The sequence below is a fragment of the Sinohyriopsis cumingii genome, chromosome 2 (assembly GCF_028554795.1).
Source record: "Sinohyriopsis cumingii isolate HCF-2022 chromosome 2, ASM2855479v2, whole genome shotgun sequence".
NCBI classification, from domain to species: domain Eukaryota; kingdom Metazoa; phylum Mollusca; class Bivalvia; order Unionida; family Unionidae; genus Sinohyriopsis; species Sinohyriopsis cumingii.
Genome location: NC_142962.1, coordinates 105,558,879 through 105,624,860, shown reverse-complemented (window position 1 = coordinate 105,624,860; position 65,982 = coordinate 105,558,879). Strand labels below are relative to the sequence as shown.

The following is a 65,982-nucleotide window of genomic DNA, read 5'->3' as shown; positions in this document are numbered from 1 at the left end:
ATGTGTCTGGGAACAAGATAGGTCATATAGTTTCGAGTGAATCCAGGTCAGCGTTGCAACAGGGATCATTTTAATTTGCAATTTTCAACGTTAACAACAGTGTGGCATGCCTAAGAATAGTCGATTTAATGTAACTTACAAGAGACGTTCCGTGTGTAACATTTAGATCCACGTCTGGGACATATACATTTTAATTAAGAACTTATCAACACAGAATCTCGCATTTCAGCCGACCGTCTTCCGGTTTTGTGCATGTGTGTCTTTCGTTTTCAGACCTTTTAGAAAGCAAATCTCTTGATATTTCCTTTCTTACAGAAATATAAATAAGTAAGTGGTCATTCAGATGACACATTTCTTTAATTTTGTTTTAATTTGTAGAAATGTTTTGTATTCAGATTGACACAAATCATAAGCTTAATTGCAAACCAATTGAATACAAACTTATTGTGTAACAAGGGATATCAAGGATTATCTTCATGGCATTTGTGAAAAGCACATCAGATAAAACAAAAATCTCGAGAACCGTATCAAAGCATGCCAGCCACAGTTGGCAGCTGCTGCCCATTTTCAAGATCGCCAAAAAGAAAGGCTTGTCAAACAAAGCCTCAGTGAGAGATGATTATATATAATAATGCCATAGAGAACAACCTAGGTCGATAGGTCTACAACATGCATGAAAGAAACGAAAAGGGACATGTTTTAAGACAAAGGTTCTTCCCAAGCAACCAAATAATAGTGGCTATTGATTAGTGACTGTTTCAAAGACAGACACCGCTAGAAAAACAGTGCGCACCGTTTTGTATTTGAGTGTTTCAATCTGATTATTCCTGAATACCAGATTATGACCATCTTAATGGCCACAGAATCGAGCAGAGTTATTACTTAACCTAGTGATGGCCACCTTAAAGGAACATAGCAGGGGAGTACATGCTGGTGATGCTAGTAATTTTGAATAAGCTCGTTCTGTTGTTATAGCTGCGCATATTGCAACAGGGGAACGGAAACGTTTTAATCAATGGATAAGACTGAATTATCATTTACCATATGTCGCAAATATATTTTTCTGCGTTGTGATGGAACTATAAGAAGCATATTCAACAATACATACTGTTGGATTTTCATTTTGTTTTTTTAGTTTAGATCTGAGTTATTTGTTTTCAATCAATAATGACCATAGGTCAAAGTGTGGAAGATTCGAACAAATTCTTCAAGTTGATAAATAATTCTGTGCTTGACAAGACAGACATATCTCTTGTCTTCGTATGTAGAAAGTCTTATTTTGTTTAGTCAAACCGTATGCAAAACATGACCGCAAGAGCGAATCCTTTTCATAGCATAATTTTTTTCTCCAGCTAGTGCTTTCAGATAGTTTTCGTGTGTGATAGAATTTGTTGACGTTTCGTTTGATGTCTTTTGGACGTCTTCTGATACGATCATCAGCAAACCTAATATCACAATTAGAAAAATAAAATATGTGTTCGAGGTAAAAACATACCGGCATAAACATCATTATTCTGAACCTCAGAACACAGCATTCAGTATTGGCAAAAAGCAGCTTGGCCTTGTCACTTAACTTTGTGGAAGCTACTTAAGGCGCTGTCTTTTGATGGTTTCTACCAGGTTCTCGTCAAATATTTTCATTGCTGTAAAAGTTGGCACTGTAAACAGCTTGTCATTGCGCTCTTGTTTGTTGACTAAATCTACGTTGACTCGATTTCAGATATTTTCCATCGCCTTTTCAAGCACATAATTATTTATCAGCTTGAAGAATTTGTTCGAATCGTTTGTGGCATCGGAACTTTTATCCATATAAAAACAACGACTTTTATCTGAATTGCAGCACCCGGTAAATTAGTATCAAATGCAAGCCTAAGTCTAAACACTGCTTTAGATTTCTATAATAATAACATTCTGCATCTGATCCAGCAGGTTTTGTTTGGAAAGAGCTTTGGGACATGAAATTGCCAACACCAAGTTTATTTCCACGGGCAGCTGAGCACGTTGACTTAACATGGAGTTGTCCGATGCCATCTGTTCTGGTGCGAGTTGATAGCCATTGTGAAAAGCATGAATTTCAGCAGGATCTTCAAGATAAATTCATCGAATACAACCAGCATTATGACCGTTCTGCAAGGTTTCTTCGGTAAAATGTTATAGGTGCATCCAGGAATATTCGCCCACACGAAACGTTTTGTGTTTTGACATGGCCCATTCGTAAAGATTATTGCTATAAAGATAAACAGTATGCTTTGACTTTTGCGCAGGATCATAACCTGACAGATATTTATTGTTCGTAACATAATGTCTGTTCATGATGACAGAAATGCAGAAATTCTACTAGGAATTACTTTTCCGATAAACTTGAACATGTTAATATCCCATGGCAGTTCCAGACGCTCTTTTTAGAAATTTGAAAGAGCAGCATCCCAGGACAAACTAGGACTCGAATAATGCCACGTAGGATCCAACTTGAAATAGGTTATGCATATATTTAAGAAATTTTCAAAACCTTCTTCAAGCAACTACATATCAGTTTTGAGATATAAGGCATAAAAATTTCCAAGGTATTTTATGTTGAACTTGTTCGAAAAGTTCAAGCATGATCGTAGTCTGCATCATAAATATCAATGTTATTAAGATGGCTATAAAACTACTGCCTGCCTGAAAAGTTTGTTTCATCGAACTTGTTCCACGAAGATATGAAGTCAGAGGGATAAACTCCTTTGGATGTGGTCAAGGCAATATTGGTACTTAAACTCTCCTGCGGTGTGCTCAAATACTTTTGTATTTCTGAACAATTCCTCTAACGACTCATTTAAAAACTGCATACTATCTATAAAGAATATCTTTGTGTCTTTTGGTGATTTTTAACGTACCTTTAACCGTTTGAGTCATATCGCTACGATGTCTGCAGTTTGGTAGTTTATAGTGATGTCTAGCACGGGGGCATCATGCGGCCGAAATATGGCACTATGTCCCACACAGTCACATTATTCTGATTCAGTGTTGACCAGTCCTAACACTAACCTCTTAATGCTGAGCGCCAATCACCATTTACATATCTTTTGGTATGGTTTCGTTGATTTTCGTGGCAAAGATGCAAAGCGTTTCTGATGGCAAATAATGTCTTCTATTTTAGCGGAAAGTTCCATGTGGACTTGTTAAATCACAGATGATATTCAACACGTATTTGATGCCACCATTTTTTCTGGAATACCCTTTCATATCTATGTGATAAGTTGACTAGATGTCATCAACGTTATTAGTTACAACTTGGAGTCGTGAAAAAAATGCTTTTTTGCTGGCGTATATAATGCAAGGTTGCGGTGGTCAACCAAGGTTGTGGCGTAAGCACCAAGCTTGAACTCCAAACCCATAGCAGCTCTGACAAAGCTTTGTTTTGACGTTTTCGAAGCTCCTTTGGTTTTATTGCTGCTAACACATCCAGCATAACCTTGTAGCAACGTTTTTGTTTGTTTTGTTTTTGTTTTGTTTAGCTTTGTATTTGGCTCTAGAAAAACTCTTTAGTAAATGTCATGCGCATAACTGTTTTATTGACTCGAATACAGACATCATCATAACAGCCTATATATTTGACCAACAGACAATCGTATGTGAGAACACCATATCCGTTTAAAACCAAAATCACCTACCTATTACATGTTTCAACGCAACGGCCTGACATGGCCTAGACAGATTTCTTTTGCTGCAAACACCACAAACCTACTTTATTACAGGACGTACATTTATCTTTTGAGACATTCTTTAAGGCTATTGGTATTGTTTATGCATCATAAGCACTACAAAGCTGTCATTGTACCTGATGTTTACACAGAACTTATTTCGATCCTGCTTGTCATTATCTAAATATGGATAAGATGTTGTAAAATGTCTAACGTGGGTTTTTTCTTCTTTACATCGTAACCTGATAAAAAATGCCATAAGCTGAACTATTCAGATGTTGAATTTGCTTTGCATTATAAACACAAGTGTGTCATGCACCAGAAATATACGTTTTGAGGGCGTCGCATACTCGCATAGTGGCAGGCCAAAGGAATCAAACTATTATACAGCATCAATATCTGACCTGTTGACAATTGCAATCCTATGCATTCCAACGCCTTGATAATAATTCAGAATGTTTTTGAAGCAATATTCCTCATTCCTAATTTTGTTGTTGATATATTCATCCTTGAAAAACGCGGCGAAATTATTTTATGCATTTAAGCGCTGATTTGATGTCAAAAATGCTTGGCGCACGTTGTTCTAGGATATTACAATTAAAGCTTGCCAAGAAGCCTTGGCAACATCTAACCTGCAGCTCCTTCAGCAAATAGTGGTAAAAGTGTTAAAACTACACCTTTCTTTCTTGGATGCGATGCAGACGAGTCAAGTACAATACGGGGCCCTGAGTGGCCGAGTGGTCTAAAGCGCTCTCCGTTACGGATCACTGCCATCTCACCTCTGTCTGCGTGGGTTCGAGTCCAGGATTCGGCCAATGTGGGTATGTGAGAAAGCTTGCCAGTAGCTTCTCGTGGGTCGGTGGTTCTTCTCGGGGTTTTCCCGGGTTCTTCCTCCACCATTAATACTGGCCGCCATGCATAGCCTATCGTGTGCTGAAAATGGCGTTAAACCCCACAATAACAACAACAAGTACAATACGGTTTCTTGTTTCTTTTAGTTTTTGGACCTTATCATTCTGTTGTTTTATCAACATGAACTTGTCACCGCCAAATGATAAGTGTTTTAATATCAACTTTATCGACAATGGCAAATCATAGAAGATGCCAGTGCTTCAGAGAGAGAGAGAGAGATACAAAGATAGAGACATCGAGAGAGAGAGAGAGAGAGAGAGAGAGAGAGCAAGATAGATATTTTATGTACAATACTTAGACACAGCAAAGCGTTTCTGCGTCGCAGTCGTTTGTCGCTTGTTACCTTTTCTGTCGCACAAGATATTGCTGCAGCTGTTTCTGCCATTCCTAATAAAGCAGGAACGGGTAATTGTTTGGCGCCAATGTCGTACGAAATGGCAATATCGCTGGTAAAGCTCCGCCACCTTTTCTGGCAGACAACTTGATAATTAACCCAGCATTAGAGTGTTTTGGTACGTTTAATTTGAATGATGTTTGTTTTTGTTTTGCTACGGCGGGAACATGCTGTCCTTGACGCATTTAGAAACTTCCCCGTACCTGATGCACACGCATGCCTTATTTTTATGTGCTGCTGCAATGAACTGCTGTTTTGATGACGTTTTACACAATAACTATCATCTTGCCACTACCAACGTGAAGCGTGATAAATCCGTAGTAATTACAGCATAATCATGATTGTCTGCGACTACTTTTGCTGGCTGGATAGTCCTTAGTGCTTCGAAACATCAAAGTGATAAACAGTGTACCGTTTTGCAACGTCCTCCATGGATATATGTTTCTTTATCAACATTCCGGTATTTTGCACAGCTTCTGCAAGCAGAAAGTACGCACACGAAAAATGTACGTGGGCAAAGTTGCATCCGAGTTCACGCCTGAATACTGTCTGATATTTACTCTGACAAAACGAGTCAGCAGCCATGTTAAATGCACGGTTCTTTCCTCCGGTTTGATCTCGTGTAACTTCGTTGAATTGCTACTACGTGTGTCTAAGTAGTTCGTGCCAGGAAAGGTGACTATTATCCACGTGACTGGTAATTGCGCTGCTAAGTACGTGACCACTTTTAAAGACTAAAATCTGCTCCAAATAAAGGGTTTCTTTGTTGCTAAACCTGGACAAAAGGTTGTCAATGTTGAATGTGAAAAATATATGGTGCTATCATTGACATCCAAAGTGATAGATTCGGAAAAATAAATCGTCCATCACCGTCTGCATGATGCATGCATTTCTTGGGATCAGCTCGTTGCAAAACCAACGTGTGTTTGACACCTCTAAATGTAGTGTCAGTAAGGCGGCAGAAACCAAAATCAATTAAACTTAGCGATTGAAGCAAGAACGCTTCATTGTAACCTACCGTGAGACAAAATCTGACTGCAAAACCAAGATGAAAAATTCCTTTTTCTGCAGTAACTAAGACATTACCGATGGCTGTTCGAGTTTCATCTGCAGTTGGCGCTGCTCTAGCAATACGAGAAGCAGCATCGGTAATAACTTCAGCATCTTATTTATACTTGTTGCTAACTGAACAGTTACTCGTATCAGTGCACCAACACGTGTTTGTTGCAGAGCTTCTGCTGTAACCATGCTCACCGAAACCAGACTCATGATGGTGAAGGCAACAGGTAGATAGTTGCTAATGTCTTCAACTATCTGGTTATTAACTTGATTCCGCACCGTCTTAAACTGGCTCCAGCTATTTTTGTTAGCGCCGCTACTTTTGCATTGACAGGATAATCTGCATGTGGAGGACCGTCGGTTTCCAGGAATTTGCTGACTTCAAGAAAAGCTTAAATTACCATTTTGTAAACCGTGGCAGTATGTTTATACATCTTTTCAGACCGGATCCTGCCATAATATCTGTCATTGCCGCTCTAGCGTTGAATTTAGTTGTTTGTATCTCGAGTTCACTATTAATATCGTAGCTGCGCTTGGACAATAATATCTTGTAGTTCTAGTCATTTTACATTCAGATACTTTTGTGGGTACAATTTCCATGTTGATTTCTTTGACGGGCTCCAGTGCAACATATCGCGGTAGCTCAACAGGCGGCTGTATCACAACAGGTTGAATGGCACGGGTGCATGCATTACCTTAATTGTGTCTGCAATTTTCTGTCCAACCGCTGTCCATACTGCTGAAGTGGCGCATGCTGCGACGTCAAGGACAAGTGGAGCAACTTGTTTGACTATACCTTGCGCTGCCTTTAAAAATCTTAGAAACATCGTTGATAAAAAAAAAAAAAAACGCTTCTATGATCTTTCTACGGTTAACTCGTCTTGGCTTCATTTATACAATCATGTTACACAGTTCTGACTATCGTCTGCATAGGCTAGCTCGTTGCTAAGGTTAACGTTGTTTCCAGATTGATATGTTATGACATCGCTATCTCATATATGCAATTAACATTGTTGATCGGATAATAAATGAGATGCAATGGTTTTATTGTCAAAGCTATTTCTGTGGCGCTTTATGCCTAAAACTATAAACTACATGACTATGGCCGCCTCGTCCTCAGCACGACTTTTCATCTCATAGAGTACCTTGCAGTTCTCCTCAACCATCTCTCGGAACCCAGAAACAGGTGGATATAAATTTGGATCAAGCTGGCCATACGCAACTTGTTCCACTGTTTGAATTTCAATTAATTTTGCTTTATGTTCTTTCAAAATTTTGTTGAGCCCATCTTGCTCTGCATCGTGCGCAGTCGCAGTCTGTTCTGTTTGTTATATAACTGGCTTTAATAACTTTTGAAAGAGATGGCGTTGATTTTCTTGTTCGCCTACAAGTACGCGACCATGCAATTGCCTTTGATGCTCTAGGTATATGAGTATATTTTCCGCTTTATCTTCTTGCGTATCTACTTGTTCACGTGGCAATGTATACAGAGTATCTACATACAGTCTTGTTGCAGACACGAACAACAACGAGCACATTTAATCTGGCAGATAAAAGTCGTCAAAGCATCGACAATACATTGAAAGAACGCTTTCTGTGTCCCTATAACAAGTCATCAAATTACACTGATTTACTTAATGAAAAAATGCATATAAAAATATCAGAGGCAAACAACAGACGACAATAATTATTAATGCGCTATGTCGCTCGCATTAAAGTCTGAATGCAACAAACAGTTCCTCTCAAAAAAGTATTTCTTTTTTCTTCTAGAAATATACAAGCTCGCTTTAATTCAGTGTTTTTTTTTTTTTTTTTATAGCTTAACAGCAAAAGTGCTCCTTAGGCAGCTATGATTAATTCTGCATACATATCATTATTGCTCGCATAAAAACTGCCATCATCACATCTGGTTTTGATAAGTCGTAGAGAAATTTCTTGTGACCGTGTTTGTTGTAGGCATCTTCTAGCATGCGTCGGCGATATCGACACAAAAATCAAGTGCTCTCACTTATTTGGATTTCCGTATAAATCATCGCGAGATTATTCTTGACTAATCAGTACACATCACTGTCTGATAAATGCTGTCATTTCAGTGATGTTTCTTTGGTACCAGTTTGCTAGACACTTTATCAGTTTACTAGACACTTTTTGCATGCGGCTGTTAGTCGTTTTAAGTCAGTATGTACACGATTATGCAATATGGTTTTGTTTAAAGGCTAAGACAAGTTGCCATCATTTTGATACAGCATTCCGAATTGTCTTCCGATAGCCTGGTTTGCGAGCTATGTAACTGTAGGTGATCTTAAATATTTTCCACGGCAAGACCGCGACTAGTGTTTTGTCTGGACATTGGTGCTAATGGTGTCCGAATGGTGTCAAAGATAACGTCATAATATTCTCTATGCAGGTCTTTCTTTCGAAATGCGATCAGATCAGCTTTGGTAGATTCCCCCAAGTCAACGAAATCGTCGTATTCGCCAAACATTTCTGTGATCCAAAGACCATTGGATCTTTAACGTATCTGCGGAAATTTCTGTTTTATTCGTACAAAATCCCAATTGTTCTAGCGATCATTCACAAAAAAATGTCAATAAGCAAACCGTATAATGAGACCACCGAGACCTCTAACTCCGATAATATTTGCGGAAGATAATATTCTGGCAACTTACCTAAACTTTTGACAAAGGGACATTTCCGTTCCAAAAGGAGAATTTTATTGTTTAACAATTTAGCTACTGCACTATTTCTGAAACTGTATATGACTTGAATGCAAATGTTGCCAATGACGTTTTCGTTTTTCGTGATTTCAACGTATTTTCTGACGACTGGCTCAAATACAGTTCACCACAAACATGGAAGTTTTACCGAAGACTGTTTTTCAACAGAATTTCTTGTGGGAGCGTCTGTAGCTGTTGCAAATGGACAGATTTCAAGAACTCCATCGAACTCTCAGCCGCCAGATGTCGTTGGCATGATCTGATGACCTTATTGTGATTTTTTTTTCTCTATCCGATATGCTTCCACAAGTGTCTCCAAGAAAGTTTTAAGACATATTGTGTTTTTATACAATAGGCTTTTAAATCAAAAAGCTTGCAGACATGACAAAAAGATATTATTTTTATGTATACTGCTATAATGGATAACAAACAAATGGCTTGCATTTAATTTACTCATATAAAGACATAAAAAATTGCAGCCCGCTGAACAGTAGCATAGTAAATTGAGAGTACTGTGTACCAGTGATATGCTTCCCCAGTGAACGACTGAGTTGAATTGTTTGCAAAAAGTCTCGGATACCAGGCAGGACATGTGGTCACACACGTGATAAATGTCTAGCGTCCATGCATGCCGCTGTTAGATGCTTCAATTTTGGTCTGTGACGGTTTTTAATCGATAAAGCGAGGCCGGGCAGTGTACAATTACGCCTTTGCGATTATACTCTCAATTTACTGTACTATTCATGTTCAGTTTAACATTGGATATAATAATAGGTATCCCGATAATGACTGCAATATTATACAATAGGATATACCATTCAGTTTCAGAGGTCGCTAAAACTATCAGTAGGGAACATCTTGAAGGTTGTCAGTCGTTTTACTCTAGTTCTCAAGACATGAACTAGTAATAATGTAAATAGAATTCAAAATAAACTGACAAGAAAGGCAAACAGAATTAAGATGCAGCCCATAAGGTCTATTTAAAAGGGCTGCTGCTTAGCCAGCTTTTTTTTAACAAGTTCGGCAAAATGGAAACCGTGTAGCACTTTAGCTTTAGAGAGGTCATATACATTTATGAACTTTGTTTTTATTATACAATTGTCAAATGCATCGTGAAAAATAATTAGTACTGAGAAGATGAAAAATGTACTTCTGCGGACTTGGCAGAGAGCGACTTCAAGATACTTAATCAAGGGAAAGTAACTTTTCCAGATCCAGTAGTTGATCTTAGCTGATACAAATAAAAGTTTTCCCTCACGATCAAACAAAAAAAATAGCCTTAAATAACAATAATACTTTAAAACCACTTAGCACAGCCCCAGCAGCACTATTCATCAACATAACAAGCATACAGCATATACTTTTGGCTTCCTAAAGAAAGACAAAAAAATTGTCCGGAGATGCACGGCTGCTACGTGCATCTATAACATTTTGTCTTCCCCCTTAGGTTCATGACTGAAAATTGCAACGAGCTATAAATAAATTGTTTATTTGAGTTCGTGCTCTATATAACGAACTAATCTGGGGTAATTTCCCATTCGATGATTAAGCAGAGTGTGTTGTGTTGCGACATAATTCGCATAGGAATGAATTGCATCGAAGAGTCGTAATCGAGTCTTGGAGATTTATATAAAGACGGAGTTGAACAATTACTCTGATTCCGAGTTCCTATTTCCTAGTATTGTTCTTGTTTTAATACCAGTCTGTATATGTACTTAATGTTGTGCTTAGATTTAATTGAGAGGAATTATTTATTTAAATTATGCAATGGAATTACAAAGTTCTTATATGATGTTCTGGGCTAAAGCAACCTTTGGAGATTATTCTGACTTCATTCAAAGACGTTCTGGACAATGCCGTTGTGATACATCAAAACTGTTGGCACTTCACCACATTCAAGGGTATTGGGACATCAAGTACATTAAGGACATGAAATTCATTCTGAACAATATTCTTTGCACTTTTGATAGAACCTTTAGCATTATTTTGGATTTAAATCATTACACTGTAAGTTACTCCTACATTTTCATTTTATAACTGAAAGAATCAAATTAGTTGTTGAGTTACATAATACGGGTTAGTTTTGCTTCTTTCCGTACTGTCACAGAAATGTGTACAGTGACACTTCCGTCAACCACCTTTTTAGTCACATGTCATCTTATACAGACTGGCTAGATAGATTGCTACATTAAAGATCGTTGGAATACGTATCAGACCCGTCTATACCGGCAACCCCTCTAGAGTGGTCATTTTGTCCTAATATTCTTCATGATAGGTAGTTTTACTGAGATGGAACAGAGTTCTAACTCGCACCTTGCTAGAGTGCAAGACTTACATGCTGCCAGTTTTTAAATCGTTTTATTCACAGAAATGTCTCTCTGTATTCGTGTAGGAAAGTTAATATGCGGTATTTCGCTCCTTAATTGCACAAAGCTATTTTTGTCTACACACAACTACGTTTGTAATTAAAAATTGATTTTAACGTAGGCAGAACATGGCAAGGAATAAAATTCCAGCAGACATGGATATTCTGAGTGGTTACATTTTTACCTGTTTGCTAAATGTACACAGATGAACTGTGGGTAGTCGTTGGCGCATAGAATAAATCAGTATAACAAATATCTACGACGATATTATAAGTAATCATGTATGTATGTATGCATGCATGCATGTATATATGTATGTATGCAACTGAATTCATGCATTTTGAATCAATGGATCTTTCTCTTCGTCACTTGCTACAATCAAGATTTCTACAGGACAGTTTAGATCCTAATCATGCAATGCAGTTCTGAGAGAAAATGTTGCTTGCTTCGCAATTTTCTCTATAGAGAAAAAGGGAACCATAAAACAACGTGATATCTGTCACAAAGAGTGTGACAAACGAAAGTTACAAAAACACAGAGATTAATAAAGTAATTAATCGATGAACCGATTAATTGAGAATAAAAGTGACTGAATAAAAATATGGAAACATATTTATGACTTTAATTCAGTTAGAAAGTTCATGATTTCCCTTTAGAGTTAAACACCGGTAGTTATAATATTTCAGGGCCATTAGCTATTGCAAACGACCAAAATACATATTTCACATCATTAACTTCAAAACTTGGATAACTTTCTTCTATATTAAAAGATGTTTTACTCCTAATAAATTATGTGGAGTCTAAAGTCTCTCTTCCTGTCGCTGGCACACACACACACAGACACAGACACTCGGTGTCACATTACACACACTCTCTCGCTGGCACACACACATTCTCGCTGGCACACACACACACACTCGCTGGCACACACATACACACACACACACACACAGACACATACACACTCTCCCTCTCTCTCTCGCTGGCACACACACACACTCTAATTGGCACAGACACGCACACACACTTTCGCTGGCACACACACACACACTCTATCGCTTGCACACACACACTCAATCTCTCTCTCTCTCTCTCTCTCTCTCTCTCTCTCTCTCTCGCTCGCTCGCTCGCTCGCTAGCTCGTAGTCCCTCGCACTCTCCCTCTCTCGCTCGCAGTCTCTAGCGCACTCTCACACATTCTCTCTTGCACGGTATATTTCTCTCTCACTCTCGCTCTTTCTTGCTCATTCATCGCATCATGAAAAATACAGATTTGTATTCGTCACTAAATCACAGAGAAGTGGAGTTTAATGCGATGAAATACATTCGGATACCTATATCGTCACGCCTTTCATTTGCGTTTATACTTGTAACTTATCTGAGAACTATGATATTGATATATTAGAGTAAACAGTCGTGTGATAATTACAAGATTCATATATTTCGGAACTTTCCTCTTATTTCATCGGAACAGACGATGACACGAACGTAATATTAATTGTTTTCATTTTGCAATGAAAGCATGGTCTGTGTTATATATATATTACTCATCTTGTTTGCACATTTCATGTGTACTTGGAACATCCTTATTTCCACATCTTATTCCATTGAATGTCTGAGAGTAAAAGGAGATTGTTTCTGGCACCCACGGCCCGTTGTTTTTCTGGTACTAACATAGTTTCTGGCACCCACCGTTCAAACCTTACAGTATTCATGGCTAGGGTATGAACGCTACGACTCCCTTGATTGCCTAAGAATAAATGGAGATTGCTTCTGGCACTTATTGTCCAAACCTGCTAGCAGTCATAGATACGGTATATTGTGTGCAATGACAAAACACTTGCTGGCCTCAAAACAAATACAAAACGGGACTGTCCGTTTCCTATTTATCGTTCTTGGTAAAATAAAAAAGATACATCTATTTTGTGAATATCTATCATTCGTTTCTTTGCTATTATAACTAATGTCGTGGGAACTATTTTACATCCTAGATCAACGTATTAGGGGCCGCTGTCTCGCTTAGGACTCAAAGGACTATTTTTACGCATAAAGATTAATCCGCATCAACCTATCTGACATAAATTCATAAAATAATATATACCAGTAAGATGAGAAAGGTTAATATTTTTGGATAACTGTAATTAAACAAACCATAAGAATATCAGTCACTTGACCTGGCAAGTCAATGGTAGCTCATAAGAAATGAACTGTATGCATCCCAACCCCGAATTCACACGTGCATTTTTCACGACTGACTCATTTTTGACATAAAGTGATGCTCACAGTGCAAATGCAAATGTAAGTTCTTGTCCTCTGTGATAATTTCGAAACAACATTGTGTACATAAGAGCTTGATGCAATTCGAAATATCCAGGCCGTTTTTTGACATATTCCACATGCCTTGAACCCACGTGTATACTGCTATTTGTGGCAAGCTCTGCTTCCTAACCAACTATTGATATTTCACTGTCTACAAGCTGTGAAGTAAATAATTTAGGTGTAAATCGTTTACATTAATGTCAAACACCTAATTCCCAAATTTCTTCTTCCCTCTGTCATTATTCAACAAAACAGCTGAAAAAGTCACATCATAGCTTTAGATTAAGAAATATTACATGAGTTAATTTACGAAATTATCCCCTGCTAACTCAGCCGTCTTAATCTTAATCATTAAATAAAACAATACGTATGTTATCACTATTTAACGATTTTATTATTGCCACTGAATACCTTTGATAAATGTTTCCATAAGATTTGTAACATTTGTAAACCGCCGTAAAACGAGAAATAGAAGTAACATATCTTTTGCTATACAAATAAGCTGACATCTTCCAAATTCACCTTACAATTTCATTGAAATTAACTATTTCTTATTTTCATTAGTGAATGACGGAGATCAGTTGGATCAAATTTATAACCCAGAAAGTATTCTCGATCAGGAAATGTTACTAGAGAAAGAGAAAAGGCCCAAAAGCAAAGGTGCCTAAATCAATCAAAGCAGTTATAATACATTTTCATAAAATGTGTTAATAACGTGCTTGACTTGATACACCAGTGAAAATTCATAAAATATATTTTTATTTTATTTTAAAAAATGAATTTAAAAAAGTAATGCGTCAAACGCTCACTACCAGAATCTTGCCTAAGCAATGTCCAAGCTTATAGGTACGAGGTGGCGATTTTTGTTTTGTAATTTATACAGTAAATAGTAACCAATCCATAGAAGAGTCAGTCGTTTAATGTTTTACGCAAAAATGTAATCTTTATAAAAAAAATTAGAATGTATATTACACATACTTGAATTCATATTCAGGAAACTAACAAATATCTTTTATATATTTACGATGAGAGAGAGAGAGAGAGAGAGAGAGAGAGAGAGAGAGAGTATAAGTAACATGAGTTGGTATGCTTCTGACTATTTGAAAATGCCGATGTTGTTTCACCTACCATTTTGTCCTCTGGGTAGTTGAAGTGAAATCATTAAATGAGAATACCTTAATAAAACAGTTCAAAAGACGTCAATTCTGACGTCATCATAAAGTTTTGGCCAAGCTTCTAAGGTAAAAAATGCATACAAAGCTGACGCATAAAATTGTGAACCCAGGCTGTAGATCGATATCAAGCAGGTCATGTTCGTATTAATTGGTCAAGAACTAACAAGAACGTGAATAAAAGTGAGTTAATTATCAAAAGAATGAGAACTATGCATTTTGGGGAAAAAGTAACAAATCTATGAAACACACGAGGAATGATAAATTCTTGAACGCCATTTCTGCAATATTATCTGTCTGTCTGTCTGAGGTCATGGCACACTTACTGTTCGACTCGCCTACTGTAGGTCTCCGATTTCTCAATGTCGGGTCCGGATTAAACACTACATAATCATCTAACCAGCTTTTAATTTCTTTTGTACCGATTGTGGGGGTCAAAACAATATAAAAGCTTTCTATGGTAGTAAATAGTGATTAAATTGTTCCATCGCCCAGCTGAAAGAATCTGCTTTCAACAAGGCACAACAGCGATTTATTTTTCATAGTAAATATTATGTTAACAATGGATATTATGACCATCGTAACTCAGAAGACGAACACATACTAAAATGTACATTTTCCGGACTCAAATGGAAAAATGAGGTAGGTCTGGATAATTGGTAGCAAAAATAACTGATAAAGAATAAATCACTTATCCAATAAAAATGTCGTTTGTCTGTATAAATCGTATAACTAGTATCTATATAACTAATGTTTAGCAGCACCTTATATGGCAATCAACGGTCTCGCCAGTAAAACCTATCTGTGCACAAGTCACTGTCATCATTTACTTATGTGTCATCTTGCCATCTACACAACTCAGAAATGCGGCATTTAGCCATGGAAACAAGATGCCCGAGGATAAAAATGTGACTTCTTTGGGGAATCATGCCCTTTATTGATTCAAATATTACGAGAAGAAGGCAACGATAAATAAATACATCGGTTTCATGGGAGAAAATGAGCAGTCAGAGTGAGAACGTGAAGGCAAATGTAGAAAGCTTCACTTCTAGTGTGATCTTGGTAGCTTACATTTATTGGAGGTGGAGACAAAATTATCTGGAATAATTAATTACATTAAAATTAAACTCACTATACATTATCTTATTGGACTAAAGAGGAATTTTCGAAGTTTCTCATTATCTTTTTCTTTTTACATTTTTGCACGCGTATAATCAATCTTTCACGTGCACCATTTTACACATGTGCGCAGATTTATTTATTGCACGGGTAAATTTGCACTGTACGCACATCTGCAGTATGTATAGGCCTACGTATAATAAAATATATACACGTGTGTGTCACAGACTTAACAAGCTAGTGTGGCACGCAAGACGTGGGTGAGTCGTGATCATGTGTCTCGCCTGCAATAACGAATGCAGGACGTGGAGGACACTAAGTCCGTCAGTAGCTGAGGCTACATTGATTCCGGAGTGGGGTGGGTTTCCTATGTAAAGATCATATGTCCAGTATAAAATTGTTATATGGATATATGTAATATTTAGACTGTAGAATCAGTAAGAATTGCTCTTTTGTCTTTTCATGTCTGACTATTTATCCCTGGAGTAAGGTCAACGTCATTTAAAATCTGTATTCAGGTTTGAATCAGTTTTCCGTACAGTCATGATCCCAAAACTTGGATGGATTGATTTCGAATTCAGGCTGATGAATCAATTAGCAATGACTTTTTCATCACGATGCACCACACCCACCTTCAATGTCAGGCTCATTTAAAAATATTCTTTCGCTTAATTAAAAGTCGTTTTGTATTGTAACTAAAACTTCTAGATTTTGTGTTCCACACACTTTGCAGAAAAGATGTGGGTAAGACTATACAATAAAAAGTTATTTATATTTCAGTACACGTACCTTGCACATAATGTCGTCAGTCTAAAGCTTTTATTGCTAACGCTGCTCAAAACTCTTCTAACGATCGTTTGTGTTTAAAGATAATGAATATTACACTAACCAACAATTCCTTCTGGATAGTAAAGAATTTTTTGTTTATTTCCTCCTCTTTTTTTTGTCAGTACTGGCAGAGACTCTGTAACATGCCGATACGAGAAACTCTTGAAGCATTGTACAACACATTGTTAACGCAGACAAGAAACAGATATTTATATGCATATCTAAAAAACTTGCGAAATCTGGATTAGTAAAAGAAAAATGCAAACAAACGCAATTTAGACATATTGAAATCTCGCAAGATCTATTGTTTCCAAAAATTGTAATTGTTGTCTATATCTGTTTCAAAAGAAGACTTTTTTGGACGACTGATACTGAGAGAAGGCCATATACATGTTGATTCGGAAAAGGGGAATAAACATATTTGCTTTAATGTACTTTAGCAAGCAAAATTCACCCATTGTTACTGGTTGAGTAATTTAATTTGCGTTACTGGAAGACTGTAATAATCTTGGTGATGGAGTTGCTAGTGCTTATTTATTAGCTGGAAGACGTTTTAGGGCACTACGGTCAAGTCAGCAAGAAATCGACATCCTAAAAATCTTCATCAAAACAATTCAGCAGATTCATTAAAACTTTTCAACAGCTTTGTAGAACACAGACAGTGCTCTTCTTCAATAGCAAGCCAGCAAACAAAGATGTATGGTCACACAAGCACTGCAAACCAAAATTCCAAAATTACTTTTTACAATAATTAACAATATTTGCAGACTGGGTTTATTTCAACGAGGGGGGGGGGAGAGAGAGAGAAAAATAAAAGAGTGGGATTAGGAATATGGACAAAATAATAAATTTTGGAAGGAATCTCTGCCGATAGTTCTATTCATGATGCGTCAGGTGCTTGATTTATACCATCATCTGAGCATTGTAGTCGGGTGTAGTATATACAGGTACTCGTTATAGAGAAGGAGAAAATTCCAGCTTTTCAGTCATGTACCAAACCTGCCGGAAAGTTTCGTAAATAGCCAGGCGTGCACTTTCATTTAAGTCGCTTTTTGAAACATAATTTTTTTTATTTATGACCAATCGTTGAACTCGTATTCATCGTAAAGTTCTAATTGTCACGAATAACGGCTGTCTGGTTCTACTTTCATATGAGGGTCGAATGAGTATCAACGTAATACTCTTCAGAATAGATTCTCGAACTCAGAGAACCATTCTATCCCTTTGTGAGAGTCATTCTAAACTTAATTATTGCTTTTGTTCCACGCTGTCGTGCCTTGAAAGGAATCTTCAGTAAAAACAAAGGGTCACATTGTCTTAGGGCTATTGTTGAAATATGAACAATAAGTCCAATTTTACCTGTAAAATATATTCAATATGTACCTGTCTTGATTGGTATTGTTGTTGCGCCCAATGTCTACATGTACACCGGATTGGTGAATTAACGATTGAAGTATGGTAGGTACCTAAATCAACGTTTTAATGTAATATATTTGTAAATATGTATCGATATAACTGCAGCTGTACAATCGTTTTACATCCCAACATTCGCTTCTAATTACGGTTTTGAATAATTTACATATATAAAAAGGACAGGGCGCAACGTATTTCTGATATCTGTTTAACAATGATGTTGCAGTCTTGCAATGGTTTCCGAATTAAAACGGACACATATTTTTGTATACATTTAGTTCTCACTCCAAGTGGTGAACAGCTGCGTCTTTAAAATGCTTCAAGAACCCATAAGATAGAGTCAAACTAATCAGACATTAAAATGATTGAATGTATTGAAGGATTTAAAGATTTAAAACATTCAGGGAATATGAAGTGTCCGAATTTATTTTGCGTGTTTGAGGGTGGGGGTGCCTCAGAAGTGTGCAAACACATGACAGGACTTACACTGGGTGATTTCGCCAAAATATGTATGTCGATGACTGCTCTCCAACTGGTATGTATGTGTGTAGCATCTAACGGCACGTCAGCAGAATAATAGCTATATCGGGCCAATTAAAAGTTAAGTTCTGACAATGTAAAAATAAAGAATTGCCCCAAAACGCAAGGTTACATCTAGAACCAGGATAATTCCATAAATGAAATATTAGCACATACATTACTAAGAAATGCATTATAAATCAGATACATTTTACAATAGATAGTTGACTTCTCGGATTTTTATGAACATTAACGAAATTGAAAATAAATTATGTAAGTCAACTAGTCTCTCCTGGTCCCCCAGAGTATAGAAGGCCTTAGTAGGCTTAGTCTCTGGCCCCATCATGCCCTTTTTCCTGCGAAAGGCATAAAAAATTACGGCAGGGCAAGGGATATTACAACAAAAAGGCAGAATGCTCATAATGGATCAAAATGAGATTGTTTCCACGAGTAAGCGAAACAATGAGTAAGAACGTGTCCTATATCACAGAAAATATTTAATGTTGCACCAAAACAAGAAGTTTCAGCTTAATTTCGCAAACACAGTATCCGACTGAATTTATTACCTGCATAATCTTCATGATTATTAAAATTATAAATATGTATCTGTAGGGTGAGAATGGAACAGAATAGGCTGTAAAATATAAAATTCTTAACACATACAAAACCTGTAGGATATCCATGTTTAGTTCGTTGCGGACTTTATGTTTCATTGCGCAGCAACGCTGGAAGGTTATTTACATGCTGAGAAAATTGGAATAAAGTGCCTTGCCCAGGACACAACACGCTGGCCGAACAGGACTGAATTGATAGTAAGTTCTTTCGCGCACTCTTTTGTATCAAGTCCGGCAGGCTCTCTACTGAGCTACCGCGGATATCCATGTAGTTTTCATTAAAAGCACGCCCAACACCACCCAGACAGGGATGGGTGCCAGTTGCAGTGGCAGTGGGTTTTGATCAAAGTGTAAAACCAGTTCACACAACAACATACGACCTTTCTTTGCATGTATAGACTATAGTTCTGTGACTTGCAGTGTATGAGGCTTTTGCAATGCAGCACAAACGACAAAAGTGAATTGACAGTGTATTACTTAATCCAAAAGAAATAATACGATTGCAACGTTCAAATACCAACTGGGAATCAAATTCGAGTTTCAGTCTTAAAGGTCGCTTCGGGCATCATATTACTGTTGTCTATATACCACTTTATGTTGCCCACCTGTTTTCCCACACCTGTAAATTTGATGTTTGTGCTGAATGGTAAGTGTAAGGACCAAATAACTTGGGTACTGAAGAATCTCTTATTAATAAGGTATTTAATCTATTTTTGTCTCTCTGCAGGGAGACAGACTGACAGAAGAACATATTGCAGGTAATGTACTCAAGACGCGTTTTCGGCAGTATGAATGAATCTACGTCTTTAACTGTACTGTTTTTTAATTTTCTTTTTGAGGTAGGTGGGTTGGGGATTTTACAATATTAAAATGAAGCAATTTTGTTTATACTTGAAACTTGACATTATTTAAAATGCATTTCTATGTTTAATTCTACCTTACTGTTATGTTTAAATACATTACTATGTTGAACCCTGCTTTACAGCTTTGTTTAGATTTCTCTGATAAAAATTGGTTGAATTTCAGTTCTTCTTCGCTGTCAGCTACTAAATATTCAAAGCAATTGCATGCCATAAGGTATCGAGGATCGTTGCGCGATGGTATTCCCCAACGTTGACAGAGAAAAGTAATCATAGTTTGTACACAGTCTGGCAGGGCATCGACCAACCCCACCCTCATTCAGATGGATTGAATATATTTGCTGATACCAACTTGGCCCGACCGTTTATCCGATTGATTTACCACATTAATCATAATACTTCATCGTCTTGGCAATAATATAGTACTTGTGTTGCATCACAAACTGAGCCTATTGCAGTCCGTAAGAAAATACATTATATTTGTATATTAATTTTTCTGGCGATAGACTAAGAAGTTGACACTGTCTTTGCATTCAGTAGAAAGCTACAAGAAAGCCTAAAAAACAAAATAATAAAATGTTTACACAGTTCAGTCTTTGGCTTTTGTGTTGGATGATAAAAACGTGTGATATTATAGATTCCACAAGAATCACGCGAACTACAAATTGCAGTAATTTAAATGCAACATATCATATGCTGGTGTTTTTATATATTGTTTCCACGTTAATACCTAATTATATATTGTTTCCACGTTAATACCTAAGTAAACTAGTCTTGGTTTAATTTAACTTATACTTAATGGACTAAATTTCATTCAAAAGGTTTTACAATGGCAAAAATATTTAAGACACTTTATTAGTATAGTGATGCCAATTTTTTGTAAGACACCTTGTCAGTGAAGTAATGTCAGGTTTATGAAAGACACTTTATCAGAGTAGTAATGCAAGTTTTATGTACGACAATTTATCAATGCAGCAATGCCAGTTTGATGTAAGATATTTAATCACTGTAGTAATGTCAGTTTTATGTAAGAAAATATCAGTGTAATACTGCCAGTTTTACGAAAGACACTTTATGAGTCTAGTGATGCCAGTTTTACGTAATACACTTTATCACTGAAATGGTGCCATTTTTATGTTAGACACTTTATCAGTGTAGCGATGCCAGTTTTATGTAAGACACTGTATCAGTGTAGTGATGTGTTATGAAAGACACTTTATCAGTGTAGTGATGCCAGTTTTAGGTAAGACGCCTTATCAGTGAAGTAATGTTAGGTTTATGTAAGACACTTTATCAGTGTAGTGGTGCCAGTTTTATGTACGACTCTTTATCAGTACAGTAATGCCAGCTTAATGTAAGACCATTTATCAGTGCAGTAGTGTCAGTTTTATGTAAGACACTATCAGTGTAATGCTGCCAGTGTTACGAAACACACGTTATCGGTGTAGTAATGCTAGTTTTTTATAAGACACTTTATCAGTGTAATGATGCCAGTTTTATGTAAGGCACTTTATAAGTTTATCAGTGCCAGTTCTATGTGAAATAGTTTATAAGTGTAGTGGTGCCAGTTTTATGTGAAACACTTTATCAGGGTAGTGATGCCAATTTTATGTGAGACATTTTATCAATGTAGTGATGCAAGTTTTATGAAAGACACTTTATGAGTGTAGTGATATCATGTTTTTGTAAGACACTTTATCAGAGTATGGTACCAGTTTTATGTAAGACTCTTTAGTAATGTAGTGATGCCAGGTTTATGTAAGACATTTTATCAGTGTAGTGATATCAGTATTATGAAGGCACTTTATGCGTGTATTTATATCAGTATTATGAAAGACACTTTATTAGTGTTGTGATGTCAGTGTTATGTGATACACTTTATCTGTGTAGTGATGTCAGTTTTATATAAGACACTTTATCAGTGTAGTGATGCCACTTTTATGTAAGACACTTTTTCATCTTATTGACGCCAGTTTTATGAAAGACACTTTATCAGTGTAGTGATGTCAGTTTTATGTAAGACACTTTATCAGTGTTTTGATGACAGTTTTATGAAAGACACTTTATCAACTTAGTGATGCCAGTTTTATGTAATACACTTTATGAGTGTAGTTATGCCAGTTTTATGAAAGACACTTTATCAGTGTAGTGATGCCAGTTTTATGTAAGTCACTTTTTTAGTGTATTGATGTATCTTTATGAAAGACTTTATCGGTGTAGTGATGTCAGTTTTAGGTAAGACACTTTATCAGTGTAGTTATGTCAGTTTTATGTGAGATATGTTATCTGTGTATTGATGTCATGTTTATTTTAAGACACTTCATCAGTGTAGTGGTTTCACTTTTATGAGACTTTATCAGTGTAGTGATGCCAGTTTTATGTAAGACACTTTGTCAGTGTAGTAATGCCAGTGTTATGTAAAACATTTTATCAGTGGTGTAATGTTAGTTTTATGTAATACTTTATCAGTTTAGTGATGCCAGTTTTATTTAAGACACTTTGTCAGTGTAGTGATGCCAGTGTTATGTAAGACATTTTATCAGTGGTGTAATGTCAGTTTTATGTAATACTTTGTTAGTGTAGTGATGCTAGTTTTAGCAATAGTATTGCCAAGACTCTTCTTTGCACATGTACATTGTTCTAATTTATCGCTAGTGGACCAGACGTCATGTGAGTTTGTTTGCGAAGACATTGATTTAATTACGCGACACTGTCGATCAGCTTCGGAAATCTTTTGGACAATAACCCTTGAAAAATAGTCAAGGCCACGACAAGATTTATTTTTCTTTATCAGTCACCCCTGTGGACCAACAAAGTATTTATTGTGAAAGCTCATAATTTTGTATTTGGGAAAATATATGGCATATTTTGCCACTTTATAGTATGTCACACGGTTATGTTCAATCGGATTACTCAGTAACTCAAGACAGTTATTATCTTCGAATGATTTTATTTATGTTAATAAAAATTGTTTAAAAGTTGAAGTGTGGTAAAAATGAAGCTGATGAATATTCTATGCAACTTTCTGCCTGGTCGTATTATATATTTGGTTGCTTCTCCTCTTTTTTCTGAGAGTACCATTCTGCGCCACCCCGAGCAGTTAACATTCCCGTGATCGAAACACATGGTTGTAAGTGTGGCGTGAGCAATGGTCTAGGACAGAGGTCCTTAAACTGTGGTACAATACCGTTTGTCCGCGGAAAGATACATAATAGATAGCTAACAGTATTATCAATATTAGGACAGATCATTAAGTGGTCATCGGACACCCTCAACAAATCTCAAGTGGTCAGCGATAAACAAATTTGCGAACCACTGGTCTAAGACAAAAGGAAACGAAATCATCAGAAGACACGATAAGTAGGGTACATTATACATTTAAGCAATATACAAAACAGTTGCACTGTTCTAAAATAGAAGATCGAGTCCGTATACAACAGCTAAACGATTACATCTTTGTTTCTGAAATTGTTTACTCGTTTACATAAATAGGTGCGGGGTGGGGTGGGCGGTAATCCACACATAAGTTTAAATAGCTAAAATGACTGCAGACAATGAAGAGTATAACAATGGTAAACAGGGTCGAAATGCATTTATTTTTCAGTAACTAGGACTTTTTTATTACACTTTTTCTGTTAGGATGAGATACACGTTACTTTCACAATGATCAACGTGGGTTTGTGGGAAAGCTTCCAGTAGCTTCCTATGTTTTTTTTTTCTTCCCTGGTTCTCTCCTCCACCAAATTTAAAGGCCGCCATGCATAGTAAATCACGTGTTTCAAAACCACAAACCAAAATTTTCACAATGTCACCAGATATAATCAATTTATTGAGAAGACAATGACTACAAGCGAAATAAGTTATGTCTCAAACAAGTGTTTCGGTTCTCATCAAAACTGTTTCGTTTACTCCTTGTAGCTTGCTAGTTTATAGAACAGATGTAGCCAATGGAACAATACATGCACACTGGTCCCAAAAAGTCTATTATTTGTGATAAACACGTTGTTGTCTTTATAATGATTAAGACGGTTTCTGCCTAGTGTAGGCAGGATCTCAAGAAGGATTCCGTATTTTGCAAATCTGTTATACATCACAAACTGCATAGAGTGCTATAGTCATTTTTTGGTTGGAGGAGGGGGGGGTATTAACAAGAAGTCAAACTTACATCTGATTGTCGAAATGTTCGAACTTGCTCTAAAAGATTCATAATTACGAGGAATAAAAAAGGAAGCCGGATAGATTAATTACAAAAGATTAACTCCAAAAGATTAATTACAAATAATTAATTTAAAATTTTACACTTGTCCTGGACATCAATGACGAAACATGTCTAATAGTGTTTAATTTTTCATAATACGATCTTCCCTTAAGAAGAGTGCCATTTAGAGTTCGGTTCATGCAATCGTAATTGTTCATAATGTATAACGAAAACTATTCATATAGTCTACTTGGTGTTTATTTATCCACGCATCACTTGTATGGTGATTGATTGATACTAGTATGTAAATTTAGTAAAAGCTTTCAAGAGGGTTTAGTCAAAATCAGTGAAAGTGTATTGGATAAGGTGTATTCGGGATTTCGAACCAAAAGCAGAGAATATGAAATACAACAAGACGCAGAACTCACTACTCGTAGAGCAACCAAAAGAAGTTATTATCAGAGTAATTTCGAAAGGGGACAATATTGTTCTTAGGCGGCAAGAGACAGTTTCGTAAATTGGCTCCTGCAAATTTCTTAACTTAAGGCTATGGTGTGACTTTTTGAGTTGTTATTGTGTAATAATTAAAGATATGGATATATTTGTGAATTTGGTCATTCCGGCTTGTATTGTTCTTGAAACTGATGTGAGGCATGTTCACATCATGTAGTCACTGCACAGTATGTAGCCAGTGAAATGTCAATAGTCGGCTAGGAAACAGAGCTAGCCGCGTATAGCAGTAGACACCTTGGTTCAAGGCAAGTAGAATAACTGAAAAACAGCATGGACGACAACTATTTTGAATTACATCAAGCTATTACTTACACAATGTTTTTCAAAACTATTACACAGGGAAAGGGCTTGTGTTTGCACTGTGAGCATCACGTGTTCTCAAAAATGGCTTTCGGACATAAAAAATGCACGTATACATTTTTGGGGGTTGGGTGAATCGCCATTTTCTTCAAGGAATTTCCACCAATTTATCAGGTCATGTGAACGATATTCTTAAATTTGGCTTTATTATGCCTATCCAAAAATATTAACCTTTTTGATCTCACTCGTGTACTTATTTTTTAATGATTTTGTATGTTAGGCATGTGCATGCAAAATTAAATGTGTACATACAAACTCTCCCTTGCTCCATTAAACGGGAATCAATCTTTCGAAACACTTTGAAAATCATCTTGACAAGTCTGATCTACTTTAGGAAATTTATGATAGTAAAATATGTTTGTGTCTTACGATAGACCTATGACATTTAACCTGAATTCTTTCGTACCACTACCAGTTAGTGTCGAATTAAAGTTTTTTAAACCACAACGTATTTATCATATGTAATACGCTAGGAGGCTAGGGTGTCTGTATTTAGTCTGCGGGTTTGCAAAGTTTCTGTAAAGTATGCATCTAAATGAAAGAAAAAGGCTAAATCTACCTCTAAATAGAATTATTCTTGGAGTGTTTAGAGCATATTCCGTTCGTAATTCAAGCGTAGTCCGTTCGTAGTTGTTGTATATTGAAAGTTGAGATTATCACCGGTAAATATCGTTTAATAGCTAAGCAATATGGCCCTTTCAGTGGCGTAGCAAGAACTTATGTTCCCACCCCATCCCATAAACCGAAAAACTTAATTCAGTGGCGGAATTTAGGAAACGGAAGAAATAATTTGCAGGCCAGTTTTGCCCCCATATGATTTTCGAGTGGGAACCGAAGGACGTATAATCAATTTTTCTGCCCATCAGTCTATTCGCGTGTATGTCTGCCTATCACATTTTGTTGTACTTATCCACTTATTAAAGTATGAGATAACTCTTGCTTACTAGAGAGGTTGAGTGCGAGAGAGGTGTCGTAACTGATGACCAATATGACAAGAAAACGAGCAATCGCAGTGTCAGGCCCTACTGAAAGAAAATGACAGTAAGGTCCAAGACTCAATTGCGCAATGAATGGTATTTGGTATTTGGAATTATTATATGCTCATTTTTTTCCCCGTTAACTTTACATTGTCAAAATCGTGCAGTATTACCCGATACTGAACCCGCGCGCCAATACACATATAGCATTCACGTGCATAAAGGAACTACTGTCTATTGTAAAAAACAATGGACGCAGACGCCAGCACTTTTGATTTGTAAACAAATAATGTACACTCGCGCAAGAGGCGCTTTACGTTGTGGTTGTTTAAATTTGTTTCTGAATGAACTAAAGCAAATGTTTTGTGGACTGCCACATGCCAGCTATTTTGGCACATTCCGCTTTGATACAATGTTTCGGATTTAGGCTAGCTGCAGTATACAACAGACGCAAGAAAAGGTCCTTACAAATAACATACAAGTGACAAGTCATATACTGTCTTCTTTAGCTGGTGATAAGAATGGGAACAAAAAATATATACTTACCGTTTTACATCCGGAATTTCCTCAAAATGTACTTTCTTAGTTCCGCAAATCCGAATTACATGAGCCATGTCATAGGTTCTCAATCTTGATTACACATTTCGAAATTGTACTGTAAGTTCGATGATAAGTGCAATTACATCCTCCATACTGTACTCAAAATGAAATAAGCATTAAATTCCATAGCGTCATTTTGATAAGTGCAATTGAAAGACTTCATATTTTTCCCATATTATGATTTCAAAAATTCAGTGACAAACAGAAAAACATTTGCAGATGTCAACACGCTTCTCCCTAGCTTCTTCAATCCCATGTATTTCATCTGGAATTGTCACATACAAATCCAATCCATAATCATGAAATTTCGTAGAATCGAAAAAATACCAAAATCTATTCATTCCAGATCAAATGGAAAAGTTGTTGCAATGCACATTCATTCACAATATGACTCAAAATTTTAATTTTAACTAGACACGCCATTTTCTTTCGAAAGTTATGTCGAGCGCGCGACTAAGTTAAAATTTATCTGGGTGGAGTTATGTGCGCACTAATAATGTTGTTGTGTAATGATGAATATACGCTTGTGTATTTAGTTTGGAATACAGCATACATTCATTTACGTTGTTTCTTGTAGTATATTTTGTTTATATAATTAAGCCTTAGGTAGAGTAAAAAAAAACAAAAAAAAAAACGAGCATATAATAAAATGGTTGCTGCATTTGTATGGGAAAATATGAACTCGTTTTGTCGGATGGATATACTTCACTCCCAAGGTCGTGCAGTATTCCATCAAAAAAACTCGTTCATATTTCCCGATACAAATGCAGTGACCTTTAATACCTATACATGCACATCTTTCTGTTTCTATGACTCAATATTTAATATCAGTCGATCTCTTCCGACAATGTCAAACATAAATATAATAGATTGCCTATCTACTTTTAGTATGGTAAACTTCATAATTTATGTGACATCTAAGTTATCAACATGCGTCTTAAAAAATAGCTCACTAGGTGTTTTCTTATTTCAGTAGACTATCAAACTAGATCAGCCCGAAACGATGGTTCTGGAGTCATTGAATTCAAATACAGATAGAATGCATTGATCACATGTTTTACTTGATTTATATATACACCCGATTCTTCTGTGCAGATGGTTAGTGTTGTGGGTTTGAATGTACTCGTCTTTTGAATTCCAGAAATCAGAGAGACCTTTAGTCTGTTTGACAAAGACGGAGATGACTGTGTTACAACACGGGAGATTGGAGCGGTAATGCGGTCCCTAGGACAAAATCCATCCGAAGCTGAAATTCTGGCCATAATTAATGAAGTAGACCCTGAAGGTAGGAGCATATCTTTGCTCTCTTGTATCTATCCTGTCTTCTTCTTTAGTTACATTGTCCCACAGTCACCAAAATAAGTGGAATAAACAACATGCCTGCGCTTTTCTATCTGCAAATATTTTGTCTTAGGAACAAGGATTTATCAGTTTTTGAACTATATTGCTCCCTCTGCCTCTGTGTGTATGTATGTATGTATGTATGTATGTATGTATGTATGTATGTGATCACACGGCAAATAACAGTTTTCAAAGTCACTGTATTAAAAAGGATCGTGTTAGTCAGGGAAATAATCGATACGTCTGAAAACCTGAATAACAATATAGTGCCAAACTGATGCGAAACCAGCCCTATCTACCGATTCCTTTTTTAAGGGCACAAAGCTAGCAAAGAACAATGACACAAACGAAAGTATACCAAATAAAAAAGAAAAGAAAGAAAAAAAAAAAAAACGTTACACAAGAATGCTAACTCTGTATGGAATAAATAAGTGGCTTATTTTTAAAATGTCATATTCTCTGAACAAACATCTTGCTGGAATTTAAAGGTCATTTCCAAGTTAGAATTGTTTCGAGTCCGGCTCAGTTTAAATTTTTATGGTGCAAATTTTGATTGCCAGTCAGAAAAATAAAAACTAAAAACAAATTTACATGAAGAGAAAGACACCCACCTTCAATAATAGACAAACAGTCTTATACTGTACTTAGCACACCTACGGCGCGCATAAGTGTACTATTATTTTCTCAGGTAACGGCACAGTCGAGTTTCCTGACTTTCTGAAGATGATGGCAAGGAACATAAAACACGTGGACACAGAAGATGAAATTAAAGAAGCCTTCAGAGTGTTCGACAAGGACGGCAATGGCTTTATAAATGCGTCAGAGCTACGTCACGTGATGACCAACTTAGGGGAGAAACTGACCGACGACGAGGTCGATGAAATGATTACCGCGGCGGACAAACTTGGAAATGGGCACATAAATTATAATGGTGAATATTTTAGCATCAGCGACGATTTTTACCGTTAAATTGTATTAATTGTGTTTCTGCTGCGTACGGTATTTATAAGGAATACACCACTGGTATTTATCCCCTGAGGTGGGAGGCACATTGGCAATGCTGATGGTATATCCTGTCAGTTTTAGGTGGGTGGGTGGCACACTCGTAATGCTAATAGTATATCCTATGAATGCTGGGGGTTGGAAGTAACACTGGCAATGCTAATGGTATATCATATCTATACTAGATGGGTGGAAGGCACATTGGCAATGCTGATGGTATATCCTGTCAGTATTAGGTGGGTGGGTGGCACACTCGTAATGCTAATAGCATATCCTATGAATGCTGGGGGTTGGAAGTAACATTGGCAATGCTAATGTTATATCATATCTATACTAGATTGGTGGGAGGCACATTGGCAATGCTGATGGTATATCCTGTGAGTATTAGGTGGGTGGGAGGCACACTCGTAATGCTAATAGTATATCCTATGAATGCTGGGGGTTGGAAGTAACATTGGCAATGATAATGGTATATCATATCTATACTAGATTGGTGGGAGGCACATTGGCAATGCTGATGGTATATCCTGTCAGTATTAGGTGGGTGGGTGGGACACTCGTAATGCTAATAGTATATCCTATGAATGCTGGGGGTTGGAAGTAACATTGGCAATGCTGATGGTATATCATATCTATCCTAGATGGGTGGGAGGCACATTGGCAATGCTGATGGTATATCCTGTCAGTTTTAGGTGGGTGGGTGGCATGCTAGTAATGATAATAGTATATCCTATCAATACAAGGTGGGATTGAAGCACACTGGCAATTTATCACATTAGCTTTACGCATACCAAGCATTCAAGTTCTGAAAATTTGGGATGTATTCATAATTTAGCGTTTGCTGACGTACGTTGACTCCAGCATTAGATTCCGAATCTTTTGGAACAATTTTGAAATATCAGACTCAGTAAGTTGGAAAAAAATAACATTTGGAACGTAAATCAATACTAAGTGAGTTAATATTTATTCCTAAACGTGAAACGGCAAAGTTACGTTTTGTGACGTAAGAGACGTAATTTCTAACATAATGACGTTGTTGCATGTTGCAGTCGAATCTTTGTCTTGTCTCTAAACATTCATGATATTTAATTGAAATAAACTAAATTATTCTCAGGAACTCTTGTTATGTAAGAAATGTACAACATCGTATGGCGGGTATAACACATTGGAAACATATATTGCTCTAATATTTCTTTGCTGCCTTTTCAGGTACATATAATTAAGGTCTTATTTGTGAGAATTATTTTATAGTTATTGATAACTTTGAAATTTTCAAACCTGTATAAGCTTATTATGAAGCCGTTGAGCTGTGAATCGCGTGTTATAAAACCGCTGTGTCAAAACACACAGAATATTGTTAAGGAGAGAAAGTTTAAACCTAATTCTTTCACAATAATTAATGATTGTGATTTATCATTTCAGATTTCGTCACGATGCTGTTGAGTACCAAGTAGCAACTATTTGAACTCAAAGATGCATCACTCTTTAACTAAAATTTCTATCAGTTGCCAGTTTTCTGACATTGTATTACAGTTAGATCATGAAGACACACAAAGAATAAGATCACGAAACCACAGAGTGAAATTAAAGGATACTCAGAGATTACTGTATCAGGCGTAATTCGGTTCGGAACAAAGATAAAAAATAATCGAATGAGTTCCATTAATAATACTATTTTGGAGAGAGAGAGAGAGAGAGAGAGAGAGAGAAGTTATGATATGCAAATATATCATCCCCAACTCCCACCTAGACCCCACCCCACCACACTCCACACACAAACATTCAGCCTGGCTAATATCGACTGCTGCCATATTTTTCGCAATTTATGCGTATTGATACCAAAAACTGCAAATTCAAGTACTGTGGTTGCGCGGTAACATATATTTCAGCACGTGCGCGAAAATGCAGTGCTATAAGCATACCAGATATTCACACAGACAGTTTAATGAAGTTGTAAACTTTCCCTATCTCCATTTATCACTCACTTTTTAATTTCCTTCAAGAATTAAAGACAAACTTTTAATGCATTCTAGTAACAGTAAATGGTTTTGCAATGAAATTGAAATAAAATTCGTTAATGTGAATTAAAGCCTCAGCCTTACTTCGGATCCCCCTTCATGCACCCAATCCAACCCCTTCATCCACCCAAGCATATTTTGCCCGATGACGCAATCTTGTTTCGCAGATGGGGGTTAATGGGGGTTATGGACTATTCACAAAAGTGTTTTTTTTTAAAAATTGTATGACTTTGCATTTTTTACATACATACATACATGCATACATACATACATACATACATACATACATACATACATACATACATGCGCGCACACACGCACACGCACACACACACACATCCATCCATCCATCCAAACATACATACATACATACATACATACATGCCTTCTATTGTTCTCCGATATAATATAACATAGCTCAATATCGTACTATCACATTAAGTTAATGTTTCGGAAAAGGGTTACCACGGTTGAGGAAAGGATTTCTGGGCCATAGAATAAATTATCTCTATGAAACACCCAACCCCACCAAAAAAATAATTGTCTTCTCTTAGGCATGGGCCCCCTGACCGTTGTGGGACATAGGAATTTTATCGTAGTTGTCTGACTGGGGCCTTGAGGGTTACCTATGAACATGTATGCAGAGTCTGTCAGAGAGATATCCATCATGTATTTTGAATGAGAGAGTTTGCGTGAACTTTATGGATAGAGTATCTAAAACTAGTAAATTCTGCATGTTCAGTACTAACTGATATGCAAATATTTTGAATAGATTATTTCTATCAAGACGTTATATTTCTGTAGCTTTTATGTATCAATAAAATCTTGCAATAAATTACCTCATCATCAAAATACAGTCACACAGATGGAAGAGATCTCAAATTCGTTCCATGAAAATATCAGGTTGGATTTGTGAATTTAGCAGGGTCTGTCACCCTTGCATGTACACTGCTGTGTATGGGTACACAACAACAAAGAAGTGAAAAAGTCACATGTGCACCATTACACTAGTTTTCGATCACAAAGAGTCCAACATACCCTTAACACGACACAAATGAAACTTTACACTAGCCTCCGATCACGAACAGTCCAACATACACATAACACGACACAAATGAAACTTTACACTAGCTTCCGATCACAAACAGTCCAACATACCCATAACACGACACAAATGAAACTTTACACTAGCTTCCAATCACAAACAGTCCAACATACCCATAACACGACACAGATGAAACTTTACACTAGCTTACAATCACAAACAGTCCAACATACCCATAACACGACACAAATGAAACTTTACATTAGCTTCCGTCCACAAACAGTCCAACATACCCGTAACACGACACAAATGAACTTTACACTAGCTTCCGATCACAAACAGTCCAACATATACATAACACGACACATATTAAACTTTACACTAGCTTCCGATCACAAACAGTTCAACATACCCATAGCACGATACAGATGAAACTTGTCACAGCTTCCGATCACAAACAGTCCAACATACCCATAACACGACACAAATGAACTTTGCACTAGCTTCCGATCATAAACAGTCCAACATACCCATAACACGACACAAATGAAACTTTACACTAGCTTCCGATTACAAACAGTCAAACCTACCCATAACACGACGCAGATGAAACTTTACACTAGCTTCCGATCATTAAATAGTCCAACATACCCATAACACGACACAGATGAAACTTTACACTAGCTTCCGATCATAAACAGTCCAACATACCCATAACACGACACAAATGAACTTTACACTAGCTTCCGATCATAAACAGTCCAACATACCCATAACACGACACAGATGAAACTTTACACTAACTTCCGATCTCAAACAGTCCAACATACACATAACACGACACAGATTAAACTTTACACTAGCTTCCGATCAGAAACAGTCCAACATACCCATTACACGACACATATTAAACTTTACACTAACTTCCGATCACAAACAGTCCAACATGCCCCTAACATGACACAGATGAAACTTTACACTAACTTCCGATCACAAACAGTCCAACATACCCATAACACGACACAGATGAAACATGTCACCGCTTCCGATCTCAAACAGTCCAACATACCCATAACACGACACAGATGAAACATGTCACCGCTTCCGATCATAAACAGTCCAACATACCCATAACACGACACAGATGAAACTTTACACTAACTTCCGATCTCAAACAGTCCAACATACACATAACACGACACAGATTCAACTTTACACTAGCTTCCGATCAGAAACAGTCCAACATACCCATAACACGACACATATTAAACTTTACACTAGCTTCCGATCACAAACAGTCCAACATGCCCCTAACATGACACAGATGAAACTTTATACTAGCTTCCGATCTCAAACAGTCCAACATACCCATAACACGACACAAATGAAACATGTCACCGCTTCCGATCACATACAGGTCAACATGGTCCGTATAACACCAGTAAAAGCGCAGTGAAGATATTAAGTTACACTACTTATTTATCATGTTTTTTCTAATCACAAACATAGACCTTTTGTTCAGATGTATATGCCATTACAATCGATATACATGGCATCTTGTATGCTCGTCAAAACAATCGATATACAGTGCGGCTTGTATGATGGTCAGAACAATCTATATACAGTGCAGCTTGCGTAATCGTCAAAATTTAGTTACAAATAACTTCGTTTTATTTTAATTGTACAGAACTAAATATTGACCAGCTAATATCAAAGACCGGTAAGAACTAAAATCTCTCTCTCTCTCTCTCTCTCTCTCTCTCTCTTGCTCTGTCTCTCTCTCTGTCTCTCTCTCTCTCTCGAATATTCAATCCATCGATCAATTGATTTATTAGTGATGCTATTCTCACGGGTTTACTCATCTTTATTCTGGTTTATAATTTCCCATCGCTCATAACAAATGATTGAATTCACCGAACATTCTGAGAGATAATAAATATATGCTCACATCAAACTATATATTATCTACTTCTTTTTCTTTCTTTAATAAATTATTGCATGTAATTAATGTATTTATCGCTCGTACTTCGACAGATGAAAAGTTAAAGAAGGATCAGATAGCAGGTAAGTGCTCATTTTAAATTGTTCGGTGATAATTTTAAGTAGTTTTATTTATAGCTTTACAAAACTCGTGCATAACTTACTGTCTTGCCTTTATTTATTTTTGACCGCTCAGGTGGCCGTCGTGGTTAGAGCGTTTGACTCGTGTGCGGGAGGTTGCTGGTTCGAACCCTGGTCGAGTCATACCAAAGACTTTTAAAAACGGTATTTGCAGATGCCTCGCTTGGCGCTCAGCATTAAGAAGTTTGTGTTAGGATTGGTCGGCCTTGTGTCAAGATAATGTGACTGAGTGGGACATGATGCTAAATGCTTACGACGTGGTGTGATGTCCCAGTGTTAGACATCACTATAACTGCCTCAATGCAGACATCGTAGCGATAAGACAGAAAAACTGTTAGAGCTGCGTTAAAAATATAAACTCACACACACGCATACATACACACACATCTTTCTTTTATTTACTAAGTAGACAGCATGTTTTCGCACTTCACTTATCGGTGTAACATCCAATTCCAAACATCGTTAAGGAACAGCGCCTACATTAGGATGTACACCCTAATTTAAACCTTCGATAGATATATGTCTTAGTTCGATCTAAAACTAAAAACATTTCTAGCGGTATTGGGGGTGGGGGATATCATGCATGCCCAGTATCACTTAAAAACACTATTATATTGCCATATAATGGGTTTCTTAGACTGGTCATCCGTTTAAAGTGTGATTACAAAAGCAATATTTCACAGCATCGAAATACAAATATGAAAATACCTCGTTCACATGCACACCATTTGCACACTGTGTAGATTTGTACCTGCAACAACAAAACTACAATATATACACTACTAATACTAGCAGTACTACTACTACTACTACTACTAATAATAATAATAATAATAATAATTGCAGGAATGGTGAGCAATCGGCTTTCCGACATCCCACTTCTACCCAAGGCCGATTAGAGGTGGGGGGCGTGCAACCGGGGATATATCCCCGGGTCGTGTAAGGAGGCCTGGGCCGAACAACAATTTTAACTAGGAGAGGACCGGGTGTTTCTTACTCCAGGGCCCGTGATCACTCTCTACGGCCCTGCCTCTGCCCCAAGATGGATACGAGTCGATAGTTAAAACAATGGCATATTTCTTCATAAAACTATTGTGAATACGAAGACTGGTCAACATTTATCACATATGTTGATGATTATTGAATGTACTGAGTTTCATGTCAATATTCACGGAAAACTGAACAGTCCTTCAACAAATTCTGCTCAGAGTTATTGCCGCCGTTTTTGTCGTGCAGAAGAATTTATGATTGGGTGTTCCGCGTGTTTTTGATGGGCCTCTGCGAAATGGTGAACGGGTCATGTTACTCATGCAAGTTTGCTCTCTTTTTGACATGTAGTTATACGCAGTTTATAATATAACATTCTAAATGCATTTGGTCTCACAGTTTTCAATAGATCGCTATAAAACTGTGTTATGTTATGGCGATATTCTGATTATCCGCACATGGACAACTCAGTGTGCTCTACATATGATTGTTAAAGTTACTGCCCTTAGCGTCCTACAGCTGAATGCAGTGCAAGAGTGAATCTTCTAAATTCAACTTATCTTCCGGGTTTTTTTTAATGGATCGTTATACGTATCATACTCATATTATAAATATGCACATATTTGCAAATAATGGAACTTCCGTGATCTTTAAACTATTTACTGCATCTTTTTAATACTTAGAGCCTTATGTTGTGTATTCTACGTTCCTCCCTGGTATCCCATGAACATGCATCAGATCACATCTGCATTATATGCCATCTTGACGTGTCAGTCCCTAACCCTCCACCTTTATTTGCTACTAAGAGAAACCCCGTATGATAAATAGAACCAAACTAATGCATGACATCCAAGCAAACCTAACAACTACCTCCTACAGCAGAACAACTCGATAACTGCCTGAGTTCACTGCTCGACAAACATGCCCCAGCCACCAAGTGCAGAGTATCAATTCAAAATTGTTCTCCATGGTGTATCAGTCTTAGGGACCAGCTTCGCACTGCTAAAAGAGACCACCGTGAAGTTGAGAGGCTTTGGCTTCCCTCCAAACTAGCTATTTATAAGCAAATCTATGAAGCCGCTGAGAAGAACGTCACAAACATAGTCCATGCAGCGAAATCAGCCCACTACAGTACTAAGATCATGGAAAGTTTCAGCTGCAAAGAGCTCTTCGAGATTACTAACAAGCTAATGTCAAGGAACAAATGCACACCACTTTCAACTACCATCCTTCCAGCCGACTTTCCGGACCTGTTTGCAAATTTCTTCCGTGACAAAGTACAAACCATTAGAGATAAGCTTGACAACACAATTTCAAATGACTCGTCGTCACCATACAGTTGGGATACAGAATTACAGCGGCAACCATTAGCAGCATTTGAACCTGTCTCTACGTATTTAGTACGATTATTCGTCACGAAGAGTGCACCAAAGTCATGTAAACTTGATCCAATTCCATCATCACTGCTGATTGAGTGCTTAGATCCAGTATTGCCTTCACTAACTGATGTTATTAATACCTCTCTCTCATCCGCGGAATTCCCATCATTTTTCAAAACTGCCATTGTAAAGCCTCTGCGGAAGAAACCAAAACTGGACCATAACGATTTAAAGAACTACCGCCCAGTTTCTAATCTCCCATTCATATAAAAAATGTTAGAAAACATTGTTCTATCCCAGCTTGTATCTCATCTGAATTCAAACAGTATTTTTAGCAATGTACAATCTGCACATCGCTCTTGCCACAGTACTGAAACTACTCTTCTAAAAGTAGTTAATGACATTCTCTCTGCTTTGGATAGCGGAAAGATTACAGTCCTCACCCTCCTTGATTTGTCTGCAACATTTGACACAATATACCATGATATATTACTACACCGTCTCCAGCATGTATTTGGCATTCATGATACAGCCTTACCGTGATTCAAGTCCTACTTGGTCAACATGATACAAATTGTGTCTGCAAATGGAATACACTGCAGCCCAGTTAATCTATGTTGCGGTGTTCTACAGAGGTCTGTTCTTGCACCGGGTCTCTTCATTATATACACTCAGCCTCTCTCAAGTGTCATAGATCATCACCCAGTGTCTCACCAATTGTACGCTGACGACACCCAAATATACAAATCAGCCACCCAACGGAAGTTGATGCTACCATCCAAGGTGTAGAGAGGTGCATTCCTGATGTGAAATCATGGATAACATGTAACAAGCTACAGATGAATAATGATAAAACAGGCCATTCTGATCATAACAAAAACACTTTTTCAGCCACATCCTTTACCTCAAACAATAAATATCAGTAACACCAACATTAAATTCACACAGTCAGTACGAAACCTAGGTGTCGCTCTGGACAGTTCATGTTGCACCAACATGTCATGAACATATGCAAGGCTGCATATCTTGAGCTGAGACGCATCAGACTATTGCAACTCAATTCTGTCTGGTTCATCTCAATATCTATTTGAAAAACTTCAAAAAGTTCAAAACGCAGCTGCTCGGATCATACTTAGAGTACCACGATCAGAGCACACCTCCCCCGCTGCTCTGTACCTACACTGGCTATCCATTCGATCCAGAATCAAACACAAAATTTGTTCTCTGTGCTACGTTTCACTGACAGACTCCAGTCCAACATACCTATTAGACCTAATCCATGTGTACACACCAGCAAGATACTTACGCTCCTCTTCTGACAATCGTATACTCATAATGAAAACAAAGTCATATGGACAGCGTTCTTTTGCATACCAGGGCCCAGCAACGTGGAATGAATTGCCCACTGAATTTAGACACAAAGTGATCCCATTCAAGAGTGCTCTTAAATCTCACTTATTTCGACTGCAAGAACAAACTTGAAGACCTAATAATGTTCCCTACCTTAAATATTTACAGCATATTTTTTATGTTTTCTAATTTCATGGTGTTTGTTTTTTGTAATAATATCATATATGTTGTTTATGTTATATTTGTTATCTAATGTTGTAAAGCGGTTAGAGCTTCTAAAGATTAGGCGCTATACAAAGTCCACATTATTATTATTATTATTATTATTATTATTATTGACAGAATCTTGTGAACACAATTAGTCCTGAATTTTGAAACGGTTCGTAAAGAATCTGTGTTCACGTTATGATTGTTATTTAAATGCGTGTTTATCGACAAGTTAGTGGGGTCCCATAACTTTTGTTAGATCTATTACCTTTTTTGTCATGCAGATAAATGCAGAATCTACCGAACGCAATTATAGTATTCACACACTCTCCCGTTTATTTGTAACCCCTTCCCCCCACCAATTTAAAAAACTAAAAGCATCAGGACTATAAAAAATGCACAAAACATAGTCATTTCTTTTACTGATTTATAATTTCTAACTGAATGTCTCCAAGAGGTCCCTAACACCGTCAACTTATTGGCGATTCAAAGCAAATTGAATCCCTCGATGTAAACAAGCAGACAGTCTGCTCACTACACTTTTCTGGTTTCTAGAGCAGTCCATTTCAGTAAATGCTGTGTAGCCTGTATCCTAAATTTGTAATGTCTAGTTTTAATATTTCTAAACAAATTGAACAAATAAAAAGTAGGAACTCTTGTATACATGTGTTCAAAGAGACGTAACTCCCAAAATGTACGGAATTATTGAGATTCTCAAAGATGGTGAACTAAATCGATATGTTGCTTTAAAACGTAGACCCGCCCATGCAAATATGGCGACCGTACTACTAAAGAAACTCCTGTTTGGTTCAAAACTAAAAAAAAACTTGACAGGTTTCGGACCCTCTGAGGACAATCACTTCAGAAATTATAATCAGCGAATACAATGACTAAGTTTTGTGCATTTTTATATCCTTGAGGCGTTTTGTTTCTAAAATCGGTAGAGGGTACAAAGAACAAATTGGTAACCACTGCAGATCAACAATACCTCTTCGCCTAACACTCGCGTTAACCGTTGCTCTGTTCCTCAGATTACAAAATAACTCTGATCTGTACACCCCGTAATACGGTACTCACGATATCGTTCGCTCGTTTTCTCCCACTGACCAAATAACTGATCTCAACTAACAAAACATGCAATATCATTCCTTCTCAACCTTTAAAAATTTAGGGAAGAAAGGTACTGGTGAAAGACCACGGATTAATTCAATTCAGACTTTACTGAATACTAGATCAATATAAGATAATATATATATTATCCTGAAATGTATTTACGTCATATTTCGGCAGCATCTTTAGAGTCCGATGCTTTAAGATTTAAGCTTGTGTTTGTCATGATCGATTTAAATAATAAACAACATTTTTTTAATTTTAAAGTTCGTGGGTCTTTTACAGTTAACAGTTAGGACTAGTATGTTCTATTACGTCGCTTCTGACATAATCGCAGGGGATATAATCAGTACGAAACCTAGGTGTCGCTCTGGACAGTTCACGTTGCACCAACATGTCATGAACATATGCAAGGCTGCATATCTTGAGCTGAGACGCATCAGCTCCATTCGCAAATATCTTTCAGTTGATGCCACTAAAACACTTCTATGTTCATTAGTACTTTCAAGACTGGACTATTGTAACTCAATTCTGTCTGGTTCATCTCAATATCTATTTGAAAAACTTCAAAAAGTTCAAAACGCAGCTGCTCGGATCATACTTAGAGTACCACGATCAGAGCACACCTCCCCCGCTGCTCTGTACCTACACTGGCTATCCATTCGATCCAGAATCAAACACAAAATTTGTTCTCTGTGCTACGTTTCACTGACAGACTGTGGACAGTTCACGTTGCACCAACATGTCATGAACATATGCAATAACTGTATGCGAGGAAAAAATTCTATATTTCAATTCAAAATGATAAAAACAAAATGTGAGATGTGACTAAAATATTACTGGACAAACGTTTAACTATTTTATCTATGACAAAATCGTCCTGTGGCTAACAGTAACATCATCTAATTACGGACTTGCTCTCAAGAAAACCTTACACAAAATAGAAGTTTAAAGTGGGTGGTTGTCTCAAGTATCATTGAATAACAAAGGTCTGATGTGTTGCTTCTTTAATTAGTCATGAAGCCAATTTTCTGTTTATCCGGTCATAATTGTATCTGTGTTCCGAGAACGAGAAATAGAAGAATGTCAGAGTCACCAGGTATTTTTGCAATGTTAATCTACACATTACTTATTGCCAGAAGTGTGCTCCACGCCGATTGGTCAACGTCCTTGTCAGTAACCAGGATATTGAAATCAGACCCACCTGCGGTAGGGAGGAGTATGGTGAATTTAAAGCAATGGGAATATAGCCATAACAAAGGGTGAATGACCTACTCATCGTTTTTTTTATTGATAATATCTATCTCTCCCCCCCTCTCTGATACATACATACATTGATACATACACAGATACATGCATAGATACATGCATACATACATACATACATACATACATACATACATACATACATACATACATTGATACATACATAGATACATGCATACATACATACATACATACATGCATACATACATACATATATACATACATACATACATTGATACATACACAGATACATGCATAGATACATGCATACATACATACATACATACATACATACATAGATACATGCATAGATACATGCATACATACATACATACATACATACATACATACATACATACATACATACATACATACATAAATACATACATACAATAGGTAAGAATATGTAGAGTGAGAGAGGAAAAGACTCTGACCTGGATGAAACCCTTTTATTTGAATTTACACCAAGTAATCTACAAGAACTTCGGTCGTCGTAATGGTGTCTATAAACTTTCCAAGGCATGTATCCAAAGTAATCCAAAGTTGCAAGGGAGAGAGAAAGACAGACTGACAGACAGACAGACGCAAACATATGGTCGATGTTAACTGTAATAAATTTAAATGTTTGATTTGCTGGTTCGTCATTTCGCTCATTATAAATAACCCTATCATTTCAATAAACTCGCCAGTAACTGAATGTCTTCGAGTTCGATGTTCAAGAAGCTAACCATGTTTGTTTTTTTGTTGGTAGTGCGCTACTTTCTTGACTTAAATCATCAGTCTTATCTTTTGTTATCATCTGTCTTATCTTTTGGTATAATCTGTCTTATCTTTTGGTATCATCAGTCTTATCTTTTGTTATCATCTGTCTTATCTTTTGGTATCATCAGTCTTATATTTTGGTATCATCTGTCTTATCTTTTGGTATCATCAGTCTTATCTTTTGGCATCATCTGTCTTATCTTTTGTTATCATCTGTTGGACAGTAAGAATGAAAATATAAGCTAACACAGAAAAGAAGCAGCTTATCAATTCCCAACAGTATTGTGAATAGCTGCAATAGGTAACGAACTACATTGTTTGTAGTAAACACACTGAGCATGCATGTGTATAGTTTATCAGTTTTTTCCCACTCCATTAATAGAGTTTCCTGAAGTGAATCCTAACTCTGTCGGAATTGCAAGTATAAAATGAAATACATGTATGAACGCTGTATCATTGAGATACCACTCTTTTTATAAATTTTCATTAAAAACAAACTGCAGGCATCGTTTATTTTTAAATAAATATTATACTTCTATTGGTATTTCAATGATATATATATGAAAGCATGAAAAATGGATTATCTAACTACTGTCAATGTCATTTTCGTGCTCACTGTTAAGCTTTGATCTCAGGATGCACAAAATTGTCTAAACTGATTGACAAATGTGTTTCTACTTTCTATATTTTAAACACAGGTTTAGTTCCAATCAGGATTAATTTCTCTGGAAAGCTGTGTCCGCCATCTTAAAAGTACTTCATTCGTATTATTATTATTATTATTGGCATTATTATCATTATTATTATTATTATTATTATTATTGGCATTATTTTTTTACTTATAAAACAAACGTATATGGAGTTCTTAATGAACTAAGGTACATTTAATACTTAAGACACCTACATTTAAATACAGGTGGATGCAGTTCAGAGGTGTATGCATTATAGAGGTAAACACTAAAAGAAGTTCATGTGCTTATTCACCATAAATTCATTCTTCTTGTTCTTGTTATTCTTTAGTTACTATTCTTTTTCCTTCTTCTGTTTTCCTTCATTCCTTCCTGGAGAGAAACTACGTGCTTTGTACAGTGGATGGCAAAGGTTAAAAACTCATTGCATTCATATGCATATCTGCCGAATTGTAAGCAGGTTAATGAGGTCACTTTTAAAAATGGATTTCTAATCTTTCGAACCTATTAGCCCCTTAAAAATTCATGAAGCACGCCCACAAAAACAAAAGACCGGTTGAAATCCGAAACTCTTTTGACGCATTTATGAATTTCAGTTTTCATTCTCAACTATAAGCATAGGATTGCAACGTGTAGCTACATATGAGTACAGTAATATAAGAAGTATGGAATAACAAGCAAGAAATACAGAATGACTGGTGTAAGTATCTAGGTACTATTATTTTTCAGACAAAACCATCGAGTGTTCTCGTTTTTAATCCAGCAATGATATTTGAAATCGTTGAAAAGCTTTATATATATATATATATATATATATATATATATATATATATATATATATATATATATATATATATATATATATATATATATATAAAGAGAGAGAGAAAAAGGTTTATATTGGTGGTGAAGAATGTTTTTGGCAAAAGTAGCTTTTGTTGTTAGTTATATATGGCACTTATCTGGATTCGTTGGGGTGATAATTGATTTATCATTGATTGCCTATAAATCACTCAATCAAATAGCCATCTCTCTCTCTCTCTTTGTATGCCCATTTGCTTATTTTTAGCTTAGTACCTTGATTTATTTCTAAATTTTTACTTTTCCGTCAGATGGATGATTTCACAGAAGAACAAATTGCAGGTATGTAAAAACACTGATGTTTATCCGAGCTCAGTATTTTTTCTCCTGACTATGATGTAATATACTTTCTTCTGTTTTCAACTCACTGACGATTTCGAAAGTGCAATTTCCATGAGAACATTTATTGCTTTGTCCCAATGTAAAATTAGAGTCTATCGTCTCTTTCCTTCACACAAATGACCTGGGACTAATAAAACTTGGACTGGATGTGTGTGTGTGTGTGTGTGCGTGTGTGTGTGTGTGTGTGTGTGTGTGAGAGAGAGAGAGAGACAGAGAGAGAGAGAGATATTTATTTATTTATTTGGATTTTTGTCGTAGCTTTAGCAATATTTCAGTCATATCGCTACGACGTCTGCAATTTATAGTGCTGTCTAGCACTGGTGCATCATGCCGCAGACATGTAGCATCATGTCCCACTATGTCACATTATCCTGACACCAGGCCGGCCAGTCCCAAAACTAACTTGTTAATGCTGAGCGCCAAGCGAGGTAGCTGTTAGACCCATTTTTATAAGTCTTTGGTATTATTTGGCTGGGGTTCAAACCCGTGACCCTCCGCATCCGAGGCGGACGCTCTAATCACTGTAGTAGTGTTGTGTGGATAGTGTGTTTAGAACTTGTCTCATCCCTGTTATATGGATACGAATTATTGGCGAGTAGAAAGTTTTTTTTTTATAGAAAAGAGTGTCAGGCACGAATTCGGAGGTGCGTTCTGTTTGCCTTAGTGTCGACAGAGTAGATGCATCATGAAAGGAAAACTCTGAATATTATTTTGGCTTCGCTGAATAACATTAAATATGGTGTACTCAACCTGCTATGTACCATAGACCACGCAGTTTCCAACCTCGCCAAACTTTAATGTTCGGATATTAACGGAAATTTTTTCATCAGTTTCATCCATTCACATTATTTGCTGCCATGTCACAGAATCGAAGATAAGAATACTGTGTATAATCACTGCATGCATTCCTCGCCTCTACAGATTTCTTTAATAGTCTCCGGCAACAATTTTAAACATTAATTAGAATGCCGAAAATAAATTTAGGTTATGGTGACCTTTATGTATGACATATTGCCCCTGTGATAGGATCTAAAATTTAAAAAAAAAAATTACAAACAGTAATATACAATAGAACATTATCTTCTGGAATATGGCAGTAAACGTGACATTATCATGACAATCTCTTTGAAGTAAATGTGATATTATCATGACAATCTCTTTGAAGTAAATGTGATATTATCATGACAATCTCTTTGAAGTAAATGTGATATTATCATGACAATCTAGTGGAAATAAATGTGATATTATCATGACAATCTAGTGGAAGTAAATGTGATATTATCATGACAATCTCTTTGAAGTAAATGTGATATTATCATGACAATCTAGTGGAAATAAATGTGATATTATCATGACAATCTAGTGGAAGTAAATGTGATATTATCATGACAATCTCTTTGAAGTAAATGTGATATTATCATGACAATCTAGTGGAAATAAATGTGATATTATCATGACAATCTCGTGGAAGTAAATGTGATATTATCACGACAATCTCCTGGAAGTAAATATGACATTATCATGACAATCTCGTGGAAGTAAATGTGACATTATCCTGACAATCTCGTGGAAGTAAATATGACATTATCATGACAATTTCGTGCTGTCATTAGTATGAAAGTCTGAATACAGACTCTTCATCTTGCCATTTTAAAATTTGCTCATGAACAACTCTTTGAGTCCGATCCTTTTTATTCGTGAAGTGCAGACGATAAATATAATGACGTCATAGTTATTTAATTTATATTGTGTGATCATAATTGGTTCATGGATTTTTATTGTAAAACAACATGCTTACACAGCTAACTTTTGTATATGATTGTAAGTTGTTAATATGATTACATAGTAAGAAATCAAGTCTTTCAAGTTTAAAGTTAGACTTAGGCTTCCCCGTTTGAAATCTTTACATTACATTCCGTTATATTTCAAGTGAAAATGTGTATCAATAGTGGCAATAATCATTTCTGATGTATATCAGCCTGTGGGATTATATGACCGGAATTTGCAGTTGCGTTCAGATATGGTTTGAGAGGAATTATTTATTTATAATATTCATGGGAATTGCTAAAGTGTTCATTGGCTTTTGGATTTATACACACTCCTTTTGGAATTTCGTGAACTCATCAAAGACATTCTGAATTGCATTGCTGTGTTACATCAAAACATTCAAGCGCTTGGAATTAATTCGTAACATTCTATATTTTAGAGATATGATATGATATTTCAGATTAAATCAAAATGCTGCGAGTGTCCCTTAAATAAATATTCACTTTGTATTGTAGAAAAATGAAGAGTTTGTTTGATTTTGCTTAAAATTGTTGGTTTCACTTTCTTTCTGTTACATAATTTACCTCATTTATTTCTAACAATGATCACAACATAGGACATATTTTGCCCATGATCAATTTGGCCTACAGTTACGTTTGTCCTTTAGAAAACCAAAACACTTTTGTCCATTAGAAAACAAAAACAACCGAATGAGCGGAGAGAGAGAGAGAGAGAGAGAGAGAGAGAGATGTTCTATTTAGTGAAAGATCACCATTCTGCAGTTTCCCTATCAAGGACTCCTGCCTTGATACGCTATACAAATTTTATTTGACAATCTTCTTAAAATGTTATTTTTTAAGAAGACAAAAATATTTTCTTCAATAACATGTTTAGTGTTATTTCAAGACTGGAGCTATATAATATTTTTTTCTTGGAGATACCACTTGGCATTTTAGCCAAAGCCCCTTTCACCTCCTTCAGAAATGAGTATCAGACACCGTCATGTAAACCTTGTAAAGAACTATAAAGGCATGCTTATAGCCCTTCATGCCAAGTGTAGCTATTTTTCAGTTCATTATCAGACATGAACTGAAAAACAGAAACAACAACAAAACATAAAACAAATAGGATTTTGTGAAAAAGCACAAATTATAGAAACAAAAAATGGATATCTTTCTAATTAATGTTCTTTGCCATGTTATAACTTATTACATTGACAACTTATCTCAAACACGAGAATTTAAGATGTACAAACATCTTGACGTCTACAGCAGAGAACGCATGCAGACGTATACTGCACGACTAGTACCTTTCTAAATTCGTTTCCAAACGGGTCCAAATAAAATTTGAAGCCAGTACCTTATATGAAATAATGAGGATGGTATAGAAAAAGTATAAAGATTTCAAGGAATCATTACAGTATAAAGAGTTGATTGTATCGGTACAGTATAATGAATTGAAGGAATCGGTACAGTATAATGAATTGAAGGAATCGGTATAGTATAAAGAATTGAAGTAATCGGTACAGTAAAAAGAGTTGAAAGGAAACATTACAGTATAAAGAGTTGATTGTATCGGTACATTATAATGAATTGAAGGAATCGGTACAGTATAAAGAGTTGAAAGGAATCGGTACAGTATAAAGAGTTGAAAGGAATCGGTACAGTATAAAGAGTTGAAGTAATCGGTACAGTATAAAGAGTTGAAAGGAATCATTACAGTATAAAGAGTTGAAAGGAATCGGTACAGTATAAAGAGTTGAAGGAATCGGTACAGTATAATGAATTCAAGGAATCGGTACAGTATAATGAATTGAAGGAATCGGTACAGTATAATGAATTGAAAGGAATCATTACAGTATAAAAAGTTGATTGTATCGGTACATTATAATGAATTGAAGTAATCGGTACAGTATAAAGAGTTCAAAGGAATCGGTACAGTATAAAGAGTTGAAGGAATCGGTACAGTATAAAGAGTTGAAGGAATCGGTACAGTATAATGAATTGAAGGAATCGGTACAGTATAATGAATTGTAGAATTTGGTACAGTATAAAGAGTTGTTTGTATCTGTACAGTATAATGAATTGAAGGAATCGGTACAGTATACTGAATTGAAGGAATCGGTACAGTATAAAGAATTGAAAGGAATCATGACAGTATAAAGAGTTGATTGTATCGATACAGTATAATGAATTGAAGGAATCTGTACAGTATAGAGTTGAAAGGAATCAGTACAGTGTAAGCAGTTGATGGCATCGACACAGTATAAGGAGTTGATGGTATGGGCATAATATAAGAAGTTGACGGTAATGACACAGTATAGGGTGATGAAAGATGGTTAATTTAAATGTAATGAAATGGGTGTTTTCGTATTGCCCTTGTAACATGTACTTTGTCAGAAATAGTAGCCCACGTCATGTGAGGTAGACTTTCAGCGCTGATTCATTCTTGGCCAGTCTTGACAACATCCATTGAATAACAATATTAGACAGATAAATGGCGATTAATGTATATCAGAATCAAGTGGTGTTGTAACTGAGAAATAAATATAGAAACTGGCATTTTGTTCCAACTTAAGGGGCTTACTGAGGGGGTTGGTATGACGCGGGAATAAAGAGTTGGGAGATTCGGGGGTTGGTAAAACGCGGGAATAAAGAGTTGAGAGATTCGTTGTGGACAATGTATTTGCATAAAGCGATATATACAGTATATTGCATGGCGTTATTCCATAAGAAGACTGCATATACATACAAATGTTGTATAGGAAACATGTTTTGTCTTTCAATAGAGTTTAAAGAAGCATTCCGCCTCTTCGACAAAGATGGAGACGGTTCCATTACCACTAAGGAACTCGGCACAGTGATGAAATCTGTTGGTCAGAATCCATCGGAGGCAGAGTTGCAAGACATGGTGAATGAAATGGACATGGATGGTAAGTAGTAGGGCTTTTAAAGTGCGGCGGGTGGAACATTACCAATAAAATTTTACCAACTATCTAAAAAAAGCTCATATATCTATGCAGATTTAGACCTGTCGTCAATCGAATGTATTTTCCCCGAACATCATGCAACCAGTTGTCAGTATTTAAGTAAACGATGTCGTCTGTATCAGGATTGCTGGATTTCCTGATGTGACAAGTTTGGAAGAGTTGCTGACAACGAGTGTCCAGTTCCAGCTTGCTAGGTTAGCCGACTCAAGCAAGTTTGTTTATTTGTTCTTTTTGTCACCGCACGTTATTATCTATGTAATACCATAAAAATGGATGGTTGGTGTGCAAAATCCAAGGAGACATAGAGGCAGCCAGCCAGGGCTGGGCAGATCGTGTATCGAATCCAGGTTAGTTGTCATGCTCAGCTGAACAAAATATGACTAGGGCAGGAATGTGAACAAAATATGACTAGGGCAGGAATGTAACCAACGAAAATCTATCTTAGAAAATATGCTGCCAACCACTAGACCGAACCTCCGCTGGCGTAGTAAATAACACACACACACACGAACGCACGCACGCACGCACACACACGCACACACACATTAATTCGGTATTTTCATTTCAGGAAATGGCATCATCGAGGTTAACGATTTTGTCATCATGATGGGTAAAAAGATGAAAGAGGCAGACACGGAGGAGGAAATCAAGGATGTTTTCAACATTTTTGACAGGGACGGTAACGGGTTCATTTGCAATGAGGAACTAAAGTTTGTCATGACCAATCTAGGAGAGAAACTGACAGACGAAGAGATAGGGGAAATGATTAAAGAGGCTGACACTGATAGGGATGGGAAGATAAATTATGATGGTGAGGAAAAGTGTAAATGTCACACATACATACATACACACGCACGCACACAGGCAAGCAGGCAGACATACATACATACATACATACATACATACATACATACATACATACATACATCGGCCATTGCATAACGGTTAGTATGATTTTCCAGTTGTTTACTATAGACACACAAAGATTCAAGGCCCTTACTATAGACACAAAAAGATTCGAGGCCCATTTCATAAAGTAAAAACCTTTATAGCCATCATACGCTTAAATGCTGAAACGATTGCTGAAATATCATATTTAAAGAGATTTAAATTTATTTATTTGTGTATAAGCATTTCGATCAAATCCACAAAACCGACCTAATACAATCATTACTGCATAGGCTTGGAATACTTGTACATAACCTAGGGCGAAAAGGTTGACAGTCTAATGTTAAATGTACTCATCTCATTAACGACATTTTTTTCAATTTTAATTTTCTTTAACATTCCAACACTGGGTATCTGTCAAAGAATCGTTCAGAATTTTGAGCTATATATATTCTTTCGTTGAATTTACATTTTTTTTCTTCTGTAATTTGAATTGATATTTCGGTTCTTTTTCAGATTTTTTGAGGTTGATGACTTCCATTTGAAATCTGAGGTTCACGTAACATACGCGGTCTTGAGTACAAAACCGATTTTTTACATGAAATTAACTCTAACTACCTTGCGCACGTGATGGTAGTCATTTCTTATTAGCCCTACCCACCATCGTCATCGATAGGTTTTTATTATATGGCATGATACTATCGTTGCGTATCAAGAAGAGTCTTTTTTTCCCCTTCAGATTACCTACATTATCAATGGGATTTTGTAAAGGGCTGAGTGATTGCTTATATATTTAACATGGAAAAGTGTACTGAAGATGTAAAATAAACTATTGACCATTCATGACTTTATGTAAAGTGTATACAGTCCTTGCTCTTCAGTTAGAGAAGTTTACTTATATCTTTGTTCAACTTCCTTTACTCGCACATTATTTTTTTTCATTAACGGTGATTTGGGATTAAGTTTTTTTTGCGTGGTTGTTGTTTGTTTAAAATTTAAAAGGACCTAGCATTTGACTTCTTGTTGGTATTGATTGAGTGAGTGGTTTGGATTGTTAACATAGTTTTAAAAAAAGTTCAGTCTTATTGTTAATATGTCCTCAGTATGGCAGTTTTATAGTGATGTTTCGCACTGGGGCATCATACCACAGACATGTAATATCATGTCCCGCCCAGTCAATTTTCCTGACACCAGGGCGACCAGTCTTAACACTAACCTCTTAATGCTGAGCGCCAAGCGAGGCAGCTGCTAGTACCATTTTTAGATGTCTTTAGTTAGAGCCTGTGATCTCTCGCGTCCGAGGCGGACGATTTAATCACTTAGGCCACCGGAGTAAACACAAAACAGAAGATTCAAAGAGAAAGCGAACAAAATATTGATACATTAATGTGTGCTGGATGTTTTTTAATCGATGCATTTGTTTAGTAACAGTGTGTTAATGTCGCTGTTAGTATTACGTTTGTTTACCACATATTTTAAACTTGAATCAGGATATAGAAGATGATACAAGCATATTAATTAATCAATCACAGTTTGCATTTTGAAAGTTTCTAATTTTTTTTATTGTTTACTTCGATTCTTTTTTTAATATCATTTTATCATTTTAGACCTGTTTTCACTAACATTCATATACCTTATATTTAGCCAGTAAAACATTTAGTTTTGTTGTTATGGGTTAGAAAAGCCCGTTGATGCACAAGGATCTCTGCCTAGATCTTTTATATGAAAGCTTTTATTAATGTCAATTTCGCTCGAATTTATTTTGTGGGACACCAATCATTATTAACGTTGTATCAGATATGATGTTTTCTTTTTATCGCATAGCAAATTATATCTCCCGCCAAGTTAGATATTTTGTGTTTATTATCATTGAGACAACCATTGATGCGTGTACTTATTTTATATTCTTTTGTCTCCGATTTATAATATCTTTATTAATATTTTGTTATCAATATTTTCGATAAGATCTGTAGCAAGCCTTAAATTTACTGTTTCAATACACTCTGTAATTATATTTTTATTTTTATTTCGGAACCGCTCCGGTGGCCTAGTGGTTAGAGCGTCCGCCTCGGATGTGGGAGGTCGTGGGTTCGATCCCCGGCCGAGTCATAACAAAGACTTACAAAAATGGCACTAATAGTAGCCTCGCTTGGCGCTCAACATTAAGAGGTTAGTGTTAGGACTGATCGGCCTGGTGTCAGGATAATGCGACTGGGTGGGACATCATGCTACATGTCTAGACGTCACTGTAAACTGCCACACTGCAGAAATCGTAGCGATCTGACTGAAAAATTGTTAAAGCTACGTTGAAAATCCAAATCACACAGACACATTTTTATTTCGCATTTGGACATGATTTTTGTTGTCCATTAAGATATTTTTATTTCATTCATTTTAATTATACGAGTGAAATTATAATACCATCCCTTTTCAACAAGTTCATAAAAATGATGTAAAGTTTTAAAAACAATTAGAACACGGCGTGGAATAAGTTGCAACGCGCTTTGAGATTATGTTTACGTTAGTTGTTTACTGTGTTGCACAGTAAATCGAATGGAATGAAAGTAAAACGATAGATATTTCTAATGTTAAAGAGCTATCACAAAAGGCAACATCACGAAAGAAGAAAAATTCACGTAGCGTTGAAATTGAAAACAACTTGCAAGACGTTCACAAAATTTCAAAACGCCTAAGCAGAAAAGTTGAAGAAAGAGCCTGTAAATGACAATACTGTAAATGTATGAAACAAGTATCTCAAACAAAATACATTATTTGATAGAAGGTATAGTTCTTGAATCAAGTATAATTAAAGCATTTAAAAGCATACCAAACATTTTTTATCTGTTGCATCGTTAGGAAGAAAAACCACTTCCAATTGTTATGCCACACTAAAATCAGGCAAATTCATTCCAAAATGCTTTAATGCTTTTATTATTTTCAGCATATAAATGTCAGGACTTTTGTTTTTAGACTCGACTTATAAGCGTGTATATACGGTATATCAAAATGGGCGAGAAAATACTAAGTTCACCACTATTGTATCCAAGTATTGTACCTGCAGTCAAGAGAACTAATTTACTTTTACATCCAAATATCCATGTGTGTACGTGTAATGATAATTCAGAATAAAAATTCAGACACACTTCTTCTAATAGTATTTGGTATCGTAACATCTGCTGACTTGAGATAATATTAGTAGGCTAAGTATACTGACTTGGCAGCAATGATAATTGTTCCTATTAAATACAATTAACATATGTTTGTTAATTTGCTTGCGGCCATTTTTAAATTCATGTCAGTTCAATGTTTACGACATTTTTTCTCGTGGGTTGGTGGTTCTTTCCGAGGTTTTCCCGGGTTCTTCCTCCATCATTCATACTGGCCGACATGAATAGCCTATCTTGTGCTGAAAATGGTGTTAAACCCTGCAACAATAACAACTAAAATTATTAGAGCGTTCAAGGGTCGCAGGTTCGATACTTGCCCATGCCAGCCCGGATTTGCTGCCTATTTGTGTCCTTGGGAAGTCACTTAATACCCATTAGCACGATAATGCCAATAATGAGAAATGTGCCGTTAAACGCTCTTTCCCTCCCACACTCAACACTTGCACTTGCCAGAAACAATACCCCAGCGACAATTCTTTAGAGAAGCATATATGAACCGGAACACTTTTGCGGCGTTGATGTTGATTTGGTACTTTGTATTGGGTCAACATAATTTTTAATTACTTTTCAAAACTGAAGGACCCCAGAGAGAGGCGTGTAAATTTATTAACTCCCGCTCTATTTGCAAGTTTCATTACTTTGATACAGAAATGTCATGTTTACACATAGCTTACTTTACTATTCACAAAGTAAATAGATTCACATGAAACTACTTTCTCTGAAGTCGTATATTATTTGCTTATACTAAGTAAATATAATACATAAATTAATCAATTTTATACCATTGTTGTCTTTGCTTGGATACAAATATCGACAACAATATTTGTCTGTTTTAAATATAAATCAGTCGCAGTAAGGTATAATTCGCCGATTTGTAGAAAATATTACCATTATCACATTCAGAGTATCTCTTTTATAATTCACCCCCTCAACAATCAATTATATCTGACAGCTATTCCGTTTGTGAACATTATATGGGATATAGTGTGATAGGTTTTTGCACGGCAGGAACACCATAAGGTAGGTTTATAATCTGTACAATTTTCCTCAGTTTCAGTCTGTTTAGAATTTAATTCTTTAGCAATATGATGCTAAACATCGTATCTTAGTATCATTATATCTGTGCCAATCCAGCACAATCTATATATAACATGGCCTTTAGCGAACGAAAGATAGGCAAAATATATACATTATAAAGTTGCATCATGGTCGTGAGAGTAACGGATCTTTTTCCAGGTTTCAGATTTGTCGCTAAATAGAGGTAATTATATGTCAATGAAAATATATAATTTACATTGTATGTAATTCTCCCAAAAATCAGGATATGCATTCCAAACATTTCATAATACATTTTTCTCTAGAAACGGCGAAACCATGCTTTTCTAAAATGAAAATTTATGGATGTTGCAAACACCTATTTCAAGTTCAAAGAAGACACAATTATATTAATAAAAAAAGTCAAACAACCTAAAAGGAAAACCAATCACTTAAGTTTATTCCTTTCAGACTACGTTAGTGGTATGCGAGAAACAAAGCGGAACAATTATACAATGCATTGAGAACTTGTAAAATAGTAATAAAATATACTAATGCATACAGTAGATTAGAAGGGGGTTTCATATATTCCCAGTTACATTACAAGTGAGAAATTTGCAATTTTGTTTCTTTTGTTGTAGGGATAGACTTCTTCGCTATGGCGCACAATTTGTTAGAACAAACGGTTCGTACAAACCGAGGATTATATATCACTGATCGCTTTATTAACCTTGTGTTGAAACATGGTAACTAAAACACAAATCAAAGTCGTATCATTCAGTTGTTTATCGAACCGTGAACACCAGGCTTATTTGATGCAATCGTACTTAGATCTGAAAGACAAGATCTTATGAAACCCAAGTTTGAACTGCCAATTTTCTCTTCCTTCTGTTTTAATTAAAGGTGACGTATATATGTGTGTGTGTGTCTAACTGACTGACTGACTTTATTTCCTCTTCAGAAGAGATTTCATTCAGTTAAATTTTCGTTAATACAGAAAAGATAGAAACATAGCTTGACATTAATGGACTTACAGTACGCTATATATTTACATGCATGGACTTACAGTACGCTATATATATACATGCATGGACTTACAGTACACTATATATACATATATATACATATACATACATATATACACATACACATACATACACATGTATATATGCACACATATATACATATGTATACATGCACACATATACACACATATGCATATATATATACACACACACGCACACACACACACACACACACACACACACACACACATATATATATATATATATATATATATATATATATATATATATATATATATATATATATATTCATACACATATACATACATACACACATATATATACATATACATACACACGTACATACATATACATATCTACACATATATAAACATATGCATACATATACATACATCTACACATATATACACATACATACATATATATAATATATATATATATATATATATATATATATATATATATATATATATATATATATATATATATAAACGTAAAGAAAATGCAATATCTAAAAACATGAGTGAGAGAACTCATTGCAAACGAAATATATGCGCAACATAGATTAAGAGAGGAAAATAAAGGAATTGGAATTATTTACATTCGATTGTGGCGATTTAAATGGATTATCATGTTCTCTTTCACTTAGAACACCTGTAGATACTTTATAAGACCAAAATGAAATGGGTCCATTTTCCTAATTTATTGAACAAGCATAATATCAGATATCGTTTTCAAGCTCATTTGTTCTTCTGTACATTGTGTCTATTCCATCAGCCACCACACTCATGAATGCCTGACGTGATTGATCATCCATAGACTCAAAGATGTCCATTCTCTTGCCTAAAAGGATATTAAGTAATGAGTCATTGTCCTGATATAAAAGCCAGTGCGAGTCTAGAATGTATATTGCATCTATTATTTTTTCAAACATAGTAGTACGTTCGTCGTTGAGGGCTTGGCAGTATAGTAACATATGATTGGCTCTATCTGTAGTCAATCTCTTGCAGAGTTTACAGTTATATTCATCCTCTGTTGAAATTGAACACAGAGTTAAATAGGCAATGTTAGCGAAAGTCCAAGTTTTACTAGGAAAACATGTACCATGCTTCCAGACAGCGAGTGGTTGAAGACTAGTATGGACACTTGCATAATGTAAAAGTTCAGGTCTCCTTTCAAGTTTAGATCTCCACAATGATTCTTCGCAGCAGTGAACTCACGTTTCAATATTCCTCCTCCAGACTGGTTTCGGGACAGAATATAGGGTGTTCACGTATAGGTTAAAAAAAACCCACCATGCTGGTATTTCAAAAGAACACGATATATATCTTTAACAAAACCTACGCTCTTGCTCTCGTGCATCAGTAAGTCAAGAATTCTTGTGTTGAATATAATTTTCCATGCTAGTGAACCATTAGCTCTGCAGATTTAATTGAAGAAACTTAATTTGTGTGCCATAAAGCGCTACTACAAACAAATCAACAAATGTTTAAGGTGTGACGAACGTACACAGTTGTGTAAGCTAAAATAAAAGTCTAAGTATTTGTCTTGTTCTCGACCAGCAAAGTTGACTAAAAATAAGTTCTGAGGTTGTCTATTCTCTACAGTGGATAAATGAATATATATATGGGGGAGACAATAGTTTTGGGTCCTCCTGTCTAGCTTTTGTGTGTGTGTGTGTGTGTGTGTGTGTGTGTGTGTGTGTGTGTAATTTGGATTTTTAACGTAGCTCTAACAATTTTTCAGTTTGATCGCTACGATGTCTGCATTGTGGCAGTTTAAAGTGATGTCTAGCACTGGGGCAACATGCCGCAGAGCAGACATGTTGCATGATGTCCCACCCAGTCACATTATCCTGACCCCAGGCCGACCAGTCCTAACACTAACCTCTTACTGCTGAGCGCCTAGCGAGGCAGCTGTTAGTGCCATTTTTGTAAGTCTTTGGTATGACTCGGCTGGGGTTCGAACCCACCACCTCCCGCTTCCGAGACGGACGGTCTAACCTCTAGGCCACCGGAGTGGTCGTCTAGCTTTTGATTAGAAAGAATAATACAAGACCGTATAGAATAAACATCGAAACAATTTTTTTGTAAATAACCTTAAGTACAAGAACAGGTGAACATGCAATTACTGAAAGTCAGTACAATTACATATACATGAATGTTTAAGATTGAATACGAGACATATTAGAACCAAGATAATCACGGGAGACAACGGTGATCGACTCCCATGGGGGTGGGGGTGCAATGGAGCTTCAAAGATAATTGCACCTTCTCTACCGCTCTCTTAGTGGATTTAAGAATATATTTGTAATGGTTTATTTCATACAGAATTCAGGTTATCGAAGTACAAGAAAGGAGTTGCTTAAATCGGGGCGGTGAATAAGATGAAGGTGAAATATTAACCTTCAGATGCTGAAGATGGTGAGTATCGTAAGGTGAAGGTGCAACGCGAGTTCGCCTTCTAACGAAGGTGAAAGGTGACGGTTTATGTAGCGACTTGACGTTAATATACATTTATATCAGTTCCTGAGGGAACAATTTGTATGTTTCCCAGGATTATATAGATCGTAATGATCTCTCGCCTTCACTTACATAGGTTAATCATGGTGATAATTCACAGATGAAATCATATCAACCAATACGGTAACAGACGTCACCTCATGAATAATAAATAAAATCTGGAATTCACTGTAATGTCAAGCAAGCATATGAAATTTCATTAGGAACTAACCATTGCGACTTAACTACGTTTATCTAACATAGCTCGAGATATTATATAATGGATGAAATGGTTACAACGTCACCCGATGGTTTACTTCCGTCTGCTCCGAACGCTGTCCAAGATAACAGTGAAGCTCTACATTACAAGTACATGGTCCTATTTATTAGAAAAAAAGGTCATGCGACCAATAGCCAATCAGATTCCATAGCGCTCGCTGACCAAGAGTGCAAATGGCGGATTAGTATGTATTGGCAGCGAGTGCACTTCAAAAACATTAGAATTATGGAATAACTTGACAATGTCATGGTGGAATTATACATGATACAAGGTAGTTTCATTATACCGCTACGACTAACAAGTAAAATATGCACAAAATAATCATACAAGGTTACAATACATACCGAATCTATTTATCACATAGTGTCAAAACATCTGAGTCAGCATGTTCTATCCGGATCTGTCGACGCATTATGTGACGACAAATCTCGTCTATGTTATATTACAGTTGGATTATTTCTATCCTTGAGAATATACGGTAACTTACTGGAGAGTTGTCAAATGCAGGTAGCTATGATATATTGTGGAAAAATTATACTGAAAGAAATACAGAGCTTATTGGAGGTAATACATTTATTGGAGGTAATACATCTCGAGTCAAGCATCCAGATAATACACAGTGTATAAGTATAGCATGGTAATTTTCATGAAATCCATTCACTTTAATTCATGTCACGAGAAAACTAATATAAAATCAAGTTGGTAACTAAAATAGGATGATGAGACACAAAACAAAATATTAGTAAGACCATCACTATTCGATGGAATTAAAAATCGGTGCATTTTGCACAAGTTTGAAACAATTTAAAATACCAGGAAGATAAATCATTATATTAGGGCACTAAAAGCAACATTATACAATCAATTGTTTTTTTTAAAAAAAATCTTTACTTGTATTCAAGTAATTTCTTGAAATACATTCAATTTTTACGCATTAAATATAAAAGTAAAATGTAAAATAAGATAAATTTAAAGTAAAAACAAATATATATTTCTCCAGTCGACAAGTTGTTTCTTTATAAAAAAAAAATTATAACAAAAATCGAAAATCGGTTTAAGATTATTAATAACTGATGAAGAAGAATTATTCATTTAAAACTCTGCAGTGTCTTTAAAACTGCGTAAACCTAATGGCGACATGTTTAACATAATTTCATTTAGTAATCTAGTATATTTGTCAGATAATCATTTTGTGTCTGAGTAATTTACGATATTTGACAATATAAAGAATAAACAAATCTCTTGATTATAAATATGTACCCTTGCATTTTAGAGCCAGCACGACAATGGTGACTGAGAAAGACACCTTGTTAAAGAGGCAGTTAGCATATTTTAAATGAAATTTGAGAAAGTTCGCTGAATAAAGTGTCCACGTGACATAAATCAAGTGAATTTATGAAATTTAGAGCAGTTAATTACATAATTGTAAAGAAATTTATAGTAAAGATCTGATATTGAAAGATTATAACATTTACTCCTTTGATCCAAAAAAGTAACCTACATTTATCTATACTTAAGAAAAATGTAATTTTGATACATGCCTATTGGTTCGGGGGTCAATGCACTCAAAACGATATACAGCACGTACAGCATTGATCATAACTGGGTTAAACATTTTTCGTCGGTTCCAACTAGGGGAAAATCCGTAACTATTATGCTTCGGACACATGGTTTAGTATTGTAATAAATCTGGAGCATGCATATTCTGTTATAGCGCCCCGTTTTAAGGAATTCTTAGATTTTTTTATTACTTGTATGATTATTGTAATTACGTGCAGTGGAAATAGTCCTTAGCCCGAAATAATTAGCCAATTACTAGGAGAAAACGTCAAGGAGTGAATCGTTAGTGGGTTTCTATGATGCCATGCATTAGTTTTGGTGAATTCAGGTCGGAGCCGCATGAGTGTCCCTGTCGTTCCATAGTCCCTATTCGAATCTAGAGGTGTACATTGGTGGTTTGACTGCAGTGTCAGTATTTATGGTAGAAAACCGTTAAATTACACACATGAATAAACAAGAAGGTACTTGGCAGATACCGTTTATGTCGCCATGATGGCAAATGTGATGCAGTTGACCTGGCGAAATGTGCATGGAAACCATGAATTGACTGGTCTAAGGTGGCGTAGTGACAATAGTTCCCTGTGTTAGGGGACAGTTGTATAGCTTCTACGGCGTGAACTGCTGACGGTAGGGAAAGTTGATGAAGAGAAACCATGCCGATGTGCGGTTGATAGATAATTAGAAAGTTGTGAGATCTGTGGTCTTGCATTGATTAGATTCAAATGTACGTGTAGAATGGACACGTCGGGCTTTCTAATTTACAACTGAAGTTGTATTGAAATTTTGGGAAATGTGGGGTAAACTTATAATTTCTAGCGGAATCGCGCCAGGGTTTGACACCGCTTGGTCAAGCGAATACCCCTGGCTTGTAACAGTAAATATCGAAATCAATACTTTTCCAGGCAAATAATTCCGTTAATATGCTTCTGATCACAGGTAAATCTTAATATAATTTGTTTTCTGGTACACACGTGCTGATAATCTGTATTTCTTTTCGACTGCACCCTACCAACCATGCACTCACTAACAGTTACGTTCGGCTGAGACAAAAGAAGGTCAGACGCTTCATATCTTTTTTACACTAGGACTTTGAAAATATTTACTTTAAAAATGTTTAATGAAGACATGGTTAATTAAGTTTTTGATGTAAAGTAAGAAAAGTCATTTTCAAATGATATTTAGCTTTAAATTCCAACAGCTTTCCAATAGGGAGTACAAACAATATATGCAAATATATTCAAAACATGTGCAATCTGTGCGTATCAGAATACTGTAAAAAGATGAAATCTGTGCAGTCTGTGTGTATCAGAACGCTTTAACAAGAAGAAATATAAGAACACTGTAAAAATGATAAATCTGTCCACTCTGTGCTTATCAGAATATTGTAAAAAAACTCTTTGCTTATAAAAACACTGTAAAAAAGATAAATATGTGCACTCTGTGCTTATCAGAACAACTGTAAAAAGAAATATGTGCACTCTTTGCGTATAAGAACACTGTAAAAATGATAAATCTGTCCACTCTGTGCTTATCAGAATATTGTAAAAAGAAATATGTGCACTCTTTGCTTATAAAAACACTGTAAAAATGATAAATCTGTCCACTCTGTGCTTATCAGAATATTGTAAAAAGAAATATGTGCACTCTTTGCTTATAAAAACACTGTAAAAAAGATAAACATGTGTGCACTCTGTGCTTATCAGAATACTATAAACAGAATAAATCTGTGAAGTTTATGTGCATCAGAATAACTGTAAAAAGAAATATGTGCACTCTTTGAGTAACAGAACACTATAAAGAGAAGAAATCAGTGCAGTCTGTGTGTATCAGAATAGTGCAAAGAGAAGAAATCAGTGCAGTCTGTGTGTATCAGAATAGTGTAAAAAGAAGAAATCAGTGCAGTCTGTGTGTATCAGAACACTTTAATGAGAAGAAATATGTGCACTCTGTGCTTATCGGATTGCCGTGAAAAGAAAAACAGAAATCTGTGCAACTAAGGCTTATCAAAATGACTACTACAGTTTTTGAATAAAACTAATGAGAACTGAGTTTATTTATGCCTAGGATACATCACATGGAACTGAGTTAGCATGTTAAACAGGGGGCGGCAACCTAAGGTACGCGTGCCACAAGGTTGCAAGTCAAGCGATTTTGTGTGGCATGCGAAGGGCAGTAAAATTTTTTTATCGATTTTAACAGTGTTACTATCTTATTGGTGGCACGCGCTCGCTAATTTTGTAATTAATATTAAAAAAGTGGCACGCTATTGAAAATAGGCTGCCGACCCCTGGTCTAAAACATAGTTAAATGTGTGCAGAACGTTTAAAATTTCTTCTAACATTATTTCATTTTTGATTTTAGAGAACAATGTGACGTCAAAAAGCGTAATTAATTAATGTCAACTCATTTAGTGAACTTAACACTATTGGGGAAAGAAGAGATGTTTAATTTGTTAATTAATATAATAATCACTGTAATACGTAGACACTAATCAGTCAGAAACAACATCTTACATCTACTGCATTGACATAATATTCGATTTCAGCTATTGATTAAAGCAAGTATCAAACTCACCGGTTCCTGCTGAATTAACCTAGTACAGTAAAACAAGTATTTTGATTCAATCCATGTTTTTACATACAAAATTAGTGGCTATTGTGGCTTCATAAAATATAACAAGTATGGCCATTAGCTACTACCATAGGTTTTGCTAAATTATTTTCAATAGAAATTACTTTTCACCTACCGCTTGGGTGGCTTAAGTGGTTAGATCGTTCGCCTCGGTTGGGTTCGAACCCGGCTGATTCATGCCAAAGACTTATAAAAATGGCACTAGCAGCGGCCTAACTCGGTGCTCAACATTAAATGGCTAGTGTTAGGAATGGTCGGCCTGGCGTCAGGATAATGTGACTGGATGGGACATGATGCTAAATGTCTGCGACGTGATGACCCTGCGCTAGACATCACAATAAATATCGTAGCGACATGACTGAAAAATTGTTTAAGCTGCGTTAAAAATCCAAATAAAGCACACACACACACACACACACACATTCACACTTCGCGCCTATTAAGAGTGAAAATATCAATGTAGGTTCTCTTTCTCTCTCTCTCTCTCTCACGCACACACACACACTCTCTCTCTCTCTCTCTCTCTCTCTTTATATATATATATATATATATATATATATATATATATATATACATACATACATACATACATACATACATACATACGCATTTTCGTTTTTTTCTCTAACAGGTCAGTACGGCTTTTATGAAGTGAACGAACATTTCATTATAGAAGACTGAACAACAATCACCACGCACCGGTTTACAAGTTCGACTGAAACATATGGTATGCTTAAATACAAGTGGGAAGAGAAAAATCGATATTGCTATTGAATATATTGACCGTATTTGCCATTCTCGAAACGATATTTCTTGGTTGCTTTGTATGATGAAAGAAACCAATTACGCTTACTGTTTCTCCTTTTGAAGCTTACGTTTGTTATGGTGTTGGTGTTATACATGTGACCCAGAAACTCATCGTGGTGATGCAATGGCACAAAGGAGTTTGTTTCGTTGCGTAAAGTCTTAAACATCTGCTTTGTGATGCGGTATTTGTAAAACTAATAAAGTTTCGAGAAAAAAAAAAATAAGCAGGGAAACACAAGGACAAAGACATCAATAATACATGAACTAAAAGTTGTTAGATCAAACAATAACGATCTTTTCATGTGAGGGGTAAATACAAGTTACAAGTTACACGGCATATAACAGTTTTTTCAAAGCATTGGATCAAAAACGATCGTTTTAGTCGGGGAAATAATCGATATCCCAGAAAAACTGACAACCAAGTGCAAAACGTTTAACCTAAACAATGTCTTCCGGGGGTGTGGTGGGACAAAGCAGACATGTACAAAGAAACACACAACGAGTGACACGTATTGAAAGAACAATGTGTTTACATCATGGCATAGAAAATCCGCAATACGACCACAATAAAAGAGAAAGAAAAATAAAATGTTTAAAATTAAATCTGAAAAACCATGACAGAAAATTGCTACATGTAAAAAATTGGCCAACACACAATCCAAATTATATATAAATAACTGTAACTTATGTCAGTGTCTCCAGACAATGTGTTCTATGTTTGGGCCTTCTGAGTGGTATGTAGTGACAAATGGGATGCTGTTGACGACTCTTCTACTTTTATATTTCATGAGACTGCTTCAGTCGATGACATTTGTTTCTCACAAACTCATTGGAAACCAGTCGCCTCGTAAAGCCTATGTGACTGCTGTGTCATATATATGCACTAATACCAAATATAAACTAAGCACTAATTCGGTTTTGTGCTGACTACATACTTCGTTATTTACGTTGTCCAAATACGTCTAGCTATGCAGCGTGAATGGAACTCAAAACAAACAGGGATTTAATAAAAATTGATTCGGTGGATCTAAGATGAGGAGCGGAGGTCATTGAAAACACCTTATTAGCTCCAATCTAGGGATACACCAAAGCCGCTGTTCAATCAATCGTTTTGATTATTCTCGTGTGCGACCAACTGGCCATGTACGAGTAATTAATATGTGCACAGCGCACTATTTAATTTTCTCCCAAACTGTTGCGGTATCATCAGTTTGGGGTTCGTAAAGTGATTTACCGGGCAGCAAATCAACTTGGGCTTTAATGCATGTATGACATGCTTGTTAATTAGTGGGCGTGGGGGTGCGTAGCCGTTTTAATGTGTGCTCAGCACTGTTGGTAATGTATGTCAGGCGGTGGAAAGGGAGGAGTTGGAACCGGTGTGGGTGTCGCCTTTGCCTGTTCTGGTGGCTCCTGTGGTCCAGGGTATGACATTTTAAAATGTTGAAGAATTTAAAAAAAAATATATTATTTCCAAATTTAAAATGTTCATCTAGCACTTGATTTTTAAATTGATAACCCTGTACATTTTAACGCCGCTGTGTTGAGACGTATGCATACACCATAACAAACAAGTACTTTCCACCGATGTCGATTAAAGTCACGCATACGGTGTTTTGTTTATTATATTTGCCCTCTTATTCGCTTTACATTAGCAGCAGAGGAGGTGAACAGACATTTTGCCTAAACGCCATTTTTAACAAATAAAGCTTCCTACGAAAATGAAAATTATAACCGTAATAACGCCAAATCGAAGCCTCTAACTTACCGAGAGTTTCTCTAATTGGGTTAGTTTATTATGCTACCTTATCTTTGTCCTCTGTATTTTTCTAAATTTCTATGTGGGTTTTGTTTATCCGCCGCACGTTTTTTTAGGTCTTAAATCCTCTGCTACTATAATTAGATCATTATTACATCAATAATAACACCGGGTACGGAGTCTTACACCGCTAGATTGGCTAGAGAAAGATTAGAAGCAATCAAAATGTTTCTTCCTGTTCGTGACTGTGTTAGACGAAAACTTCAAGAATGTCAAGAATCTCAGGTAGAATTTGCGGAAGGCAGAGAGTAGTTAGAGAACCTGTTACAGAGGTTACTGAACGAGTTGCAGAAGTAACTGAAAAAAAAAAAATAGCACAAAGAACTAAAAAGACAAAGGAGCTTTTAAGAGATCTTCCAGCTTAAATAGCTGCTGCCCAACTTGCTGCTCAACCACCTCCCGGGGATAAAGGTATTGACGAAGAAGAAAAACGAAGATAACACTAAGAAAAGGGAGAAAAGGAGCTGGTTTTAAGGAAATATTTACTGAGGAAGATATACGAGTAATAAAAAAAAACTTAACGATGTACGTGAATTAGGTACGTTTGCTGGTGCTTCTCAAAGGCATAGACTTTTAAAACCTAACTATATTACGGGTTTAAATCGTGAAGCATGGCGTAATTGTTTTTTTTGGGTTTTTGTTGTTGTTATTATATAAACAAAGGAACTGATCAGAAAAGCGTGAATGATCCAATGGATCAAACTTATCTTGTGGGAATAGATCAATATCACAAAATGATTGAAGAACAAGGTGTAAAAACCATCAAGATTGCCGAGGAAGTCAAATTCTTCTCAACCAAAACCTCCTAAGCAAGAACCTTCCTATCAAATTCCTCCACCTCAGCAACAAATAGAACGACAACAAAAACAACCACAGTCTTTCGTGTTACGAATTCCTCTGCCACAAAAAAACCAAAACCTCCTCATTAAGATCGTTTCTATCGAAAACAAGAAGAAGAAGATCCAAAACTAATTGATATCAAGAATAGATTTAAGCCTGTACATAATAATAACATTCTCGAAAAAAATGTATTGGTTTTTTTTTAATTTTAAAATTGAATTAGAAATACATAAAAAACAAAGAGAAAGACAAAAAAACAAGAAAGAATAAAACTAAAAAAATAGAATCACGAGTTAAACTTCTAAATCCTTTGCCAGATAAAAAAAATGCACAGGAAGTGGTTTTTCTACTCAACGAAGTGGTTTTATTGCTTGTCCTAACAATATTCTTTCGGACATAGATATATTAGAAATACTAATTGGAGGAAAACGAGCTGGAAATAATTCGCCAGAACTTATTAATCAAATCACTGATATATGTCGAAGATTATTTACAGGCGGTATCATCGACATCAATGTTTATCGGTCTCTGATCGATGAAATTGTTGATGATTATCACAGTGATTAAATAAATGAATAACAAAAAAGATGATTACACATAATACTCAACGTGGACCTGTAATGGTCAGGGTGATACATTCGCGATTACCTACTTATAAAGCAACTTACGGAGATGGACTCGGTGATGTTGTTCAAGGTCTATTCATAAGGATAGCCCCAAAAGTAATACCAATTTCAAAACAACTGGGAATGAAAGATATTGATTTTGTTCGTGAAAAACTTCCTAGTGAAGTTGGTAATGTTGCCGGTAAAGCATCCTTGGCAATCAAGGAAAGACTAACACGGTTGATTCGACGAAAACCTCAGCCAGTAAAATAACCCAGGACTGAAGCTATGTCAGTAAAATAATAAATCAAGCCGCAAATAAAAAAACTATCAGAGTTGGCTGGTGAAGCAGAAAAAAATACAACTGCTATTATGATAGCAGGAAGTGGTCTTCGTGTTAGACGATAACAATTTATAATAAAATGTTCAAACGTGTATCCGATCCAGCGTTTAACATGGACGCACCAATTCTCAAAGATGCCGTGATTATTAGTATTATTCTTATGACGCACGACGACAGCAGATATTTCTTACCTGCTGAAGAGTTTATTGAAGTAGAAGGTGAAATTACAAAAACAGATGATACTGAATACGCAGATGATGTTAGAGTTGGTTTTGTTAATAACGGCATCATGGCGTTTTTTGACAGTGCTACGTATATTATCGACGGAAGAAATATTGAATGAATTCAAAAGGACGTTGACGTTGCCACGACGATAATTGGTCTAGTAAGATATTCAGATGATTATACAAGATCAGCCGGTCCATCGGTGATGTTTACCAAAGACACTTCTGAACACCCTGATTACAGATCGTATAATATAAAACGACCAAGAGACTTCGCCAATGCCAATGACGCTGATGTCTGGCCGGTGGTTCATGGTGATAGCCAAGAATTTAACTTCGGATTTACAACACAACGATCAATGCTGAAAGATGTTCGTAGAA

General features: G+C 36.1%; 3 protein-coding genes across 4 annotated transcripts in view; all 3 read left to right on the top strand.

Moving 5' to 3' along the window:
- The first annotated feature begins 17,961 nt into the window (after nt 1-17,961).
- On the top strand, nt 17,962-31,771 carry LOC149805553 (calmodulin-like). The gene is made up of 5 exons (XM_089950159.1): nt 17,962-18,026; nt 19,842-19,872; nt 27,764-27,907; nt 28,652-28,894; nt 30,388-31,771. Exons 1-5 carry the CDS (start codon nt 18,024-18,026, stop codon nt 30,417-30,419), a joined length of 453 nt encoding a protein of 150 aa, XP_089806285.1. The 5' UTR covers nt 17,962-18,023; the 3' UTR covers nt 30,420-31,771.
- Nucleotides 31,772-33,586: 1,815 nt separating this feature from the next.
- Nucleotides 33,587-49,587, top strand: LOC149805552 (calmodulin-alpha-like). 2 transcript variants are annotated; one of them, XM_089950158.1, is made up of 6 exons: nt 33,587-33,748; nt 34,063-34,092; nt 43,012-43,042; nt 47,658-47,801; nt 48,427-48,669; nt 49,263-49,587. In XM_089950158.1, the coding sequence occupies exons 3-6, from the start codon at nt 43,012-43,014 to the stop codon at nt 49,289-49,291; spliced, it is 447 nt and encodes a 148-aa protein (XP_089806284.1). In that variant the 5' UTR covers nt 33,587-33,748; nt 34,063-34,092; the 3' UTR covers nt 49,292-49,587. The 2 variants fall into 2 exon arrangements, with proteins under 2 accessions (XP_089806284.1, XP_089806283.1); XM_089950157.1 differs by lacking the exons at nt 33,587-33,748; nt 34,063-34,092 and adding an exon at nt 42,476-42,599.
- A 15,591-nt stretch (nt 49,588-65,178) lies between these two features.
- LOC149805551 (uncharacterized) overlaps nt 65,179-65,982 on the top strand; it is a 17,719-nt gene continuing 16,915 nt past the window's right edge. The window contains exon 1 of the mRNA XM_089934362.1: nt 65,179-65,298. Within this exon, the coding sequence (XP_089790488.1) occupies nt 65,179-65,298 (120 nt within the window). The remainder of the gene's footprint in view (nt 65,299-65,982) is intronic.

What these genes read in the sequence shown, in the direction of transcription:
- LOC149805553 (XM_089950159.1), top strand. An exon ending in GACAGAAGAACATATTGCAG is followed by an intron (nt 19,873 to 27,763) that starts GTAATGTACTCA and finishes TTTGAATTCCAG; the next exon opens with AAATCAGAGAGACCTTTAGT. An exon ending in TAATGAAGTAGACCCTGAAG is followed by an intron (nt 27,908 to 28,651) that starts GTAGGAGCATAT and finishes TTATTTTCTCAG; the next exon opens with GTAACGGCACAGTCGAGTTT.
- LOC149805552 (XM_089950157.1), top strand. An exon ending in CACAGAAGAACAAATTGCAG is followed by an intron (nt 43,043 to 47,657) that starts GTATGTAAAAAC and finishes GTCTTTCAATAG; the next exon opens with AGTTTAAAGAAGCATTCCGC. An exon ending in TGGGAAGATAAATTATGATG is followed by an intron (nt 48,670 to 49,262) that starts GTGAGGAAAAGT and finishes GTTCTTTTTCAG; the next exon opens with ATTTTTTGAGGTTGATGACT.